Raw genomic sequence first — 72,089 nt, 5'->3', positions numbered from 1 at the left:
CTCTGAATCAGTCACCAATGCAGTATCATCTGCAAACAGCAGTTGCTTCAGATTCCACTCTCCTCCATCAACATTTACCAGACTCAGACCACCTAAAACTCTTGCATTCACCTCCCTTACAGCACCATCCATGTAAATATTAAACAACCAAGGCGACATCACACATCCCTGTCGCAGCCCCACTCTCACGGGAAACCAATCACTCACAGCATTTCCCACTCTTACACACGCTCTACTATTTACATAAAAACTTTTCACCCCTTTTAGTAACCTACCATCAAGTCCATACAATCTTAAAACAGTCCACAAAGCCTCCCTATCAATTCTATCATACGCTTTCTCTAAATCCATAAATGCCCAAAACACATCCTTGCCTTTCGCTAAATACTTTTCACACACTTGTCTCACAGCAAACACCTGATCAACGCATCCCCTCCCTCTCCTAAAGCCACACTGCTCATCACTAATCACTCCCTCTGTACCCTCTCTAACTCTCATAATTAACACTCTACCATACACTTTACCTACAACACTCAACAGACTTATACCCCTAAAGCTAGTACATTCATACTTATCACCCTTGCCTTTATACAACGGGACCACACAAGCACTTGCCCAGTCAATTGGCACCATACCTTTCTCAAAGCACACATTCAATAATCTTACTAACCAGTCAACAATAGTCACTCCACCACCCTTCAGGCATTCCACAGCACACCCATCCATACCTGCAGCTTTCCCTGTTTTCATCTCCTTTACTGCCTTCTCCACTTCCTCCTTCGTGATCAAAGAATCATTCAACTCTCCCAACACATTTATTCCTTGCACCCTTCTATCTGCCACAATCTCAGCCACGTTTTCCTCCTCTACATTTAACAATCTTTCAAAATACTCTGCCCATCTCTTCCTTACTGCATCCATCTCAATTAACATCCCTCCATCCTCTGCTTTTACTCGTTCTTCCTTCCCAGACTCTCCCTTTCGCACCCTTTTCACCTCCTTCCAAAACATTTTCTTATTCTGTTGAAAATTCTCTGTCAGCCGCCTACCCCACCTCTCATCTGCTGCCACTTTAGCATCACGCACAGCCCTTCTCGCTCTATTCCTCTTTTCCTTATACCTTTCATATGACATCTCATCCTTCCTCTGCAGCCACACTTCATATGCACGTCTCTTCTCAGCCACAGCCATACTTACTTCCTCGCACCACCATTCACTTCCTTTTCTTACACCACCACCCACACGTCTCACACCACACACCTCTTCTGCATGCTCCACCACAGCACTCTTAAACAACTGCCATTCCTCCTCCACACTGCCATTTTCCCGATCTTTCACTGCGTTCCACTCATCTTTCAATTTCTCCTGATACTCTATCTTTTTCTCTCTTTTATCCAACTCACTCACTTTCAAAACCTCCCTGCCACACCTAACCCTCCTAGCTCTCACCCATCTCTTACCTACTCTTAACTTTCCCTCCACCAGGTAGTGGTCAGACATACCTCCACCCTCCCCTCTCAGAACTCTCACATCCAACAATCTTCCTATTACATTCCTAGACACAACCACATAGTCCATCAAGGCTCTATCAACAACCCTTCCACCCTCCTGTCTCACCCATGTATACTTATAAATATCTTTCTTCTCAAACAGCGTATTCCCAATCACCATCTCTCGCTCAACACACATCGCTATCATTCGTTCCCCATTTTCATTTCTTCCAGGCACACCATGCATACCAACTACGCCTTCAGCTGCTACATTTCCCACTCTAGCATTCAGATCTCCCATCATTACCACATTCACATTCGCTCCAAAACTCTGCAGACACTCATCAACATCATTCCAGAAAGACTCCCTCTCTTGTTCATCCCTTTCACTACCAGGCCCATATGCACTCACAAACACCCACAACTCACGTTCAAATTTCGCTTTCACCCACATCAGTCTCGATGACACCTCCTTCCATTCAATCACACACTGCTGCACTTCCGGACTCACTAACAAGGCCACACCTTCTCTTGCCCTTCCTCTATCAACACCTGACAATCTTCCATTCACACTTCCAAACATATATTCCCCCTTCCCTTTCATCTTCGTTTCACTCAAAGCTAACACATCCAACTTTCTTCTCACAAACATTCTCCCAATCTCCTCCCTTTTAGCCTCAATCGTACTACATCCACGCACATTCATAGACCCAATCTTCAGGGTACGGGGATAACTCCATCCCCCGTCCCTTTCTCTGGCCTGTCTCTTTTTAGGAACTAAAAAAACAGAGGAGGGGGTCCCTAGTCCCCTCACCCCGCCCCTTTTAGTCGCCTTTTACGACACGCAAGGAATACGGTGGCAGTATTCTTCCTAACACAACCCGGCCGCAGAGTAGTAGCACCACCCCATAGTGCGGCCAGGTTGTGTCCCCCCCGCCACAGGGGGAGATGAAGGCAGGAAGAAAAGCGGAAATGGGAAGAAGGGAGGTATGACGGAAGATGAGGACAGTAAGGAGAGGAAGATGGGAGACAAATGACTGACTCTCTCTCTCTCTCTCTCTCTCTCTCTTTCAGGTTAGAGGAGACTTTAAAAACTGGAAGTGTTAAATATACGTTTAAATATGTTCTTTATTATTATTATTATTATTATTATTATAATTATTATTATTATTATTATTATTCCTTAGCTGTTTAGAATAAAGATGAAAAAATAAAGACAATTGACAACGAGGGATGGAAAAAGAAAGGGATATTTTGTGTGTGTGTGTGTGTGTGTGTGTGTGTGTGTGTGTGTGTGTGTGAGAGAGAGAGAGAGAGAGAGAGAGAGAGATACTAGTTTCCTGTCAGACCAACCAACACAAACACACTGGGAATAAGAAGCACAGAAGAGGAAGGAGGTAATTAAGAGATTCCCTACAAGACGCTTTTCCTGAGTCGAAGAAAATCGCTTGCCGGAAGAAAGAACCAACCCTTTCAAACCAAGAACTTTAGCAGGGGGTTTCTAGTGCTTTGCAGGAGTGGCACTGTCTGCTGGTGTGGGCGTGGGTGTGGCAGTGACGGTGAGAAGTGAGTAAATAATAGGAAGTAGGTAATGAATTCGCTTTTTAACAATAATTCACCTTTCCCCTCCAGCTTCCTCGTCCCCCCTCTTCTTACGCCCACCTGTAGACGTAGATAATGCTGACTGAGCCGTCCCGTGAGTACAACAGGAAATCGCAAAGCAGGGTAGAAAAGGAGTGCCATTCCTGAACCATTCTGTACAATTCAGTTTCGTGCCAATCACTCATTTCTTCAGCAGTTCGCATCAAACTTGGCAGGACTTGTTCCTTGGGTAAATACTCTCAGCCACTTCATTATTATTATTATTATTATTATTATTATTACTAAAACTTGGCAAATTCCTGTGGGAATTTTTCTTGTTTTTGTCAGTACTGTATTCTTATTATTGTTTTCGCTTAAAAAGTAAATGGCCATTACTCGAAGACTGTCTGGCCAAGAGCCTTCATACTTTGTCAGATTAATTGTCAGCTGGCGGCTTTTTGTGGCCAAATATGGTGGCAGTCCATCAACCAGAGCACCGGATGTTATTCAAATTGTTCAAAGAAAAGGAAACGGATTCCGGGACGCTATCTCAAGAACCGCTTAAGCCAGCAGCTGAAATTTGACACCAATATAGCCTTAAGGCGGACGCAGTGCGGAAAGGAGTAGGCTTCCAATCGCTGGATTATTCTCTGAGATCGCCGGGGGTCAAACATTGGCACTTTTCCGGATATTGCGGATGTCAGCTAATTTTCCATGAAGGATTAAAGCTGGAGCCACCAAACTTGGTGGACTGATAGACTGTGATGACCTAAGGTGACATGCACAACATCAGTGACCTTGACCTTAAGATCCTCTATAGCTCGGCTTCTGGTAGGCAATGGCTGTGCCAAGTTTTTATTTACTAAAAAAGTCCCCGGACAATTATGAGGTGTTCGAGTTATTTCTATTATTCTTATCATAATGATGATGATGATGATGATGATGATGATGATGATGATGATCATCATCATCATCATCATCATCATTATTTTGGCCGTTTAAAGTGATTCATAAGGGCAAGTCCAACCATACCATATATAAAATTTTGGATTCTATTTTTCTCATGGCCATTTGAAAAAAAAAAAAATCAGTCCAATGCAGCAGTGAGGAGACCATCTCGCATTCCGATTTTTCATTGATATTTTCTCTTCTTTTTCTCTTTTTTCTTTCTCCTTCAAAAATATTGAAACATGCTTCATTCTCCGCTTCAGAGGTAGGGGTGGCTGGAGAGGGAGCCCGCTTATCCTGAAGGACTGAGGTTCGTATTCTTGTCAGCTGAAGAAGCTCCTTAACCCCTCTTCCTTACCGATTTATTTTTAGATATCTGATGATGCTCCCTAACACCTCTTCCTTAGCGATTTATTTTTGCATATCTCATGATGCTCCCTAACACCTCTTCCTTAGCGATTTATTATTGGATATGGGTGGTTAAATCCTTTTGTACGTTATTTATGCACGGTATGGCGATTATTGGAAGGATTTATGTAACAGCCAAAAGGACAGCATGATGTAATAAAGCAAAATAAATCGCTTAGGAAAACGTGTCAGGGAGCTCCGTTAACCGAGAGAGAGACCAGTCCTACTAATATGACACATTCTTCATTTCCACTATGTCCGTCTCTCACCGGGATCGAACCAGGATCCTGCATACTTCTGGCGCGTTCATCATCATCATCATCATCATCATCATTATCATTTACCTATTTTGCGAAAGTTATAGTATCCTTCCTTCGTTTTTTTTTTTTTTACATATTTATAGTTATTAGTAGGCTACACGTTTGTATTTTATATTATTATTATTATTATTATTATCATTATTATTATTATTACTATTATTATCATTATTATTATTATTATTATTATTATTATCATTATTATTATTATTTTCTGTTGCTAGGAGATATTTTCTTTCTTAATTAGACCATTTTATTATCTCTCCGTAGAAGTTTGCGACTATCATCCACTCACTTGATGTATTTCTGTCTTCTTCTTCCTCCACCTTCATCATTCTTTTTCTGTGTCGGTCCTCCTCCCTTCCTATTTCTCACCATCATCCACTCACTTGTTGTAGTGCTGCCTACTTCTTCCTTCACCTTTATCATTCTTTTTCTGTGTCGGTCCTGCTCTCTTCCTATTTCTCACCATCATCCACTCACTTGATGTGGTGCTGCCTACTTCTTCCTTCACCTGTATCATTCTCCTTCTGTGCCTGCCCTCCTCTCTTTCTATTTCTCACCATCATCCACTCACTTGATGTAGTACTGCCTACTTCTTCCTTCACCTTCATCATTCTCCTTCTGTGTCTGCCCTCCTCTCTTGCTATTTCTCACCATCATCCACTCACTTGATGTAGTGCTGCCTACTTCTTCTTTATCATTATTTTTCTGTGTCTGCCCTCCTCTCTTCCTATTTCTCCCATCTTTCCTGTCACTTCTTATTACTCTTCTTTCCTTTTCAGGTGGCTTTACATTGAGTGACAAGTCTAATGGTTTCCTGTAAGCCAGGAAACCATGTACAACGCTGGGTGGTAACCATATAACCAACCCATACGTGTTGCTTACGTGTTAACAAGTGGGTTGGCGGAGAGTTAGTGCCCCTCCCCGTAACTCAAAGACAAACGGCCACCTCTTACGGGATTATGGCGTTTGACTATAGATAGAAAGATTGATAGATAGACAGATAAAGAGATAGAACTTGACTTAAAATAATCATCTTAAATACTGAGCTATAACAACACATTAACACAAGAACGCAGCGCTAATCACGAAGAAGTACCATAATCACCTTCCTGTTGATCATCCTACTGTTAGTATTAAATCACCAGGATCGCTATACACAAACTCACTAAGGATCAAATTCCTCTGGTATCTCAGGTTCCGAATCGCAGGGGAGACAAGGAGGCTGCCGAATCTACCTCTTCTTAAAACTATCTTAAGTTACAAGACGAAAATTTTAATATATAACTCTTTTCTCTAGGATGATCAGGGAAAGCGGTGCACAAAATCTCCCCCTTTTCATGTCCTTCCTGTCAAATCCTATCTTACGTTACGACAAGGGATCAATCTTAAGTATTTTTGAGAATCCCGGGTCAAATGGGGGCGTAAGATATTTTCCCAAGATCACGAAAGGTCAGAGGAAGACATAAACCCATCCTCTCGTTGTGTGGTTAGGCGAAATGACTCACGGATAGACTAACCTAGATTCTCACCTCTCTCATCCTCCCTGACTCACCATGGCCTGTCCTCTACACGTGACCCTACCTTGCTGATCTACCCTATATAGTATGTCCTCTACCCGTGACCCTACCTTGCTGACTCACCTTAGTCCTCTACCCACGACCCTACCTTGCTGACTCACCCTATATAGTCTGTCCTCTACCCGTGACCCTACCTTGCTGACTCACCTTATTCCTCTACCCATGACCCTGCCTTGGTGACTCACCTTATTCCTCTACCCGTGACCCTACCTTGCTCTCCCGGAGGTCATTGGGCATTGAGTCAGCGTCGCCGGAGGTATGGGAAAGGATATTCAACCAGGCCTGAGGAGATAGTTACTCATCAACGCATTACGACGCTGGTAACAAAGCCATTGCGAGCTTTTAGACTTGGGAACACTCACTAAGATGTCAACCAGCATTTGTTTTTATCATTTTTTAAACAACCTCGTACCTGACAAAGAACCTGTGTATTTTATTCTAGTGGCTACTGGCCGAAAAAGAGAGGATGCTGGATAACGTGTGAAAAAATTGAGGACATAATCACATCTTTAAACCTAAACTGAGAAACTTATCTGCTCTGCGTTTGCTACTGCCCCATCCACCACACTCACACACACTCTCCTTGTCAGTCTCTTATTGTTCGTTCCCAGCACCCCATCCCTCCAACTCATCCTCGGTCTTACCCTCGGCCCCTCCATCTCACTTACATACCCTCTCCAAGTCACACTCTCATTCCCTCCATTTGTACATCTGGCCTCAGCCTAGAATCGCCTGAGGTGATGAAATAGGTTCCACTCAGCCATATCCTTAAGGAGGCTTGGAGTGTCTTTGTGTGCTGTGCTTAGGTTGGTAAAGGGTTATTAATTCACTTATTATTATTATTATTACTCAAGGATTATATATTTTTTCTATTCGTTTCGCAAGTTTTTACCTCCGCCAAGGAGGCTGTGCTTTTGCCGGTGTTTGTCTATTTGTTTGTTTGTCAGTTTGTTTGTCTGTCTGTCTGTTAGCAGGATTACTCAACGAGTTATGAACGGATTTTGATGAAATATTGTGGAATGATGGGCCATGGACCAATAAAGAATTGTTTAAATTTTGGGGATCCAGATCCGGATCCGGATTCTTTGTAATGACAGTGGCATTGGAGGAGGCATGCGCTCCCTGAGTGCTTTCTAGCTTATCTATAAGACAGCGAAGGACGTAACACTGATATAAAAGAAGCCGTGTGTCTGCCTGCCTGTCTGTTTCTCCGCTATACACGGCCACGGTTGCATATAATTATAATGCTGAAATATCCATGGGTATACTGCATATATAACCCATGCAGAGGAAGGCCAGAAATACCATACGGACAGGGCCACCCCACCCCCCGCAGAAAAAAAGTAGTAGTAGTAGTAGTAGTAGCAGATAGTAGTAGTAGTAGTAGTAGTAGTAGTATCGTATCGTTTATAAATGCTCCAATATGCTTGTATGCTTCTACCTTCGTCACCTAATGGCGATCTCTCCGCTCTGCTCGATCTCTGGCAGCCCCCTTATTCAGTCCCTTATTTTTCCTTGTGTATAGGCAGAAGAGGACTGTAGAAATTAAAAGCGAATGTTGCGGAGGGGGCGCAGACCCCATCTTGACCCCCTGAAATATTATTAAAAGCGAATGTTGCGGAGGGGGCGCAGACCCCATCTTGACCCCCTGAAATATACCCATTACTTAGCTAACGTGGTAGGTGGTGGCAAGCATCGTCCACTCATTTGATGTAGTGCCGCCTACGTCTTCCTTCACCTTTATCATTCTTTTTCTGTGTCTGTCCTCCTCTCTTCCTATTTCTCCCATCTTTCCTGTCACTTTTTATTACTCTTCTTTCCTTTTCAGGTGGCTTTACATTGAGTGACAAGCCTAATGGTTTCCTGTATGCCAGGAAACCATTTACAACGCTGGGTGGTAACCATATAACCAACCCATACGTGTTCCCTACGTGTCAACAAGTGGGTTGGTGGAGGGTTAGTGCCCCTCCCCGTAAAACAACTAACTCAAAGACAAACGGCCACCCCTTACGGGATTATGGCGTCTAGCAATAGATAGATAGATAGATAGACAGATGTAGCTTTTATTGACTCTCTTTTAAAGTTGAATAAATTAGTTACAAGAATAAACAAGAGAGAGAGAGAGAGAGAGAGAGAGAGAGAGAGAGAGAGAACAGTTAATATCCTTTTTTTTTTGCTTGTGTGTGTGTGTGTGTGTGTGTGTGTGTGTGTGTGTGTGTGTGTGACCTAAAAATACACACAGGAACGGTATAAGGAAAGCCAGATTAGGAAAAGGAAGGAAAATTAATGAGCAGGACAGGAGGAGGAAAGCTCAACAGGAAAACGTGTATCCTTGTCTTATTGATCTATTTATTTTATTTATTTATTTTTACCATCATCCACTCACTTGATGTAGTGCTGCCTACTTCTTCCTTAGCTTTTATCATTCTTTTTCTGTGCCTGCCCTCCTCTCTTCCTATTTCTCCCATCTTTCCTGTCACTTCTTATTGCTTTTCTTTCCTTTACAGGTGGCTTTACATTGAGTGACAAGCCAAATGGTTTCCTGTAAGCCAAGAAACCATTTACAACGCTGGGTGGTAACCATAGAACCAAACCATACGTGCTCCCTACGTGTCAACAAGTGGGTTGGTGGAGGGTTAGTGCCCCTCCCCGTAAAACAAATAACTCAAAGTCAAATGGCCACCCCTTACGGGATTATGGCGTCTGGCAATAGATAGATAGATAGATATTGCATCCGACTCCCTAATCCAAACACCTCCACATGTCACCACTTCGGCACTAACACCCACCGTCCATACTGAATGCACACCAGGGCTGCCTCATACAGGACTGGTGTAGTGGTATTAGCGGGGGTATTTTTACGTCATACCGGCGGGTCTTCTGGTATATCAATAAAGTCTTAAAATTCAAATCCTTAAACTGCTTTCTGCCGCAGCCGAGAATCGAACCCGGGTCCATTAGGATTGCAGGCCACTTCTCTACCGACTCGACCACCACCTCACTCAAATTGACAATCTAGCCTTCCCTCCTCTACCTCACTCACATACACTCTCCTACTCAGTCTCTCATTCTCGATGTTCTCCACCCCATCCCTCCATGTCATCCTCGGTCTCCCCCTCACCCCCTCCACCACACTCACATACCCTCTCCATGTCAGTCTCTCATTCACCATCTCTTCCTCGCTTTTCTTCTCACTCCTTCCACCACACTCACATACCCTCTCCATGTCAGTCTCTCATTCACCATTTCATCCTCGCTTTTCGTCTCACCCCTTCCATCACACTCACATACCCTCTCCATGTCAGTCTCTCATTCACCATCTCATGCTCTTCTTCTCACCCCTTCCATCACACTCACATACCCTCTCCATGTCAGTCTCTCATTCACCATCTCATCCTCGCTTTTCTTCTCACCCCTTCCATCACACTCAGATACCCTCTCCATGTCAGTCTCTCATTCACCATCTCATCCTCGCTCTTCTTCTCACCCCTTCCATCACACTCACATACCCTCTCCATGTCAGTCTCTCATTCCCTTCATTTGTAAATCTGGCCTCAGCCTAGATTCGCCTGGTGTCGTTAGCAGATGAAGGTGAAGAAAGACGGCTTGGAGTGTCTTTGAGTGCTGTTTATTTGGGCTGGTAAAGTGTTATTAATTCAGTTAGTATTATTATTATTGATCTGTCTGTCTATCTATCTATCTATCTATCTATCACTCTATCTATTTATCTTATCTATCTATAGCCAGACGCCATAATCCCATAAGGGGTGGCCGTTCGTCGTTGAGTTAGTTGTTTTACGGGGAGGGGCACTAACCCTCCGCCAACCCACTTGTTGACACGTAGGCAACAAGTATGGATTGGTTATATGGTTACCACCCAGCGTTATAAATGGTTTCCCGGTACAGGAAACGATTAGGCTTGTCATTCAATGTAAAGCCACCTGAAAAGGAATGAAGAGTAATAAAAAGTGACAGGAAAGATGTGAGAAATAGGAAGAGTTGAGGACAGACACAGAAAAAGAATTATAAAGGTGAAGGAAGAAGTAGGCAGCACTACATCAAGTGAGTGGATGATGGTGAGATATAGGAAGAGGGGAGGGAAGACACGGAAAAGGAATGATAAAGGTGAGGGAAGAAGTAGGCAGCACTACATCAAGTGAGTGGATGACAGTCGCCACCACCTACCACCAAAGAGAAGGTCGTGGCTTATATAACAGGTCATTTCCCTTTACCGTTCTCATCACCAAAACTCCCCAAGGTATTCCAGTTTCTGTGGGAAAGACTCATCTCTCTCACCGTGACGTCATTACCTGCGTGACGTCATTACCTTCAACCCCACCTGTCCTTCAGCGTGACCTGGTTTTGTGGGATGGGATTTTTCTCAGTGGATTGTGCCTTGTTGCTTCTCGACCTTGCTTCCCCCCCCCTCTCCCTTCTCTCTCTCTCTCTCTCTCTCTCTCTCTCTTCTTCCCTCCCTTTTTTCCTCCTCTCCTCCTCCTTTTCCTCCTCCTCCTCCTCTTCCCCCTTCTTCTTTTTAATATTTCTGGCTCATTCCTCTCTTTTTCCCAAACTTTCATTTTTTGTCTACGTACCGGTATCCTCATTCTAAAAATTCTCTCCCTCTCTCTCTCTCATTTACCTCTACCCTCACCTCTCTTCTCTCCCTTTCTCTTTATTTCTCCCTCCTGTACTTCCTCTCCTGTCCCTAACTCCCCTTCTCCCTGTCCTCTCTGCCTTCCTTTCCTTTTCCTCTCCCATCCCTCTCTCTCACCCCCCATCCCTCTCTCTCGCCCCCCATCCCTCTCTCTCACCCCCTATCCCTCCCTTTCCTGCCCTCTCTCTCCCCCTCTCACCCCAACTTCCGTCTGACACACATATATAAGACCACAGCGCCGCACACCCACCGCACAACACACCTCGTCACCCTTCCAGTAGATCCCCTTGAAGTCTCGATTCTTACGCGAACGAGTGAGATTTGGCGGGAATATTCAAACAGCCATTGCGATTTTTATCTTTGGAAAATTGTTGTGTTTTTTTTGGGGGGTATCCGGCCACGCAGCGCCACTCAGCAGTAATTTATGTCTCTAGTTCCATCCAGTAGCACATTCTAGAGCTCCGCAGAACAGCTCAGCATTGGAGTATTGCGTTTTTTGCCTACGTTCTTCAGGGTCAACTCAGCACTCTGGAAAATTCATACCCATCCACCAGGCCAAATTCAGCATCGTCTAGCGTGCCTCAGGATAGCTCAGCACATCCTTATATACTCAACCAGCGCTAGGGAACAAACAGACAACGACCAATCTTGTATCAGCATCGTCTGGCTCTCCTGAAAGACCAACTCAGCAGTCCATCACCCCTTCACCACAACTCAGCACACCTTCCTCAAGTTTCGTTAATTCTCAAATCCCAGCTCCTCTCAGCAGTAAATCAGCAGGGAGGATGTTGCGACTGGATTGGATAGTGTTGGTGGTGGTGCTGACTTTAGCGATAGCGGAGAGAGCCTGTGGACAAATTGCTCTACCTGATATCATAATTGGAGACCCGAATGAGGTAAGTCTCTCTCTCTCTCTCTCTCTCTCTCTCTCTCTCTCATCCTATATCCTGTAACACATCCTCCTTTTATTCATCAGTATTTCTTCTTCCTACTGTACATCCTTCTATTTGTATATAAGGGAGGGTGTGGGGAGAGGGCAGCCTGATCGCGGAGGGCAAGGCGACATGGAGGCGATTTATTTGTAGCCACCCCTTCATGGATTAAGTAGTCTGGTTGTAAATAGAGAGATAGATTGAGATAGATAGACAGATAGACTGATAGACTGATATGCTGATAGATTTCCATTTTTCCTCTCCATTTTTTTCGTGTATGTTATGTTTTTTTCTCACACACACACACACACACACACACACACACACATATCCATTCCCCCCCTGTCTCTCACACTCTCTCTCTCTCTCTCTCTCTCTCAGCTCTTGTCTCTTTCTTTGGCCTTTACAGAACTCTCTCTCTCTCTCTCTCTCTCTCTCTCTCTCTCTCTCTCTCTCTCTCACATCAAGTCTTCCTCCACAGCCGGAAAACGACATCCTGGGACCTCCAATCTCGGCCAAGGAGGTAGAGTTGTCCCTCCGATCACTGGACGAGAACGAGGACGAGCCCAAGGACGACCCTATCACCTCGCCCTCCAACAAATACTTTGAGGGGGACATCGTACTAGCTTCCGAGGATCAGCTCTATCAGTTACTTGAGGTGAGCGAGAAAAATAAATCTCCTTTCTTGCATACGTCCATCATCCAGTCTATCTGTCTCTGTCTGTCTCTCTCTCTCTTTCTGTCTGTCTGTCTCTGTCTGTCTGTCTGTCTGTCTCTCTCTCTCTCTCTCTCTCTTCCATCCATTCATCATCCAGTCTTTCTCTCTCTCTTGTTACTTCCATCCATTCATCATTCAGTTTCTCTCTCTCTCTCTCTCTCTCTCTCTCTCTCTCTCTCTCTCTCTCAGAAGCGTAGGGACCCGGGGCTAGGCTGTGAAGATGCTATACTCCTGTCACTTTAACTTGGCCTACAACTGCTAGCCCTCCCTCTTGAGTGCTCACTTGTAACAATCGATCAACACTAGAATATGATGCTAGTCACGAAGAAGTGCTATGGGAAGGATATAGAGCTGTAGTACTGTTTTATTCTGTCACTGAGCTACGTGAAATAAGCGGCAAAAAACGCGAAAAACTCAGCCAAGTTAAGGTGAAAGGAGTATAGCGTTGATTCAATCCGGTTAACCAAACGAACCCAAAACAAATCAAAAGCAGCTTATTTTAATGTAACATCCTAATTTGCTCTAACCTAATTAAATTTAACTTAAGAATATGAAACTAACACGACTGTAGAGTTGAAAGGAAGGCTAAGACTGCAGGAGTGTATTGGTGTTGTGATGAGGAGGGGTAGACGGAGATGGTTTGGGCATGTGGAGGGGGGCTAGGTTTACGATGGAAGAGTTGTGAGGAAGGATTGGACTGGAGTGTACTGGTGTTGTGGTAAGAATGGGTAGACAGAGATGGTTTGGGCATGTTGATGAAGAGTTGAGAGGAAGGATGGGACTGGAGTGTGTTGGTGTTGTGATGAGGATGGGCAGACTGAGATGGTTTGGGTATGTGGAGAGGCGGCTAGGTTTACAATGGAAGAGTTGAGAGGAAGGATGGGAGTGGAGTGTATTGGTGTTGTGATGAGAAGGGGTAGACTGAGATGGTTTGGGCATGTGAAGGAGGGCTAGGTTTACGATGGAAGAGTTGTGGGGAAGGATGTGACTGGTGTGTGTTGGTGTTGTGATGAGGAGGGGTAGACTGAGATGGTTTGGGCACGTGGAGAGGATGGAGGATGATAGCTGGGTGCAGAATGTGAGAAGTGTGAACGTCGGGGGTAGGGTTGCGAGAGGCAGACCATAAAAGACCTGGGACGAGTTCATAGAGTGTGACCTCAGGGATAAGAGACTGAACAGGGAGGCTGACAGAAATCTAGCAGCATGGAAAGCCGCCATTGCGTGACCAAGGCCGACGCAAGGAAGCATGTTGGAGTCTTTATAAACGAAACGAAACAGCAATCCTAGTCTTACTTTGCCTAATCCAGTGTACCCTAATTTACCCTAATCTCCTCCACTCTCTAATCTAAAAATAACACTAAGAAATCCACACATTGATTTGGCTACGGCTGACGTTTGCAATGGACTGGAAGCTAAGCCAACTGCCCAAACCAGCTAATTACAGTTGCTTGAAGCTGTTGAGAAGAGAAATTCGAGATGTGTAGTAATTTTTATAACAATGTGTGCGTCTACAGCTTGAAAGAACTATCGAGTGACTATACTGTGGCTGAATGTTTGCAGGCTTAACGTGATGACTGTATGGCTGATTAACGAGCTTGTAGACATAGTTCACTGTCCTGGTAGTCTTTGGGCTGATAGTGGCAATCTCTAATCTTAATCAGGTGTAATCTGTCCTAACATCCTCCTCTCCATATGCTACCTAATTACTTATTTGCTCTAAGGTAATTTAAACTCATTTTCTCCACTCTACACACTAATGTAATCTGATCCAACTTAACCTACTTCACTCCTAATGTAATCTGACCTAACCTAACCTACTCCTAATGTAATCTGACCTAACCTAACCTACTCCTAATGTAATCTGACCCAACCTAACCTACTCTACTGCTAATGTAATCTAACCTAATCTAACCTACTCCACTCCTAATGAAATATGGCATAACCTAAGCTACTCCACGCCTAATGTAATCTGACCTAACCTAACCTAACCTACTCCTAATGTAATCTGACCTAACCTAACCTACTCCCCTCCTAATGTAATCTGACCTAACCTAACCTACTCCTAATGTAATCTGACCTAACCTAACCCACTCCACTCCTAATGTAATCTGACCTAACCTAACCTACTCCACTCCTAATGTAATCTGACCTAACCTAACCTACTCAACTCCTAATGTAATCTGACCTAACCTAACCTACTCCACTCATATAATCTGACCCAACCTACTCCACTCCTAATGTAATCTGACCTCACCTGACCTACTCTGACCTAGGGTGACCCGGACGGTCAGCTCAGCGCCATAAGGAATAATCTCATGACCTGGCCACAAGGAACTATCCCCTACGTCATTTCCAACGCCTTTTGTAAGTATCAGCCTTGGGTTCCTTCTTCCTTGCATAAAAAAAAAAAAACTTCTTTGAACCCTGAACATCCCTAAAATAGCTCAGTTGATGGTTAAACATTTCTCTCTCTCTCTCTCTCTGCTGTGCTAGCCTTTTCTCCTGCTCCTATGCACTGTATTAGTATTAAGGCATATTAGTATTAAGGCCGGACCGCCTCTTAGGGACCGTAAGGACTGTGTGGTCTGTGTATCTATGTAACTCTACGTAACTCTTTTTCTTTTAATTGTTCCCTCCAAGAAAAAAAACAAAAACAAGAGAGCCAAATTCATGATCTAATTGGAAGACTGACTCACCTATACCCTGCTCACCGTAACTTGGTGTAAAACTGCCACTTCCACCTAGAGGGAGGGGGAGGCCAAGGATGAGATGGAGGGATGGAGTGGAGAGGTATATGAGAAAGGGGCGTGTGAGCTGGGAGCAGGGCAGTGAAATGGCGGGGGACAAGGCGACATGGAGGCGATTTGTTTGTGGCCACCCCTTACGGGATTAAGGCGTCTGGCAACAGACAGATAGACAGATCTAGAATGCTGAGTTGTAACAATAGATTAGCGCTAGAATATGGTGCTAGTCACGAAGAAGTGCTATGGATTTGGAGAGTCGTATGCATTTTTTCTGCCACTGAGTTATGTGAAATAAGCTGCAAAAGGACGAATATTTGGGCCAAGTTAAAATGAATAATCCATAGTAACCAAGGAGACTCATTCCTAACTCGTAAAATATGTGGCTATGAAGTGATACTGAAGAATGTGATGATAAACCATTTCATCCATAACAACTACTATCACCATCCTCAATCACCATCACCCTCATTTTCCTCACCATCAACTCACCACTCTCTCTCTCTCTCTCTCTCTCTCTTTCCTTTTTCCATTTCCTTACAACTTATACGACTTACTGTCTTGCCTACCACTATAATCCATTTGTTCTAACCTGACAAAGATCCCAAACTCCTTTCAGCTCAGTTAAGGTTGATTTGACTAGTAACCATGGAGATGCATTCCTACCTGACAAGCAAGACTGAATTTCACACCCACAACTTTGCATTCAAAATTTAGGAGAGACAGTTCCTTCACATGAAAAAAAAAAAAAAAAAAAAAAAAAAGCTATATCACCATCTTTTCCATCCCAGACCGCCTTGGAGAGAGCTCCAACATACTTGACCTCTTCCTTACAACTAATCCTTCTGCTTACACTGTTAATCTTTTCTCTCCGTTGAGCTCCTCCGATCACAACCTTATCACCTTAAACTGTCCTATCGCTCCGGTACATCCTGTTAACCCTCCAAAGAAACGTCGTCTGTGGCACTTTGGAGCTGCGGATTGGGAGGCCCTCAGGCAGTACTTCTTTGATTTTCCCTGGAATGATTATTGCGTCCATGGCCGGGAGCTATCTGAGTGTGCCTTACGCATTACGGAGGTTATTTTCTCGGGCATGGAAGCATACATTCCTTTCTCGTATCCTTTGACTAACGCAAGAAAGCCTTGGTTTAATCACGCTTGTTCTAATGCTGTCCGCAACAAGGAGAGGGCCTATAAAAGGTACCGGAGCCAACCCATCCCTGAATCACATAATCTTTACGTTTCTGCCCGGAATCGCGCTAAGTCTGTTCTTCGCTCTGCTAAAAATAATTTCATCCATACTAAATGCTCTCAACTCTCCAACTCGAATTTTTCCCGCTCCCTCTGGCACCTTGCCAAAAACCTTTCTAACAACTTTACCTCATCATCCTTCCCTCCTCATTTCTACTCTGATGGCTCTGTAGCTATTTCTTCTACTGATAAAGCAGATCTCTTCACTCAGACTTTCTCCTCCAATTCCACCTTAGACGATTCCGGTGCTGTTCCTCCATCACTTCCCCCCTCTGACTTCCTCATGGCTAACATTAAAATTTCTTCAGCTGATATATTTTCTGCCATCACTGGCCTCAGTACTAACAAGGCATATGGGCCTGATGGAGTCCCTCCTGTTGTTCTCAGGAACTGTGCTTCTGTGCTTACACCCTGCCTAGGTAAACTCTTTCGCCTTTGTCTATCAACTTGTACCTTTCCTTCTTGCTGGAAGTTTGCTCTCATTCAGCCAGTCCCAAAGAAGGGTGACCATTCCCAACCCTCTAACTATCGCCCAAATGCTTTAACATCCTGTATTTCAAAAGTTGTCGAGTCAATTCTTAATAGAAAAATTTTAAGGCATCTTTCCTATCATAACCTTCTTTCTGATCGTCAGTACGGGTTCCGACAGGGATGCTCCACTGGCGATCTTCCCACCTACACCTACCTTTCAGACTCCTGGTCATCCTCCTTTCGGGACTTTGGCAAAAGCTTTGCCATTGCACTTGACATCTCTAAGGCTTTCGATCGAGTCTGGCATAAATCTTTAATTTCCAAACTGCCCTCTTACGGTTTCTATCCTTCTATCTGTGCCTTCATCTCTAGCTTCCTTTCTGGTCGTTCTATAGCCGCTGTTGTAGACGGCCATCGTTCTTCTCCTAGATCTATCAACAGTGGTGTTCCTCAGGGCTCTGTCCTATCACCAACTCTCTTCCTTTTATTCATCAGTGACCTTCTAAGCTGTACATCTAACCCTATCCACTCATACGTTGATGACTCCACCCTTCACCTTTCCATTCGGTTCCCGCAACGCCCATCTCAGCAGTTACTTCAACAAACAAGGGATGAGGCTATGGCACACCTAATGTTTGACTTGGCTCGTATCTCTGACTGGGGTAAAAATAATCTGGTTGTTTTTAATGCATCTAAGACTCAATTTTTACACCTATCAACCCGACAAAATATTCCACAGGTATATCCACTAATGTTTAATAATATTCAGCTTAATCCTGCATCATCCTTGAACATGCTTGGGGTTTCATTTACTCGGGCCTTATCTTGGAATGATCATATTACATCTCTTGTAAAATCTGCTTCCAAGAGATTAGGTGTGCTAAGCCGCCTCCGTTCCTTCTTTACCCCTGCACAATAATTGTTGACTCTATACGGAGGCTTTATCCACCCCTGTGTGGAGTACAACTCTCATGTGTGAGGAGGCTCCCCACATACAGTTCTTCTCAATAGGGTGGAGTCAAAGGCTTTTCGTCTCATTAACTCTCCTCCTCTTACTGACTCTTCAACCTCTGTCTCTTCGCCGCATTGTTGCATCTTTATCTCTTTTCTATCGCTATTTCAATGGTCACTGCTCCTCTGAACTGTCTGCATGCATTCCCCCACCTCTATGACGGGCGCGTAGCACCCGTCTAGCAGCAAACTCTCATCCCTTTTCTGTCCAACTCTCTACTTCAAGAGTTAACCGTTACTCCCAGTCCTTCATTCATGCAACAGGTCAACTCTGGAACTGTCTCCCTCGGTCTGTATTTCCTACTTCCTATGATCTCCAGTCTTTCAAACGCAGTGTGTCCAGGCATCTCGAAATGATCGGATCTTGAATTTGGCTCTCTCTTGTATTTTGTTTTGCTCTTGGAGGGAACTGTTATTGCGGGCTCATGGCCTGTGGTTCCTTCTTCCTCGCATTAAAAAAAAAAAAAAAAAAAATCACTATCACCACCCTCCTATCACCACTAACCCTCACCCTCTATCACCAGCCAGCACGGAGCGAGGGGTGATAGGACGTGCCATGCAGGAATTTGCCGCCAAGACATGCATTAGATTTGTGCCACGAGCCTCACACAGGGACTACATCCACATCTTGAAGGGGCAAGGGTAAGCTAGAGAGAGAGAGAGAGAGAGAGAGAGAGAGAGAGAGAGAGAGAGAGAGATTGTAATAATAATAACAATAATAATAATAATAATAATAATAATAATAATAATTTTATATCCATTAAAACATGGTTATTCTGTTTACACATTATGCAATAGTACTACATTGTTCATTTACCTGCATATACATCCACACGAGCCTAAATATACCCACAGTATTCTGCACACACATACCGTACATAAATATAAATAGAATATACACATGAACAGTATGCTTTATGAATACATACACACCTATATATACATACCGCGTACACATAAACACAGATATGGTTATTTATTGCCCAGTAGGTGTTCCTTTAGCTTATATCTGAATGACGACAGACGACTTGTCCCTCTGATGGACGGAGTCATAATATTTTGGTATAAAGCGCACCCTCGCTCCTGTGTCAAGTGTTTATATGCAGTTTGAGACGCTTATGAGCTGTTTTCGAGGAGCGAGCCTTGGTGTTCGCCTTAGTCATGGAAACACGATTCATTTACATGTGATCAATGTCTCCTGTGCCAAATTTTAAAGGCAGGGTCAGGCTTTATCGTATGAATGCCCTTGTCTTTCGTCCATCTCTTTATTTGTTCGTTCAGTTCATTTATTTTGGTATGTAGGACGTCGCACTGTGAGGTAGGTGTAAGTTGGCACACGCAGATTTTCATTTTTTCATTATTACCCTTCGGCTCACTTACTAGGTCACCGAGATGGTCTAGGATATATGCTGGGGCTTTATTTGGTATTATTTTACAAGTTACCAATATGCGATTCAGGGATATTTACCATCATAAACGCCTAGTATAATATCTAACACTAAGGTAAGCATTCCGCTGAAGGTTAGGTTAGGTCCTGAAAAATATACTACACAACCTAGGGTGTGTATTGGCAACGTGTATAAATTTACCTTTTATTTTCCACTAAGAGAATCCGCAGTAAATTACATGTCTAGAGGGACTGATTATTTTGAACCCAGCATTTCATATTTGGTCGATGTTAGCGTTTTGTAGGGTTCTGACACTGCATAGCTCACTGAGGTCTGATGGCCTTAGTCCGGACAAGTTAAAGTCGCCTAGTGCTAGTGTTTTGTTCACAGCGAGGTTATCCTTACCTTAATGTTGCACCTGTGACATTTGTTGCCTCTGATTTGATGGTTTCTTCGAGGGCAAAGATCCCTTGTTCCATCAGGAGGCACCTTTCCTCGGGTGGTACGTGTCCTGCAGCGATTGTGGCGTCCGTTTTGGTGAGGATGGTGTTTACCGTGCACTCTAGTTTGGTTATCCGGTCCATCAGCTGTTTGTTAGGGTAGGCCTAGCAAAGCATGGGTCACGATAGTTGGAGATCCTGCAGGTGAGGAAAGTGTTACTCTGGGACCAACGCGCGTAGGCCTACACTTATAGAGTTTGTAGAGCACTAATGTTCAATTTCACGTTTTAGTTACTTAATTCACTTTTTTTCATTTTTTTGTTTCTTGAACATCTGTACTTATTAGGCTGACTTCTTCAGGTGCACGTATAGGGAGCACTGCCAGGGGGTTCACTGAGGGGTTTGCCATCTGCCCGGTCAGCGTGAATGTTCGCCATATCAACAAGCTAGTCTCTGTTCACCCACATATTAGCGATGTCTAATGTTCGGCAGTGTTTTTGTAGCTGTTTTAGTGAAGTTTTCGTTTAGGAAGTCTTTGGTCGGTTGGTAAAAGCTAGGTTTAAACTTTTAGTTATTTAGTTATAAACGGAATCACACCACAATGTTCTTGGAGAATTTTGGAATAATAGCAGAGCAGTACACACAACGTCCTACTCGCTAGCGTCCTACTCGCTTTTGAATTTGGAGGGAGAGAGAGAGAGAGAGAGAGAGAGAGAGAGACAGAGACAGAGAGGCAACAGGATGGTTTAGAAAGTTTCTTAACGTTTAAATATTGGCAGATGAAATAGATATTATATTATAGTGCACAATGAGTTGACTTACCATTATAAAAACTTCCAAAGGTCTAAGGGTAGATGATGATGCTGAATGATTTCCAGTACCCAATAAAGCATTAATCATACCTTTCTACCACATGTGAATTTGTGCCCAGGTGTTCCAGTGCAGTGGGACGCAATGGAGGTGTACAGGTGGTGTCCCTCGGCAATGGGTGCGTGGTGTTCGGTGTGGTGGTACACGAGCTGATGCACGCTGCTGGATTCTGGCACGAACAGTCACGATCAGACCGAGACTCTTACGTTACCATCAATTGGGGCAACATCCTCCCAGGACTTGCATATAACTTTGAAAAGGTATGTTGTAGACTGGAATGAAGTGGTTTAAGGGGAGATGACTCAGTATAAATGGACAGCTTGAAATTGCTTTGTTGTCAGAATTGCTTTGCTGTCAGAATTATATAGGACAGCTGAGAGACTGAATGGAAGTGAATCAGGTTGCTTTCTCCTGTTCTAGGGTTCTACTCCATTAGAACGTGTAACAGTGAACATGTATATACAGTATACTGTATATACTGTAACGTGAAAAATGCTGCAACCATTAACTATGCTGGATGATGACATTACAAACAACATACGGACTTCTGATCTAGTACAGCACTCCAAATAAATAGATCTTATAGGACTAATAGACATTTTACCCATCCAAACCCGTTCCACACGCCATCTACACCCATTCCACCTCCCTAACACACACCCCGCTCTTCACCTCTCACAGAACTCCCTCTTCGTTTTCGTTTTTAAAGGCTCCAACATGCTTGCATGTGTCGGCCTTGGTCACCTAATGGCGGCTCTCCATGCTGCACGATCCATTGCAGCCTCCCTGTTCAGTCCCTTAACCCTAAGGTCACACTTAATGACCTCGTCCCATGTCTTTCTCGGTCTACCCCTCATAACCCCACCCCCAATATTAACACTTCTCACCTTCCTCACCCAACTATCATCCCCCATCCTCTCCACATGTCCAAACCACCTCAATCTACCTCTCCTCATCACAACACCAATACACTCTAGTCCCATCCTACCTCTCAACTCTTCCATTGTAAACCCAGCCCCTCCAGGCCTTGGACGCAGGGACGCACTGCACATCCACCTAATCATTGTCATTTCTGTACGTCTGAGCCGGCGAATGTCTTCCTCCTTCACTGCCATACAGCATTACACTCCTAACACACGCTGCATACAAAGACCCCTTAGCACGTAGGGAGAGCCCCCTCAATGTCAGGAGAGGCAAGAGCTCCCTGAACTTCTTCCAACCACTTCTCACCCTAGCCACAGAGCTAGCTCCAGCCCCACCTCCAGCACACAACATGTCTCCTAAATAACAAAACTCTTCCAAACACTCAAGAGATTCACCAGCAAGTTCAATTCTTTCACGTCTGACGATCTCCACCTGCTCACCCCGGCACGCCGTACACATAAAATCAGCATTATCTCGCATTCTACCTCTGATACCACTACATCTCTTATGCACCCATTTATCACACACACCGCACAAGATGGAATTACTTCCCACGCCCTTGTGGCAAACTGCACATGGCCACTCTCCCTCGTCTTTGACAGTACCGCCACCAACCCTAGATATCATCACTTTTGTTTTATCTGCATTTACCCTTAAACCCTTTTGCCCCATACCATCTCTCCACTTCCTAAACCTTTCCTCCGCCTCCCTTTCATTTTCTGCAATCAACACCAAATCATCAGCATACAACAACTCCCACGGGAGTCCGTTTCTAAAGTCACGTGAAAGGGCTTCAAGTACCATGATAAACAACATGGGACTCAAGACTGACCCCTGATGCACACCAACATTCACGGAAAACTCATCACTCAAATCTCCATTCACTCTCACCTGGGTGTGAGCACCCACATACATGGCCATAACCACCCTAACCAGCCACTCCTCCAAGCCAAGCTTTCTCATTGCCCACTTCACCACCTCTCTAGGGACTCTGTCAAAGGCCTTTTCCAAATCAACAAAAACAAAATAAAGATCCCTTCTCCTACCAATATATTTTTCCTGAAGCTGTCGAACAATGAATATGGCATCAGTGGTCCCCCTACCTGGCATAAACCCAAACTGCATCTCATCAATATTCACTCTTTCTCTAATCATACCTTCTAAAACTCTCTCCATTACCTTCATTATCTGATCTAAAAGCTTTATACCTCTATAATTCCCTCTTTCCAGGGCATCACCCTTCCCTTTATACACATTTACAATTACACTCTTCAGCCAATCATCTGGGACAACACACTCATAAATAATCCTATTTATCAGGTCAGTGACTAAACTCACCCCTATATCGCCTGAGGCCTTCAACATTTCGGCAGTCAACCCAGACACACCTGCTGCCTTCCCCACCCTCATCCTGCCTATTGCCTCACTCACAGTAGCAGTATCAATCAAAGGCCAAGGGCCAGACACACCCATTCCACCTCCCTAACACACACCCCGCTCTTCACCTCTCACAGAACTCCCTCTCCCATATCACAGAAATCCACCAGCGTCACCACAGACTTGGGCCTACCTTATGACTACAACTCCATCATGCACTACGGTCCCTACGCCTTTACCCGCACATATGGCGTCCCTACCATCACCCCTAAGCGCTCCGGAGTTACCATTGGCCAGAGGAAGGAACTGTCCCAGGTTAGTGTGACAAGGGAAGAAATACATGCAATTAAAAAAGCATAATATGGGAAGGGTCTGATGTTCTAAATGATCACTATAGCTTGTAATATCCCAGGAAGGACTGATAATACTTGCCACACACTGTTCATTTTAACGAGGCACAAAATTGTCGTCTTTATCTTGAATGTTGGGCTGTAACAAAAGAATAACACTAGAATGTGGTACTAATCGTGAAGTGCTGGGAAGGGATGGAAAGTCATGGTATTGTATTGACACTGAGCTATGTGAAACACGTTGAAAAAGGACGAAAATTTGAGTAAAGTAACAGGTAATGAACTATAGGAAATATAATAACTAAACAGTGTACCTTTATGGAGCAGAATCATAGGACATTTTACAACAGATATTTTTTATACTGTTAGATTATTTCAAACTGAAGCATCAGTACTGTACTTTTTTGAGTGTACCTGTACTGTGACTACCATGTTTGCCTGTTAATCTGTGGTGTGGTAAGTGAAGTTATGAAATCCAACCACATTGTGTTCAGTCATAACAGCATATATGCATAACCCATATCCTACTGCCACACACACACCGCAACTCAGCCAGGAGACAGGGCGTGTGTGCTGGGCATTCCCCAGGCCCTGTCTTCCCCCTTACCTTTACTCAAGACAACCACCAGCAACCGGGCTACAGCAAGGCCCGGTCTCCTCGAATTGAGGAGAGAATCATCAACAACAACAACCTACTGCCAGTGATATAAACAGCCTCTGACACACACATATACAAAGCCAATACAACACATCCTCTCTAACATGCACTGCTCTCCTTACAGACACCCCTTCCTGATTCGTGTACACCAACATAAGGAAGTTAATTTTAACTATCATTATCCCTCCTAGGAGACAGCCTGGTCCTAAAGTAGGCCTTTCTCCATGTTTGGTTAAGTATGAATAAAGAAATCATACCAGTCATGAGAACCGTGCATGTGAAAGCTGACGTGTTGTGCTATATTTTGTATGTCAAACTATGTGATCAGTATGAACTGAAATGGTGCCAACATTTGCTAGAATATAAATGCCAGCAATCAAATGTCTGCCACTGCTTGGGTTTCTAACACAAGATACAAGGCACATCAAGATCATGAGCCAGGATGACTCCTTTTTTGCACAGCTCATTTCTTACTTATTTCTTCTTACAATTCTCTTGTTTTTTATATTACACACTGTATCTGTTTTAGACTTGATGATGATGATGATGATGATGATGGTCATGTACTAATTTCTACATCTATCTCTAACAAAACACCTCACATTTTACCAAGTCATCTCACCAAACATGCAAACATCACCTCTCCAGCACACTTCTTACACACTGCATCTTTTACACACCAAACCTCACCTCACACTACCCTCTTCATCATAACAGCTAGACAACAAGTTCCTCAAAGCCTCACCTCACCCTGTTCATCTCACCACAACAGCTGGACATCAAGGGCCTCAACCTCCTGTACCGGTGTTCTGGTGTAGGACCCACACCCAAGCCTACACCCCCACCCAGGCCTGGCCGCACCTGCTCTGATGACCACGTGTACTGTCCCTCATGGGCGCGTGCTGGCCACTGCACCTCCAACAAGCCATACATGAGCATCTACTGCAAAAAGTCCTGCCACCTTTGTAGTAATGGTAAGTGCATGAAAAAGCATTTTTTCATGCATATGATGCTGGAAAAAGGCTTGATAGCTTGAGGCCCAGCACCTTCATATGTCACCACCTTGGTACAATACCCACTATCTATGCTAAATACATGCCAGGGCTCTCTCATTCAGTCCCTTATTTCTGAGGTCACACTGAATGACCATGTCCCAAGTCTTTCTCAGTCTGCCTCTTGTACCTCCACCTTCAAATATTCACACCTCTCACCCTACGCACCCTGTTGTCATTCTCATGCACTTGGGTGGTTTTTGAGTATTCATGTGCCCTGCCATAGGTAATTTCCATCTGTCTATCTTTACTCAGAGTGCCAAGACCTGGTGACGTACTGTGCCTCTTGGGCGGAGCGGGGAGAGTGCCAGAGGAACAGGAACTATATGTCCAAGAGGTGTTCACGGGCATGTGGATTCTGCAGTGAGTATACCAAATACTTTTGTAGGAGTGTATGTATGGCCAATAAATTTAGCATATTTGCCATTACATTTGTTGTACTCTAAAATGAATGCTTATTCTCTAAATGCTGTGGTAGTTCAATGGCAGAGCTCCAAGATAAACTTGTATGTTAAAACAATATGGTTTGAATCTAGGAGGTGGCCTAGAAGTTTTCAAAAATATACAGTAAATTGCATCCTAGTGTTTTAATGATTTTAACTAAGGTAATCCAGCCTGCACCCTCAAAAATAAACAAAATAAAGAAAAGTAATACCTGCTGTCCCCTCTTCCCCCTCTAACCTCTATTCTTCTCTCCCCAGAACCTGACACCTGCCAGGACCAAAATGAGCACTGTGAGGACTGGGCACGGAAGGGAGAATGTAAGGAAAACCCAGGCTATATGAATGTCCAGTGTGCTAAGTCCTGTCGAACCTGCTAAATCCATCCCCTTCACTCATACACGCACGCACGCACACAACCACCATCAAGCACTGCAATAATGTAGTATCTTGCAAAGTCCAATGAGTTTCTTTGGAGTACTGCAATGTTGTTATACTGTATTGTGCATCAACAGTATTTTCCAAGACCATCAAGGAATACAAAGCTCTTACTGGGATACTAAGTTGTGTATAAGAAGGCTCTGTAATATCACCAAATACTTCACAGTTACATCACAAAGAAACAACTATCTTCCCAATTCCGTCTGAAGAAACTTTACAACTGGTGAAATATAGAGAAAACTCTATCACTATCAGTGCATGTTTCTGATAGTTTAATTTTTCTCTTATATATTCATCAGATATTGGGAAGATCCTTGTGTCTCTGTACATAACATCCCTTAATACCAATCCACTGCATTTCACTCATACAAGTACTTTCCACTGTTGTTTATCTCTATTGTTAAATGCTTCTCATTGGGAGAGATGTTGGTTAAGTGGTTGGGTAAGTAGTCTGCTGTCTATAAGGATGCGAGTTCAATCCCTGGCTGGCACAGGGAACAACCTCAAGAGTTCAGTTTTGTTAAATGAGCCTAATCCTCCACATGGCCCACAGCATACCACCTCTGCTAATACCATCACACCAGTCCTGAATAAGATAGCCCAGGCATGTATTCAGCGTGGTCAGTGGGTATCAGCAGTAATGTGGAGACATATATTGTTGTGTGGCAGGTAGGAAAGATGGCTAGTTCTCAGGGAATGGACTGTCATGTTTAGGTCCAAATATGAACACATTTAAAAAATCTAAAAAAAAGCATTGCACTATATTAGTACTGTACAGGTATATAAGTTATTGTATTGACTATGTTATTAACATTGTCATTATATATTACTTCCATTACTGTTATGAACCAAGTTATTTAATAGCTACAAAACACCAAGAAATGTATATTTGCAACCACAAGGTTGTGCACTAAGCTAATAAACCGTTCATCGTACTGTATCATATAATTTATAAAAAACAACATGCTTGCATGCATCAACCTTGGTCACCTAATGGCAGCTCTCCACACTGCTTAATCTCTGGCAGCCTCCCTATCAAGTCCCTCATCCCTGAGGTCACACTCTATGACCTCATCCCAGATCTATTTCAGTCTCTCAAAACCCTACCACCAACGTTCACACTTCTCACTTTTCCACACCCAAATGTCATCCTCCATCCTCTCCACATGCTCAAACCATCTCAATCTACAGTACCTCTCCTCAATACACTCCAATCCCATCCTTCCTCTTCACTCTTCCATTGTAAACCTAGCCTCCCCAGGCCTCACATTCAAGACCTATGAATATCCTCTTCCTGTTCTGCACGGTGCTCATTACCATACGGCATTACACTCCTAACACATGCCACCTACAAAGATACTTTAGCATGGAGGGAGAGCCCTCTCAATGTCTAAAAAGGTAACAACTTCCTGAACCTCCTACAAACCCCTTACCCTATCCACAGAGCTCCAGCCCCACTGCCCATCTATCCATCAGATTTCACTGAAATGCTATAAAAACTTTTTAAGATACCATGTCTAAAAACAACAGACACTAGTGAATATGTAACCTCCAACAAAGTAAACAATCTCCCCAAAATACAGTAAATAGATGCATGAATCAGTTTACTGGGCACTGCCAATAGATACTCCTGCATCTGCTGGCTTTCTTTTTTATATCGGGAGAAACTAGGACATTTTTTTCATTCATTCATTCATTGCCAGATGCCATGTATCCCAAACAGGGTGGTCAAGGGCTTAGAGTTAATTGTTTTACAGGGAGGGGCACTAATCCTCCACCAACCCCACTTGAAACTAGGACATGATAATGACAATATGATACTGATGACTATGATAATGATGCTGTTATTTTTACCATCCCCCTATACACAAGGATATGGGGTTAGAATGACGGAGCTGAAATTAGTGTAGAAGAATAAAAAGACTTGGCACAATCATGAGTAAGGTTTATACAACATATTAATACACAAGACATATGGCATATATAAATTCTATAACTTGTCTAAATATTTAAAAATCTGAAGGAGAGAAACTTTTAAGGTTACAATACACTTAGTTAATAATGCTCTTTACAGCTGATTAATGTGGCTTGAGAATGAATACAAGTCACTTTAATACCATACTGTCTTCTCTAATAAACTTTTTTTTTTACCTTCTGGCACTTTATTCAGCTTGGGGAAGACTGGTAGTAAAGAGGTAAATAAAGACATATCAAACCTCTCAATGTCACAAGCTGAATGAAGTTAAGTCCTTAATCAGGTTAACGAAGACTGGTAGTAATGGAATGATAAAGACATACTAACTTCTCAACATCACCCACAGGCAGAATAAAGTGTCCTTAATCAGACTAACAAAAGAAGATCACTGTTAGACTGTGATATTAATGTAACCACTGATCTATGTTACCACTGATTTACACTGCCACTAACAGAGCTGTGAGCATCATCCTGTTTCTCTCCTGATAATTGATAGAAGCTGTAGATAGTATAACTCCAATAGGCTTAAGAATAAAGCATCATTTCTAAGCCAGCTGCCCTGAAATATTAAAAGAACAACCTTGCAAAATAACCAATGACTCCCATGTTATCCAATATGGTTTAGTGTTGTCATAAATTACAGTGGGGATCAACAGTGGTCTGGTGGGTACTGCCCAAGACCTTATAGTATTCATATGTTCACAGAAAAGACAAATTATAATAATGATGACGATGATGATAATGATGATAATAATAATAATAATAATAATACTGTAATAATAATAATAATAATAATAATAATAATAATACAGTAATAATAATAATAATAATAATAATAATAAAAATAACTAATAAAAGTGGTAATAAAATCAGTTCCTATGTAGAAGGACTGAGAAGTTATGGCTGCTTTTCATAATATACACGTACCTCTGGGATGACTGAAATTAAGTAGGGTGATATATAAATAGATAAAAACTATAAAATATATAGAGGAAGAACATTAAACTTGCAAGTAACTGCTATATAAAAGAAAATAATCTACTTTTCCACTAATTACAGTACTACAATACTGAAATAACAGAAATTCAGTGGAACCTTCTTAATCGTGGATTCATAATAAGCGGCAATATCATGCAACAGTCTGCAACATTAGTAAATCGTGGAAATTAAGTGAAATTTGCAGATGCAGCCTCAAAAGTGACACTTTTCCAATGCGTGTAATACGCACCACCATTACCACAAGTTCACGTATCTAGCCAGCCAATCGTAGTCGAGCATGGCAATTACTAATTATATTTAAGCACAGCACTTACTATATGCCACTTCCTTCCCACACCCTGCATAAGGCGGCAGTACACTCGCCTTGTGCTGAGAGGCAGTAGTCTGCCTCAAGCCTTGGAACTCCCCCCCCTTCCTCTGTCCATTCAAGCAATGTTGTCAGTAACAGTCAAGTAAGAATCTTACAATGTTGTTCATTCCCATTAAATATGCTTTACTAATTTTTTTTCCTGGTTGTTAGTGTTTGTCGGTGACCAGTTTGATACAGGTCTGGGGGTAAGAGGGGCAACGTTTCCAAGATGACAGACCCATAAGTAATTTTCCCCATACACTGGTATTAGATATTTTCTAAACTGGGGTGTGTGCTCAGTACCATAATGCTGCAATTTAGGAGATTCCACTGTAAAAGAAATAAGAGAAACAGAAGAAACAAGAGGGACACACAGTGGAGAACATCTCTCTGACATGGGCAACATAATTTCCAAACCAGTTTTCATACTGGGTTAGGGTTTCTCATCACTGATTAGGGTTTCACAAAAAATGTTTTCTGGATCCAGAATATGTATTACGATCCAGATCAGTCCCAAAAGTTAATCGATTGTTCACTGGGACATGGGCTATCTACCCAGACAAACAAATAAACAGGGGTGAAAAAATATTCTTTTTGTCAGGGAGGATGAGAGAAACAGGAGAAATGAGAGAGAAAAATTGGTTGTACGTCATTTCTCAGTGAAACGAGGATAAAGGATGTATAACATTTCTACATAATTATTAATCATATGTAATAAACAATACATTGAGACATAAATAATAAGAAGCTGCCTTTAAGTAGCAGAGACACAAGGAACACTTCACACTACACTGAGCCATATATATATAACAATTTTGTGGGTAAAATATTATAGAGTGTTAAGAGAATAATGCATGATAAACACGAATATACTGCAGACTGTTGTTTTACTCCCCCTCAAAAATGAGAGAGAGAGAGAGAGAGAGAGAGAGAGAGAAACTGGAATGATACTGGCTTTCAAATTTATGCATTAAATAAATACTATACCACATTTGAGACATTAAAATTACTTTAAAAAAAACATCCAAACTGACCTCTTGCAAAGAACCTGGTTCACTGTAAGAAATAATTAAGGAATAATGAGCAGTGATGGAGGGAAGGAGTGGAGAGGTATATGGGAAAGAGGGGTGTGAGCTGGGTGGAGGGCGGCGAAATGCTGGGGGACAGGGCGACATGGAGGTGATTTGTTTGCGGCCACCCCTTACGGGATTAAGGCGCTTGGCAACAAACAGAGAGATAGATAAATACATAAACAGGAATTATGTACATTTATAAAACCCACTTCCCAATATCTGCAGATTTGAAAAATCTTGTATGCAGCTGTAGAATAAAATACAATAAAATAATCATCAGAAAATTATATTCTAATTAATTATCAAACTCAGTAAATAAACGAGAAAAGAAATCAAAGGGTAAAAATTTAACGTGAATACATACAGCACCAGTAAAGACCAGAAGTTTAAATGACACCGAATATATATCCTTTCAAAATGTAGCACTGTTGTATTCTGATCCTGCTGATGTACCGGTAGATGTTGAGAAATTGAAATGGCCATCTAATTACTAAACCATCTAAGACGCCATTAACTAGCAATAAATTAGGGATCCGATTCGAAATTACTTTTGTCTTTTTTTGGAATGCTTGAACTTGTAACAACACCAGTATTTATAGAACTTTCAATCATTCCATAACATCGGATGGTACATGTCAACTGCACTTTGATAATTTAGGTGACAGTGAAAAAATACTTACCTTTGCAAACTAATTTTTTCATGATGGATTAACTTTGTAAAGAAAAGTAAATAAATGAAAATCTACCACTCATGAACAATCATCTTGACTTAGGCTGCTGTAAAAAGTTTGCATTTTCTGACACCTAAATGTAATATCTGAAAACACAAACTTCTAGAAATAAAGGAGTTTGCTGGAAATACAACTCTGAGACCTTGTTATGTTATCCACAGAATCACAACACTTGTACTCAAATCATTTATGATCTTATTCACTGTTTAACATATGGAAAATTATTACTACTGTACTGATTAATGAGGTTTGTGTATTTGGATATTATTATTATTAATGACTCCAAGCAAGCAACATCAGGTTTGAAACTCAACTGTTTTTTGTAATTATTCAGACAAGGGGTCAGGATGATGATTAGAAATCAAAGCAGAGTACTTAAAAACTATCAACTTAAATAAAAACCAGTCAATTCAGAAAAAAAAAAAAAAAAAAAAAGTGTCTAAGGCAACTGCACAAGATGTTTTTCTAGTAAAATTTACATTTTTTTTTTTCCCCCTAAAGCTGTGAGGTAACTCACAGCTTTAGGGAAAAAAAAAAAAAAGGTTTTGGCTCCAATGCTGTTGTTGTTGTTGCTTGACCCCAATCTGTCTGGCTGGGCAGATCCATCAACCACAGGTAAGCAGCACCTGTTTCTATGGAGCCATCCTACATGTACAGAAATGAACATACACTGTGCAGGGACCTGGTGCTCCTTAAGGTAGACAGCACCTTACCAAGGTCAGGTTAGGGTCCCTTTTAAGGTGAGGTGCAGGGAAATACCAAGGAGGCCTAGCTCCTGGGTGAATGCCACAGCTGTTCCAGTCAGGTTGCACAGTGCCCCCACATGCAGGCTCCTCGTCAGTGTCTGCTCCACTGATAAAACACTTAAGTACTGTTGATTAACATATTCTCCAGATGCACATAATGGCAAGTTATTAATGCATAAATGAGACAAACTAACTTACTTGATAATATTTGAGGAGAGTGAACAGTTATTTTTTCACAACAAAGCGCACAAGACAAATATATAAGACACTGAAAAAGATGAAACTTTTCTTTTAAGTAATTGATTCACAGTGACAATGGGGCAAAATGGATGGGAGGAAAACACAGGAAAAGAGCGTAAACTTCCCAAGGCGGGAAAACTCAATTATTTTATTCCAGGTAGGTCTTGATGATTTTATTCATCTGAAAGAGTCACAGGTGCCTGAAAGTGTTGAGACTGGTACCAATAACCCTCAAGAGGCTGGAAAAAAAATCTAGTACTCTCTTCTAGCTAATCTCAAGTGATCTGCTGAGTAAGCAATACCATAAGAGTCATAAGAGTCTGCGAATGCTAAGGTTCTTACACTCTAGTTCTTTTCTGTATTTCCCTCCATCCATTTTATTTAACACTCGATATTCAGGAAATGGTAGACGCTGATTAACCCACAGAGCTTGGTGACGTCTCATTCCATTTTATCCTTTCCATCTCCTAACATTTCATTCAGCTTGACTTTCACACCCTTTCAGTACAACAGACCTTTCTTAAATTGAATAAAGCTGTCTGGTAGCAGGAAGAATAAACTAAAATGAACATCAACTAGATTCATGTGGTAAATACAGCACATTCAAACTGTTTATATCCAAGAATTACACATGGGAAGTAATGTTAAACTGATCTTTGGTGTAGCTGGGAGGCGTAGGGTGGGGAAAGCCTTGGGGACTCAGGAAGCTGCTTAGTTCCACTGCCCACTACTGCCACCTAGAAGAAAGGCAACATATGAGTTACTGTTATTGGACACATTTTTGCTTCTCACATAGTCCAGGAGCTTCATGGAAAAGCTAGTGGGCAAGGAAAGAAACTGGTTATATGCAAGTCCTCAATGCTGGAGAAGTATGCTTTCATTTTTTTTTTTTTTTTTAATGCAAAGGAGGAGGAACCAAATGCCTCAAACCCACAAGATCGCTCCCTCCAAGAAAAAAACAAAAACAAGATAACAGGGAGCCAAATTCAAGACCTCTCTTATACAAATGCCTCTCCATTCCCTCTCTGTTCCCTAAATGGAGGACGGTGGATGGCTGGAGAGGGGCAATATCAGCCTGCAGTCCACTGGGTTCAAATTCAGATGAGTTTGGGGAAAGAGCAGCAACAACAACAACAAAAACAACACCATCAACAACAACAACAATAAGTCCTTGCTTTATTCTGCCTTTTTTTTTTTTTTTCTGTTAATACCAAGAGTAAATTACAATAAATTTTCTGATCATATTTCCACTGCTACCAATAAGGCTGATATGGTGATTTCCCCCAATATCCAGTCCTGGCTGTATGGAGAGGAGAGAGAGAGAGAGAGAGAGAGAGAGAGAGAGTCACATCATAAAAAAACATCCCTGACAAAAGATTTACTGTACACATATTATATGATATTAACTTTTGGCTTTTTAAATGAAAACAAAAAAGCTAATACCTTTTTTTTTTTTTTTTTTTTTTTTTTTTTTTTTGAGGATCTGGGGCAACTAGAACATGAAATTATATGGATAAAACAAATGTGGATAAAATAAAGATGTAACTAAACGCAAAGAGTTAAAAAACAAATGCAATCTGTGTTAAATGAACGGGCAGAATACAGGGGTTCTGCTTGTCGCATAATAAGCACCATCATCATCATCAGTATTGCAGTACTATTATTATTATTATTATTATTATTATTATTACCGTCATGCAGCACAATGAATAATAAACAATTAACTATGTTCCATCAATTAGATTATGAAAACAGTACTCATGCAAAAAGCAAAACACAAAGTACAAATGCTGGAAAAAAAAAAAAAAAAAAAAAGCATAGCATTTAAAGCACTGCACAACAGTCGTAATTTCTAATGTGGGTAATAATCATCATCATCATCCTGACCTCCTTTCCCACCCTAGGGCAGGGTGAGGAGTAGCAGCATCCAGACAGCCAAAGTTTGCTCAATTCAATAGGCCACACTTCCATTCACTCATCATTCAAGCCCACAGAATCCTGGCTCCATCTGACAGGCCAAAAGGTTTCACCCTGTCTGTAGCTTCACATATACCTATCCAACAGAGTCAATCTGAACACTGTCACCTTAAAAAAGGGTGACAAATCCCTGGTCATGTGGTTCTCCGCAGAAAATTCATCCAGCTAGCTCAATCTTTTGTCAGTCCCTTAGCCTCACCAACTTCCATACCTCTCTTCATCACACACTCATCCACCACATCTCTCCAACTTCTTCTTGGCCTATCTCGCCTCCTCCCTCCTTCAAATTCGCTCAGATATACCTTTTTACCACTCTACTGTCATCCATTCTCTCCACATGACCATACCACCTCAGTTCACTCTCTTCGATTCTGGTGTCCACAGACTTCCTCACTCCTCATTTTTCACAAATCGTATCCTATCCACTCTCTGTACTCCACATACATTCCTCAACAGTCCCATCTCCACTGCTCTTACTCCTGACTTTTCATTTTCATGCAACACCAAAGACTCAAACCAGTATGTTAAAGTTGGCACTAACACTCCTTCATGTAATCCTCGTGCAGCTGCAACACTCAAGACTCTGTTTCTCATCAAGGCCTTCATAGCACTAGCTCCTTTCCTTCCCTGTGTCACTCTACTTTTCACTTTTTTTGCACATTTTCCTCACTCTTCTATCACTGTACCCAGGTACTTGAACTCTTTCACCAATTCCAGTCTCTCTCCATTCACTGTAACATCACACTGGGAGTCATCTCTCTCAATGACCATCACTTTACTCTTTTCTACATTTACTTTCAAGGCACGACGTTCCCAGACATCAGCAAAACTCTGCACTAGTCTACCAAGTTCTTGTCCGATATTTGCAAGTAGCACTGCATCATCAGCATACAACAAATTTGAGATATTCCATCCATCACCATTCATTACTAATGCCATCCCTCTCTCCAATACTTGTGTTTTTACTTGTCTCATCACCCCATCCATACATATATTGAAAAACCATGGAGACATCACACAACCTTGCCGCATGCCCACAGCGATCGTGAACCATTCACTTAGGTGCCCATTAACCCTTACACATGCCTCACTATCATCATAAAAACTCTTGACGGCACCTAGCAGCTTACCATCTACACCGTACATGTGCAAAATCATCCACAATCCTTCTCTATCTACTTTGTCATATGCTTTTTCCAGATCCATAAATGCCATAAACACCTCATAGTCCATCTCACAAGCCTTTTCCACACATCCTATGCCACTCCTAAAGCCACCTTGTTCATCACTCACTAGACCTTCTGATATCTCTCCTACTTTCTCTACAATAAATCTTCCACATACTCAATGTAGTGCTGCTCTTGGGTGTCTGCCCTTTCCTCTCTTCCATCCTTCTTTCCTTCCATCCTCTTCTGTCTTTCCTTTATTCTTTCCTTGTCCTTCTGCCTACGGGTGACTTTACACTCCCTCTTCTGACTTTCTCTCCTTCATTCATTCCTTTTCCTTCTGCCTGTGGGTGACTCTACATTGAGTGACAAGCTAAATGGTTTCCTGTACACCAGGAAACCATTTACTATGCTGGGTGGTAACCATATAACCAAATTTTGGGACCTGGTGGTTTAGTAGGTAATTATTGCACTCCAGTCAGTTTGAGCCAGTGAAGGTTTATATCCAAGGGATGGTTGGGGTTGATTGCTTATGTCATGCCACTCAGGGATGAGTGAGGCTGGTCACTCTCATCTTAAATGCCAGGACCAACTTGCCTAGAACTGGGTTCCTATGCTCCTCATGGGAGAACGTAGGATTGGATGATGGATGGATGGATGGATGGATACCTTCCCTACCACACTCAATAGACTTAGGCTATGATAATTCTTGCACTCACTTTGCTCACCTTTACTTTTGTATAGGGGTACAATAACAGCTTTTTTCCACTCTGCTGGTACAGTTTCACTCATCCATGCCTTCTTACATATCTACAACAAGCAATTCATTCCACTCTCTCCACTACATTTAAGTATCTCTGGATACACCTCATCAAGCCCAGCTGCTTTCCCATGTGGGTAATGAACTGGAAAATATATCCACTACAACAAACTCACAAATTAAATCTGTTTTGGAAATAAAACCACTGAAACACACTGCAATAACTGAAAGGTTTTGAAAAATACCAGTGAAGAAATGGATAACCTGAAAGAAAAAAATGAAGTTACAAAGACATTGTACAAAAGCACTCGTAGGTAAAAATCTACTGATTTGTCATTATCTTAGTGATTTAAACAGGAATTCTACTTAAACACAGCCAACTCCAAATCTACAGTGCAGAACACAAATATTGTTATTGTGGTTAATTAAAGCTGTTGCATCATACAGTACTATATTATGGAGTAATTATGCGGATATATGGAAATATTTTTTTGTTGTGATGATACAAAAGTCTTGGCTGGACATGGGCCATCTTCAAGTAATAACTGAAATGGATCCAAGTCAGGCTAAAACTAGCTGTTGTTGCCTAAACCATGGTCTGTCTGTCTGAGTGGCCCACTGACAACAGGTAAGCAATTGCTAAGTGAACTGCACACAATGAACAGGGATTTGGTGCCCCCTTGTGGATGACAGTGCCTTACCAGGGTTCCTTCCACAGTACGGTGCAGGGAAATTTAGAAAGGTTTGGCTCCCAGGCGGATGCCACAATTGCTCCACCCAGGGTGTACAGTACCACCATATTGTGCAAAACATGTTAGTTGCCACAGAAAATGGGTTGGGGTAAAGGTTGACAGTGCTGTGTAAAACATGCCTGGGTAACTGAAGGGTGTTCAAAAGGAGCTACTGTACCTAATACCTGGACTTCATAATACTGTACTATACAACCCTGATAACCTTTTCCATCTGATAATGTACATTTCTATTCCTGGTATCTCCTGACTAATGCGTATATCTTAAGACAGACTATTCACCTGAAGGGATTCCATTTAACTTCCATTAACCTCTACGGTGGATTAAATAATCTGGCAGTAACAAGAATAAACTATTAAATAAGCCATCATATTCTGGGGGCTAATTGTCTTGCGTACTGTACAAAACTTTCTCTGTATCACTGGCAATGCTCTACTAGTGGCCATCAAGGTGGTGGTTAGGTAAGATTTGCCCACTGTAACTGGCAAATTCATGTGTAAAGCAGGGAGGGTTTAGTCAGTATTACAATCATCCACCCTTTATCATTCTTTACTTCTCATATCACTTTTTCAAGCTTTATAATGTCTGCTTTGTCACTGTTGCATCATTATAACAAGTACTGGTGATCAGGAAAGGTGTGTGGCATAAAGGACTGGTGGGTCTCAGGAAAGGACTGCCAGGTTTGGGTCTCAAGAAAAAAACTGTCAGGTCTATGTCCAAAAATCAGACACAAAAAAATACCTGTACTTTCATTCCCACACCAGCAAGCACACAAGCTCCTGCCTGGTGAGAGTCAGGAAAGTTGCTATGAATCACCAAATAAAGCAACAGCGTACCAGTGCTTCTATGCTATACAAGAATGAGTGTTTGGCTGCACAAAATACAGACCATCCTTGTACAGATACAGCATGACAGTGCTTCTACGTTATACAACAAGGAGTGCTAGGAACAGAAAAACCATACCCACATTTAGAAAACTCGTAAATCGGAGATAAAACAACGATAATTTTTTTTTTCCAGATGTGGGAATAATTCATCTGAACAATTCACGGCACTGTGATAGCAAGACACAATGGTCCATGTTTTCATCAGCTTAGGCAGTTTTATGGCACCACTTCTTGCCAATCCATTTCTACATATTGTACATTAATAATTTCTTGTATGTTACTTATGCTATCTTGGCAAAAAGGAGATATAAAAAGCATAAACGAGTGCAGTGAGATCTAGTACTCAAAATAAACTGCTCAACAAATGGTACTAATACTCTTTACCTTCTTCTGGCCTAGATTTCTGTCTTTTGCTGAAAAATTCTGTGGCTAAAAAAAAACAATGTACTGTAACTGCTCTATATCCTTTACAGAGAACTTCTTTGTAATTAGGTACCTCCATATTCCAGTGTTAATTTAATGTTACAGTTCTGAATTCAAGATGGAGAGATGGTAATTTAAGGAGGGATGGTAATTTTAAGGCCACAGCTTTTAATTCAAGATGGAGTGCTGGTAATTTAAGGCCAAGATACCACATATGCCTTGACTGCTGATGAGAATAAGGTCCAATGAGTGCTTAGCTACATGTACAACTGTCAGCTCTCAACCTGTCCAGCTGTAATTCCCGTGACCCATCTCAGGTGAGGAGTAACTGGGGTCGTCATCAGCACTACGGGTCTACTGTAACTGTGAGGGCGGCCTACGTGACGTGCGTTGCTTGTCGAATCGCATCTCCATCTCCTCCAGTACCCGAGGCGTGTACCGCACCACCAGCTTCACTGACCCGCTGGCAGCCTTCAGCAGTTCTACAGCACGTTCGTGATTCTCTCCCTCCACGCTCTGTAACACATCAAAAAGGAGGTTACGATGGTAAGTATCTAATGGCCAATCCTTTGTTTACTAGCTTCACTGACCCGCTGGCAGCCTTCAGCAGTTCTACAGCACGTTCATGATTCTCTCTCTCCACGCTCTGTGACACATCAAAAAGGAGGTTACGATGGTAAGTATCTAACGGCCAATCCTTTGTTTACTAGCTTCACTGACCCGCTGGCAGCCTTCAGCAGTTCTACAGCACGTTCATGATTCTCTCCCTCCATGCTCTGTAACACATCAAAAAGGAGGTTACGACGGTAAGTATCTAATGGCCAATCCTTTGTCTTCCTTTTGGGTTTATCCTCTAGTCTTAAACGTCTGAATTAGTTAGTCAACCCCAGGGTACCTATGGTCCTGATGGTGAACTACAAGGCTGGATGATGGATGGAACTGAACTGTACCTCATACGGTACTTGCATTCCCTCACACCAAATCCATGAACCGTCCTTCCAGAAATGTCATTAGGGATGAAAAATAGATGAGCTGTCACTCAAACCAAATAATTTTCACTAAAAATATGGTTCTTCACCTCACTCAAATTCAGTAGCAAATCCCAACACAGTCTGGTCAAGTCTCCATGCCTAATAGATGGGGGTGAGGGTACAAATTCTATCAATCCATCATCCAATCCTATGTTGTCCCATTAGGGGCGTAGGAGCCCGGGGCTAGGCAAACTGGTCCTGACATTTAAAATGAGAGTTAGCATGTATAAAAATCAATAAATATATAAATAATATATAAATAAATGTATAAATAAATACTTTGAGTTCACAAATCATGTCAAAACTTTCCATGTATGTAGAAGAGGCCAAGACGATTTAATTCCAGCTGATTCAAACCGAGTTAATCCAACTGAATGAATGAATATGGAGTTAGATTCTACAATCATTGTGAGGTACTTTGCGAGCAGTGTTGAATCCCACATTCAAACCATCAGGGCAGATGATTTAACCTCATATCATTTTACCTATAAACAATCATATTCCCACTAAACTGAGCTTCTGGATATATATAATAAACAATGACATAAACCAGTTACAGTATCATTACAGATTGTTTGGTTGGAAGGGAAACCACAACTGTTACTGTCACCATAGATACAAGTGTTCGTAAATGTACTTCAAGAAACATTGCCAGGCTTAGAGTATCACCAATTTTTCCAGGACATTATTATTACAGTAAACAGTAAATCTGAACATACTCGAGTCAACCTAAACATTATCACAGCTTGGCTAAAGAAGGAAAAAATAAACATTATACTGAATGCCTATTGCAATACAAAGGAATCGAGAACTACCAGCATCTCTGAAATGCCATAAAACGATGTCAAAAGTATGTTCTGGATAAAGACAGATAAGTTATATGCATCTGGTCAGGCCAACTGTACTGCTCAATGTTTCAAAAAGTTATTATTACCTAGGTGATCCACTCACTTGATGTAGTGCTGCCTACTTCTTCCTTAGCCTTTATCATTCTTTTTCTGTGCCTGCCCTCCTCTCTTCCTATTTCTCCCATCTTTCCTGTCACTTCTTATTGCTTTTCTTTCCTTTACAGGTGGCTTTACATTGAGTGACAAGCCAAATGGTTTCCTGTAAGCCAAGAAACCATTTACAACGCTGGGTGGTAACCATAGAACCAAACCATACGTGCTCCCTACGTGTGAACAAGTGGGTTGGTGGAGGGTTAGTGCCTCTCCCCTTAAACAAATAACTCAAAGTCAAATGGCCACCCCTTAAGGGATTATGGTGTCTGGCAATAGATAGATAGATAGATAGATAGATCAATGGTTTCAGTGCATGCTGTTATTGCTCCTGTTTTTTGTGTGGCAAGTATTTCTGAATGTACTGTACAGTGCATTTCATATACTGTACCAAGTTCATTCTTTGTTTAAATAGAAATAACAGGCATGCACAATAACAGGAAGTTGCTGATTGTTTCTGAACAAACATCACCATCATCATGACCTTTTTTCCGACCTAAGTTTGGACTGATGTGGGGTCCAGAAAACACAGGAAGATAAAGCATGAAATACGGAGATCATAACAATGACACATCCCATTATTATGAGTCATCATTTCCATGCCTTTCAAACCCCTGGAATCCCAGAACTACCTCATAAGCCTAACTGCCTTAGTCTTGCCTAATAAAAGTGCTGTCTAATTTTTATCTCACATTCCCTAACATTAAATTCACCAAGACCCATGAAACCTGAATCTTATTAATCTTGTACAAACCACCCAACCGACAGAGAGGAGCCGGTTACCCTTTTAAGTTGTGCGTGTCTATCAGCCAAACTCCTAGTTATGATAGATGATGGAAAGTATTTCGGTGAGTTCAGTTCCTGTCTTCAATTTCACCTAATCTGCCAACCACTTTCCTCAACTGGCAAATATCCCTATGATGAGAAAGGCTTGGCTATGTTACTCTTTGATAGGAAACATCAGGAAGCAAAGTGACAGATGTTCCCTAATTGTGAAGTTGTACTGGAACAAAGGGTGATCTTTTGTTGTCCCCGACTGTGAACAAAATCTATATCCAAACTTCCCACACATGGTACTAACCACCCCATTGACTGAGAGAAGTTGGTCGCCCCTCTTCAGTCCTCCATGCCTGTCAGCCACACCACCAGGAATGATGCGCGAGATGTATATGGGTGAGTTCTGCTCCCTCCCACCCATCACGTTGAAGCCCAGCCCCTCATCTGTCTTGGGAAGCTCCACCACTCTAGGGTGTGCATGGCCCTCACTGGCGGCAAAGGCTGCTACTGTTGCCTGGAATAGAGTACAAAACAGTGATCATCACGATGATCATAGCACATTTCTCAACTAGAAAATGGTGTGAAGCAGGTTGTGTATACAAGAGGAAGAAAGTACAAAACCTGAAAAACAATCAAAACATCACCAAGATCACCTATATCATTCTGAATCTTTTCCACTTAAGGATAGGGTGAGAAATTATCCAGAAACAAGGAAGAGTATGTACATGAATAACTACCAACATCATGCCCAGTGAAATGGGTCACACAAGTGTTTACTTGTACATCATCAGAAATTTTTAAATAAAAAGACCAGGTATCACAAAATCAAACAAACCAGGTATCATAAAATCTAAAATCAAGTTGAGTGAAATCTACCGTAGATTAGTAAGAACACTAGTATTCTGGGAATATTAAAGTCACAACAACCACTGTTGTACACTCACAGTTTGCACAGCCTTTGAAAACTTAATCAGTCTTTGGAAAGTGACACTAGACACTGATAAAAATAAAAAAATAAAAATCTTGAGCATGCCAGTCTGCCCATACTAAGCAGTTCTTATTCAAAGGAGTGACTAGATAACAATATTAAGACAGAGACAGCAAAGGAGGAAAAAGTTACCCCATCCAATAAACTCTCCACCCAAGGAACTGGCCAGAAAAAGGAAGAAAGAACACCGCAGAGTATAGAAAAACTGGCATGGAGATTTACAGGAAAGGCCAAAAAGCAAAAACATAGTCAATTGTGCTGGAAGCTGAAAAGAAAAGGAAATTATTGTACTGTACATGAATTCTGTCTTGATGTACAAATGAGTGGGACAAGTTTTTCACCCAATCCATCCCAGTCATATGCCTATCTAGCTGACTCTTCAAACTACCAAACTCCTGTGCCATTAGCTAACACTGCCAGGCAAACTGCATCACACATTTGCTTATCTATTTCTAATCACGTTCATTTCCATCCTGCTTCTGAAACTGATGCAAGCCTATTCTACTTGGGTAAACTTTGATGGTATACAACAAGTGGCTGATGATTACTATATATACTATTTTCACACTAACCTGGCCTAAAATTGCCATCTCTCCCTCTTCAATGCTGAGTTGTAATAACTCATTCACATTAGGGTATGACTCGTATTAGTTAAGAAGTACTATTGAAAAGGTGCAGAGCCATAGCAGCTACTGTCTTTTTCAGCCAATGACCTATGTGAAATAACCTACAAAAAGGCAAAAATCTGGGCCAAGCTAAAAAAAAAAAAAAAAAAAAAAAAAAAAAACAATTCCTGTGGAGAATCATAAATTCTGGATACCCATAAAACCTAAGTACCTATTTTACAATTAAACAAACATTATCATATTCGCACTTCAATACGTTTTCAAGAACTACTTCAGTCCAGAGGCACCATTTTTAAATCACTCCTACTGCTATCAGACAAATATAAGTTTCAGTAGATCCCAAGAATAAAATAAATGTAATCATCGATGTAATCATTGTGACGGGGTAATAATCACTGTGAAGGGGTAGCAGACGTAATAATAATGAAAGGGTAATAGACGTAATCATTGCAAAGGAGTACTGTAATAGACTTAATAATTATGAAGGGGTAATAAACAATCACTGTGAAGGGGTAATATAAAGACTTACCACTATTGCTGCAAACATTATAAGCGACATCGTACTGTACTGAACTTGTCATCAGAAAGTGACACAAAATACATAACATGGCATAAAAAAAAAAAAAAATTGAATATGTCAGTTGGTCTACCTTGAACTAGTCATCAGAAAGAGACACTAGATATTTTTTTTTTCAGTACAGTAGCTACCTTTGCTGTGGCTGAGGCTCGGATTTCTGGAGAGCCCGATATGTCCACTGTCTCATACACATGCTCGTACACCTCCCGAACGGCCGTCAGGAACTCCGACTGAAGGACTCGCTGGAGAGCCGCTAACTTGGCTGATGGTATTTCCCCAGCTGGAAATATAAGCTGAACAGAATCTATTTATGATGATTATTTTTGGAAATGATTTTAAGGGTACTGGAATGCAATTTATATGATGGTATTTCCCAGTTAGAGAGAGAGAGAGAGAGAGAGAGAGAGAGAGAGAGAGAGAGAGAGAGAGACTCAAAGAATCAGTGTTTATTATTATTGGCTAAAAAAAAGAATAACTTCAATTATAACTGCATTGTGTGAGACTAGGGTATGATGTTACTTTACCTAGAACAAAAATCTGAATTGAACATTGCATTTATGATTACGTAAAAAAATAATAATAATTAAAAAATAAAAAATAAAACTAAAATGGAATACACTACTCATAACTACACTCTTTTCACATTAGCCTGGCCCATATATTAGTTCTTTTGAAGCTTGTTTCACACAAACCAATGACAGAAAAAGCTAGTACTGTACTACAGCCCTACATCCTTTACTGAGCACTTTTTCATGACTAGCAACATAATCTGGTGTTAATCCACTCTTCCAACTTAGCAATCAAGATGGAGAGATGGCAGTCTAGGCTAAGTTAAAGTAAACTGGATAAACCAGTAATGCTAGTATGGAATAGGAAGCATTAGGAGAAATACATTGAGGTGGTTTGGCCATGTGGAGTGTATGGAGAGTGAGAGACTAACAAGGACAGTGCATGTGAGTGAGGTGGAGGGGGAGGCTGAGGATGAGATGGAGGGATGGCATGGAGAGGTATATGAGAGGGGGGGGGGTGAGCTGGGGGCAAGGCAGTGAAGTGGCACTGGACAGGGTGATGTGGAGGCAATGTGTTTGTGGCCACCCATTACAGGAATGAAGAGTCTGGCAACAGATAGACAGACAGATAGATAGAAGAAATACAAATTTAACTGGTTCAATAAAACAGAAATAATCTACGTGACTCCATAACCAGCATACGTATACTCACTTTTCTGAAGCTTGTCGAGCAGTTCAACAGCTCTTTTGACATCTGTAAGGAATAAGGACATTAATGCTGTCATGTGGAGAGAATGGAGAATGAAAGCCTGACTAAGAGGGTGTATGTAGGTGAGGTGGAGGGAGGGAGAGGGAAGGGTAGACCGAGGATGAGGTGGAGGGATGGAGTTGAGAGGTATATGAGGGAGGGGGGGGGTGAGTTGGGGGGAGGGTAGTCAAATGGTGGGTGACAGAGTGACTTGGAGGCGTTTTGTCTGCGGCCACCGTTTGCGGGATTAGGGCGTTGGGCTATAGATAGATAGATAGATGTATGAAGGTACAGTAAAAACTCACAAATTTGAAAAGCTAGGGTTAAAAGGCTTTATGGGAAATTAAATATATTGGAAACCGAAATCACAGTGAAAATTATGAGTGGAGCATGTGAAAAAATGCCTACAGTATCATAAATAGAAAACGCAAAAAAAGTACCGATACCTTGTATTGCTAATGTATCATCTACAGTACTGCCATGCCTGTTCACAAATAAACTTAAATTGCATGACATTTTTGGGGGGAAAGTGGAGGCTTTTGTGAACTGGATATTTGGAACTGGGAGGATATATATATATATATATATATTTTTTTTTTTTTTTTTTTTACTGTAAACTTGTATTGTGGCAACTGGCACTCACATACCTGACATGGATGAGCAGTTATACCATATATACATGTTCAAGCTATATTTAATGTCATTGAGGCTACGTAATCTGTAAGGCCTATGAACACCAACTTCTGTCACTGGATAAATTAACTGCCCACACCCGCTTTTCAACACACAGGCACAGCATAGGTGTGGGACTCGACTCAGTTAACAAGTCAAACAATTAACCCACTTACCGGTAAAGAGCATGGGGTTTATAAGAATATGGCTTGAATTTATGCATGCTGTTTTACCTTTGCATATCGGTAACCTATAAAAGTCTACCCAGTTAACAAGTAAAACATTAACACACTTAGGCTACCAGTAAAGAACGGGTTTATAAGAAAATGGCTTGAACTTATGCATGTGTTGTTCTAGTTTTGCATTTCTGTAATTTTTAAAACTGATCTCTATGACCTTTAAGCTATAATTTACTGATTAACAAGTACAATTAAACTTACATGCATGAGGACTCTCCTAGATGTTCACCAGATTAATAAGCAATCCTGTCCAATAGGAAATAGGAAATACTTCAAAGCTTTCCCCATATTTCAGTCATGTTCTGAGGATAACATCTTGCCACAGCTCAAAATGCAAAACGAGAAGGTCAGTCTTACACATACAGCGAACAGAGTATAGCTTACCACAGACTAAATTGGATGATATTTAACCTAACCTAACCCACAGGGACAGTATGGTTCCGAATAAGTGCCCAATTGTCAATAAAACATAAAAAATAATGGAAAAAGGTCTGCGCAAGTGAACATCGCCCTGGATCAATGGATGCTTAGTCGGTCTGCTTTCTGCCAATATATATTCCTGGAACAAACATTTATCAACATCCCTCCGTTCTATAATCCCCATTTCTAAAGTAAAGTTGTGCAAAATCTGTAAATTTGAGCATACAAACGACCCAAATAGAGTATATAACCGACTGTCATATATTTGGAATTTCTGACACCAATAGCCATAAATAAGTTTGCTATCTACCTGCAGATACTAATAATTGATAGCTAACTAAGGAAAACTCACTTAGAAAGGCCTACTGTCACAAACGAACCGGAATATAATGTATACTTTACCTTGACGGAGAGTAAGAGGTTCTGCCACGGACGCCATCTTTGTTATTGTGGGGGATGCTGCGAAGGCTAATCATAACTATCGTATTTTATAATTTCTTTATGTAGTAGATTATCAGAAAGAAGAAAGAAAGAGCAATTTTTCTTCTACTAAGCAAAACTACGCCAAAAGCAATAAATAATCCTGGTAAAAGGAATAAACGAATTTTAAACTGGTTACAAATAGTTGTCCCACAGACAAGATCATAAACGTCATCCCTGTGGAGAATGGGAGGAGGAATTTGTATTCTGTACTCACGGTCCTCTTAAAGAGAGGTGAGTTAATCGACCGTGGTCCACAAGTTGGATCCTTTCTTGACAGTTTCTATTTTTTTCTTGTCAATTCCTTTTTTTTTTTTTTTCTTGTTCCCTCGTGTGCAGCCTCGAGAAAGTTCGCCTTGACATGCTGCCATAGGGTCAAATATCCTAATGTCGAAGACTGATTGATATATTTACTGTTGTAAAGGTATGCAGAGTACAATCACGTTCATGAGTCCCGATACACATGTAGAAAGCCTTCTGCCCACATATCCAGAAACCTCGAACTTCAGCATCATTGATGTGTCTAAGGATGTTGTCTGATCCTTTGATGTGTCTGCCGTTCTGTGGGTGAAGTTCTTGCCGGCTGGAGGAGAGCTGGTTCTTTGGTGACATCAAGGCTCATTTCCTGTAGGATTTTCGCAGTGAGGTCGCGTACTTCATGATGTCGAATGCACACATAGCCTCCCTTCTTGCAAACCATTGCATGGTTTGTATCAAAGTACGGTACCACAGCCACACTGTTGAGGTAGGTTTTCTACTGGCAACCCGTATCTCAAGACTGTCATTTTTGTGTGCTGAAGTGGAAGCCTTTTGCCTAGAGAGGCGAGGTTGTCAGCCAGTTTGATGCCCCAACCTCTTGTGCCATTTCAACTCTTCTGCACTGGTCTGGTTTAAGATGTTCGGTTATATATGTGCTGCACTGGTCCTTTTGTTTTGCTGCTTGTTCTTTGCTTATCTGTCTTGATGTCATTCTGACGTTGTTGGTCAGTTTCGTCGCAACCTGGGGTCACATGGTGCCCTAGGATCTTTGCTATCTGGCATATGGATTTCATGCACTCACTCACTCAGCCTGGACACAAATCTTCTGTAACAAGGATTCGGTGAGCCTGAGTAAATTTCTGTGTTGGTAGCCCGGCACGGCTGCTGGATTTATAATGCCAAGGCCTCCCATCCTGGGTGGTAGTGCTAGATGGTCCCTCTCTTCTGGTGTGGGGATGTGGCCATTGGTCAGCGATGGGAGGGATGATTCCTCGATAGCATCCTCCAGTGGTTGTAGCAGCAACTCTATGTCTGGGATGGTTCGCATCACGAAGGTCCGCTTGTGCTTTATACCTTATGTAAATGCGCTGTATGCTGCATGGGGTTCTGTTTTTGCGTGGCTGGATAATACGCGTACATTAATTTCTTCTACCCATGTCTTTACCTTATGACTCACATACTGGGCTTTGAGTTCCCTAGTTCCAGTCACTGCACCTAGATGCCTCTGACCTTTACTACTACTACCACTGCTTTTGCTGATGCTGCTACCACCACCACCACTACTATTACTACTACTACAACTGCTGCTGCTGCTACTACTACTACTACTACTGTTCATCTTCTGCTACTACTACTGCCGTACTACTGTTCATCTGCTACTACTACTACTACTACTACTGCTGCTGCTGCTATAAATACTGCTGCTACTACTACAATTACTACTGTTCTTCCTCAGCTTCTAATACTACTACTACTACTACTACTACTACTACGTTCAGGTGACTTTACATTGAGTGACAAGACAAATGCGTATGAAATCCAGAAATTTTACTCTGTTGTGTTTAAATCATATAAATAACAGTTAGATGGCCGGTGGTTGAGTGGGTTACGGTGCTCCAGTTGGATGTCACCAGCAGGGGGTTTAAATTTAAGGAATGGTTGGGATTTACTGCTCACATAATGCCACTCAGGTATGGGTGACTGGTTATTCTTACCTTGAATGTCTAAATCCCTATGTTTCTAATGGAACTTTGACCTTGCATCAGATTCAGATGGAAAAAGGATACTAGATGATGATTAAAAGTGTGGCAGCATCAAGAATAAACTTATCTGTGTATCTATCTGTAGCCAGAAGTCTTATTTCCGTGAGGGGTGGCTACAAACAAATCTCATCCATGTCGCCCTGCCCTCCACCATTTCGTTGTCTTCCCCTCACCTCACACCCCCCCTCTCTCATATACCTCTTCACTTCATCCCTTCATCTCATCTTCGGTCTCCCCTCCCACCTCACTCACACACACTCTCCTCGTTAGTCTTTCGCCCTCCATCCTCTCCACATGACCAGATCACCTCAATGTATTTCTCCTAATGCGTCGGGGCAGGGTGGCTCAGTGGTAGAGCGTCGGACTCGGGACTGGGGATCGTGAGTTCGAGCCACGCTCGGTAGCTGCCATGCCGGGAGGGGTAGCGCCCTCCTGTCACCTAGCAGGGCTATATGATCTAATAAGGTCTAGCTTTGGGAAACATTTCCTTTTTTTTTTTTTTTCTAACATTTTCTGTCACATCCACATCCACACCACAACGCTCCGTCACTTCCTCATTTGTCAGTCTGTCTCTCCATGTAACTCCACATGCTTCTCTCAACTCATTTCCTCAGCTCTCATTCATAACTTATGTCCTTCCAACAAGGTCCAGGTTTTACTTCTATACGTTAGAACTGGCATCACAACACTATCATGCAGCGACTTTTATACTCACACAGTAACTCAGTAACTCACAGTCAGTGTCCCGGAAAAGACGCCTGTGCATCCAGCTTCGGTTTCCCTGCTGGACTCTTGGTAGCGGTGACGGTCGAGATAATTTTATTTGTATTTTAGTCTTATACTTAAATAGAAGGTCTTGATTTTTCCAAGTTTTATCTAAATTAATCTCAAATTGAAATACTGACTTTGAATCAGTGAGACAGTGGGGTAAGTATTCCAGTTATTTATTACTGTGTTACAGAATGATTCTTCCGCATTTCTAGTCTTGATCTTTTTTTATATATTTTCTTTTGATGACCTCTTTGAAAGCAGTGATAAGGAACAGGGAAGTGAACATGGAAGTAAAAAAGTCACATGACAGTATTGTCATGTATGGAAGTGAAGCTTGGACGTTGTTGGAGGGACAGAAGTCAAAAGTGAGAGCAGTGTAAAAGAGCTATTTGAGAGGAGCATGTGGAGTCACATGGAGAGACAGACTGACAAATAAGGAAGTGAAGGAGCGTTGTGGTGTGGATGTGGACGTGATAGAAAGCATTAAGAGAAACACATTGAGGTGGTTTGGCCATGTGGAGGGGATGGAGAGCGAGGGACTAACGAGGAGAGTTATGCGAGTGAGGTGAAGGGAGGGAGAGGGAGGGGGAAGCCGAAGATGAGATTGAGGGATGGGGTGGAGAGGTATATGAAAGAGAGGGGTATGAGCTGGGAGCAAGGCAGTGAAGTGGCATTGGACAGGGCGACATGGAGACAGTTTGTTTGTGGCTATCCCTTACGAAATTGAGGCTTCTGGCAATAGATAGATAGACAACCCGCTTGTTTTTTGGTCCTCCTTCAAAATAAATATCATCACGCACTTCTTGGTCATACACTCCACAGGGAATTTTAAAGGTTTCAGTCCTTTCACCTCTCGCCCTTCAGTATGCCAGCATTGGTATACTCAGCCTTCACAACCTTTCCTCATATCACAGGTCCTTCAGTGCCGGTACCAGCTTACTAGCTCTCCTCTGTATTTTCAACAGCCTCAGTATCCTTAGCTAAATATGGGCACTTCACCTGATTGGCATATTAGGCCTATAAATGTGGTCTAACTAATCATCATCATCCGGACCTCCTTTCCCACCCTAGGGCAGGGTGAGTAACAGCATTGTCCAGACAGCCCAAATCTGCCCAATACAATAGGCTACGCTTCCATTCACTCATTATTCAAGCCCCCGGAATCTGGATCAATCTGATACGCCAAAAACATTCACCACGTTCTGTAGCTTCACAGAAACGTATCCGATAGAGTCAATCTTGACGCTGTCACGTTAAAAAGGCGTGCCAAATCCCTGATCATGCGCTTCTCCTCACAACATTCATCCAGCCAGCTCGATCTCTTGTCAGTACCCTAGCCTCACCGACTTGCAAGCCTCGCTTCCTCACACACTCATCAACCATATCTCTCCACCTTCTCCTTGGCCTACCTCGCCTCCTCCCTCCTTCAGATTCTCTCGGATATACCTTTTTCACCACTCCGTTGTTATCCATTCTCTCCACATGACCATACCATCTCAGTACATTCCCTTCGATTCTGGTATCCACATCTTTCACGAATCACATTATTTCGTATCCTATCCACTCTCTGTACTCCACATACATTCCTCAACAGTCCCATCTCCACTGCTCTCATTCTTGACTTTTCATTTTCATGCCACACCAAAGTCTCACATCTATATATTAAAGCTGGCACTAACACTTCTTCATGTATGCTTCGTGCAGCTGCAACACTTAAACCTCTGTTTCTTATCAAGGCCTTCATTGTACCAGCTACTTTTCTTCCTTGTGTCACTCTACTTCCCACTTCTTTTGCACATTTTCCTCTCTTTTCTATCATTGTACCCAGGTATTTGAACTCTCTCACCAATTCCAGTCTCCATTCACTGTAACATCGCACTGGGAGTCACCTTCTCCCTCAATAATCATCACTTTACCCTTCTCTACATTTACTCTCAAGGCACGACGCTCACAGACATCAGCAAAACTGCACTAGCCTAGCAAGTTGTTGTCCGGTATTTGCAAGTGGTACTGCATCATCAGCGTACAACAAATTTGAGATACTCCATCCATCACCATTCATTACCAACGCCATTCCCCTCTCCATTACTCGTGTTTTTACTTCTCTCATCACCCCATCCATATATATATTGAACAACCATGGGGACATCACACAACCTTGTCGCACGCCCGCACCGATCATGCCCAGTAACCCTTACACATGCTTCACTACCATCATAAAAACTCTTGACGGCACCTAGCAGCTTACCATCTACACCATACTTGCGCAAAACCTTTCACAATCCTCCTCAGTCTCCTTTGTCCTATGTTTTTTTTTTATTTTTCCAGATCCGTGAATGCCATAAACATCTTATAGTCCCTCTCACAAGCCTTTTCTGCTATCTGTCTCCCTGCAGATGTATGATCCACACATCCTCTGCTACTCCTAAAGCCACCCTGCTCATCACTCACTAGGACTTCTGATATCTCTCTTACTTTCTCAATAATAATTTTTCCATATACCTTCCCTATCACACTCAATAAACTTATGCCACGATAATTCTTGCACTTACTTTTCTCACCTTTATTTTTGTACAGGGGTACAATCACAGCCTTTTTCCACTTTGCTGGCACAGTTTCGCTCATCCATGCCATATCTCCAACAAGCACTTCATTCCATTCTCTCCACTACACTTAAACATCTCTGTATACACCTCGTCAACCCCAGCTGCTGTCCCATTTTTCAGCCGCTTCACAGCACTCTTCACTGTCCTGTGCTAGCGTCATGTTTCCTGGCACAGCGTTCCTTCTTTGTGCACCCCCAAAACCAGTCATGTTTACAGTGGATCTGCTCTCTCTCTTCCCATTCATCAGGCTTTCAAAGTATTCTTTCCATCTGGTCCTTACTTCATCCTCATGGGTTAATAATCTACCATCTACATCCCTTACATCATCACATTTCTTTCTGCTTTCACTTCTACATTTCCGCACCTCTTTCCAGAATAACTTCCTATTTTCAGAGTAGTTTGCATTCATTTTTCTTCCTAGATCATCATTTACCTCCTTCTTTTTCCTCTTCACTAGTCCCTTTACGTGCTTCATGCTTTCAATATATTCAGTTCTTATTTCAACTGAACCCCTGCCTTGTAACCACTTTAGCTACTTCTTCCTCCTTTCCTCCACCGGTCTCTTAACCTCTTCATCCCACCATGCCGTACCCATCGTCTCTGTTGTTACTCTTGACATACTAACTTCGTCCATAGATACAAAAGTTCTTATGAGCCTAACTAACTTATTAGATTTATTCACATTTTCTGCAAGATGGTGTTAAAAAGCCCATAATCAATCATAACCCCAGTGTCCTTATCAAAATTTACTTTTTCCAATTTTTTCTATTCGCCATTCCATTTCTAATATGGTTACATTTGGGGGCTGAAGCAAGAATAACCAATTTTCTGACCACCTCTTCATAGCATTTATATCCTCTTGAAGTTTGACACCATCATCCATCCATCCATTGCCAGACGCCATGTATCCCAAACGGGGTGGCCAAGGGCTTAGAGTTAATTGTTTTACAAGGAGGGGCACTAATCCTCCACCAACCCCACTTGACACGTAGGGATGCGAACAGCATCTGGTGTTCCCAGGCGGTCACCCATCCAAGTACTAACCAGACCCAACGTTGCTTAACTTCGCTGATCGGACGGGAAGCGGTGTACTCAACGTGGTATGGCCGTTGGCTGGTGTTTAATTTGTCTATAACTTAGTATCATCTCCGTATAAATATATCACACTTCTGGCAAATCATTTATTCATATTTTAAATAAAAGTGGCCCCAGCACTGACTGTTGAGGACGCCGACCTCTGACCATTCGTGTTTGCTAGTAACTTTTATACCGTCCAGATATCTTTCACCTATATCACAGCTTTGTATTTTTTTCCAACAGTCCTCTATGCAGTACGGTACTTTATTTGTTAAAACCTATATTAGTGTACACAGTATGTAACCAGAGGACAACCCCCTGAGAGAGAGAGAGAGAGTTCAGGAGGGAAGAGATTGCGTAAGAGAAAAAGAGAAGAGAGCTAAATTCGAGAGAGGAAACGAAAAAAAATTATTATTAGGAAAAAAATAATCTATCCCATATATATATATATATGAAAAATAAACACTTTTGCTTATTGTACTAGAAAGTACAGTCGGATGCAAAAGTTTCGTTCCTTTATATCGGTGCCACCAGGTGAAGGCGTTCCTCAAGCACCAAGTCAGCTGGTATACTTCTTTGACAAGCCCTAAAGCTGCCATCTCTCCATTTTGAATTCGAAATTTTTATTAACATTACAATATGAAGCCAGTATCAACAAACTGCAGTGGGTAGGATTTAAAGTAAAAAAAATCCCCCCCCTCTCTCTCTCTCTCTCTCTCTCTGCCACGTACAGTACTTACGTGAAATAAGCTGCCCAAGGACGAAAATCTGAGCCAAGTTAAGTAAAAAGAGTACAGCAACAAGTATAAAACTGCATATACGGTATTCGATAGGATGCATTAAAACAAAAACAATATTGTAAGCAATCTATAGTGGTAGGTGGAGGCGCTCACCATCCACCCACTTGATGGAGTGCTGCTCTCAGGTGTCTGCTCTTTCCTCTCCTCCATCCTGCTTTCCTTCCATCCTCTTCTGTCTTTCTTTCCTTCATTCTTTCCTCTTCCTTCTGCCTGTGGGTGACTACACTGAGTGACAAGTCAAATGATTTCCTGTACACCAGGAAACCATTTACTACGCTGGGTGGTAACCATATAACCATTAACCAAATTATGGCACCTGGTGGTTTAATTGTTAATTACGGCGCTTCAATCGGATTGAGCCGATGAAGGTTTATGTCCAAGGGATGGTTGGAGTTTATTGCTCACGTAATGCCACTCAGGGATGAGTGAGGCTGGTCACTCTCATCTTACATGTCGGGACCAACTGCCTAGCCCCGGGTTCCTACGCTCCTCATGGGGCAACGTAGGATTGGATGATGGATGGATGGATGTAAGCAATCTATTTATAACAAATTCTTATTTTGCATTATCACATCTGTACTGTAGGCCTATAATTCTGTAGCATATAACCAATCGGCCTATTTTTTCATGTCCATACAAATAGTTTACTCACTTTTACCTGGAGATTTTCATCCTATGGCAGATAATCTTCCATTGCTGAGTCAGAACAAGACAATACTATGGTGCATCCATTCCATAGCATTTCTTTGTGACTAGCATCTTTTTGGTGTTCACGTGAGCTGCTCAGTATTCAAGCTGGAGATGGCAACACCTCCTGAAGGTGAATGGTTTGCAATAGTAATGTTATGCTGGTGTTTTTAAGGCGACTTCTCCTCCTAAAAACACTAGCGACTGAAGCGGGGTCCTCTTTCCGGACCAGAAGTAAAGCACCAACAAAGGAACAGGACATAAAAACCAGGCAGTACACCTTAACACATCTATTGCCTTAATTCTAACCGTTACAATACAACACAGAGTGATATTTGAGATTCAGAGGACAGAGACACAGAGTTAACCTTCTGCACCACAAGATACAGTCACACTTAGTACACAATACAATGCACATACAGGGATGTCTTGAATTATATATGTTATTGTCCATATGTCACTTTTAGGCAGGATATACACTGAACTGATCACAAAGGGGATAAACAAGTTTGGAAGTCCTCAGGGGAAATACTACTATAAATAAGACAGGGTGCGGATCGCGACACTTGACACAGTCACTTAGTCGCGGCGACACTAACACAATCAATCAATCAATCAATCATTTCCTGTGGCACGCTCGGGGATGCATAGGGCCTCGATGAACTCACACCACCACATCCTATCTTGTGCTAACTCCTCAAGATCTCCCCAACACTCATCTCCAGCTTCCCGTCTCATTGTCCTCACCCACGTCTCTTTTGGCCTTCCTCTACCTCTCCTACCAAGTGCCACCCACCCTGGTGTACCTCGTACTATTCCCTGTCTCCTATACACATGTCCTAGCCACTTCCATCGTGAGAACCTAACATATTCATCGACCGGCTGCACTCCCGTTATTTCTCTAATTCTACTATTTGGTATCCTTTTCCACCACTTAACTCCTAATATTCTTCTAAGTGCTTTTTTTTCAAACACCAAGAATTTATTTTCCATAGTCACTGTGCTGTACCAAGACTCGTGTCCATAAATTAAGATACTCCTAACCATTACCTTATAAAGTTTGATTTTTGTATGCACAGAAAAATTGTTATTATTCCAAATATTTTTAAGCATTCCCATTGCCTGATTAGCCTTCTTTAACCTTTCCTCGAATTCAAAGTTCAAAGAACCATCCTTGGCTAAATAAGTACCTAAATATTTAAACCTATCAACTTGCTTTACAACCATACCTCCAATTACACATTCCTGCGCATTTTCCATATTCATATTGATTATTTCAGTTTTTCCACAATTAATAACCAAACCCACCTTGCGACCTTCACTCACCAAACAGTCCAACACTCTCTGCATCTCTTCTGGCCCATCACAAATCAAAACTATATCATCTGCATAATCTAAATCCAAAAGTTTCCTGTTCTCTCCCCAAAGTATACCTGCACCGGTTTCTGTTCCAACGCGTTTCATAATGTAATCAATGACCAATATAAATAGTAAAGGCGATAGAACACCACCTTGAATTACTCCGGACTTGACTTCAAACGAATCACTCAGACAACCATCAACCATCACTTTACAAAATGTGTCCTCATGCATGTTCATAATGACCCTCACAAACTCCTCTGGTATTCCATAATGTCTCATGATCTTCCCCATAGTCTCTCTCGAAACACTATCAAAAGCCTTTTCAAAATCAACAAAACAAAGACTTAACGGTACTCTCATTTCATTAACTTGCTGCATCAAATGCCTAACTATAAAGATCTGATCATTGCAACCACGTCCCTTTCTAAAACCAGCCTGTTCATCCCTCAGAATACCCTCAACCACCGGCTCCAACCTATTTAACAACACTCTACTGAAAACTTTCAAAGCTATCGGTGACAAAGAGATTCCCCTCCAATTACCACATTCACTCAGGTCTCCCTTCTTCGGAACTTTAACAATTACTGTACACCATTCTTCCAAACTGATGGTAGTAACCCCGTCACCCATATCTTATTGAATTGCTTGGTCAAGATCATTATTAATCTATCCCCCTCCACTTTAAACATTTCCGGAAATAAACCATCCTCCCCTGGTGCCTTATTATTCTTTAACTGTTTTACTGCTTTCTCCACTTCTGCAAGCCTCAACTCTCCTGTTTCTATATTTAAATCTTCCTGAGCAGACGGTATATCCTCTTCTGGTGGTATTGGTCTATTAAGAACTGTCTCAAAATGATTTTTCCATCTATTTTTAATATCTCCATCTTTGGTCAATAAATTTCCTTCCCTGTCTCTAACTAGTATTTCCTTGCGTTTACCTGCATTACCACTCAGTTCTCTAATCGATTCATATGCTATTCTTTGACTCTGTCCATCATTTTTGTTTATTAAGATTTCAGTCTCTGCAACCTTTTCATCCACACATCTTCTTTTATCTCTCCTAGCTAACCTTCTTACTTCTGAATTCAAACTCCAGTACGCAGCTCTTGCTAATTCAATCTCTCGTTCATCAACGCATTGCATCTCACTCCTCAATTTAGCCTCACCTCTCTTTTTTATCATATCCCACGTTTCCTCTGATATCCATTTCTTTCTCCTGAATCTATGTCTCCTTCCAATCGTACATTCAGCACATTCAGCAGTCTCATGCAAAACTTTGTTCACATCCTCCCACATCTCATCTACACTTCTCTCCCCCTCTTCCAACGTTTCCAACACCAAAAACCTATTTCTGCATTCTAATCTGAATTCCTCCTTTTCTTCTCCTTCCCTTCTAAGCTTAACAACATCGTATCTACCAACACCAGATTTTTCCTTCTTCTGATTTTTAAGTTTAAACCTTATTTTTGCAATGCTGAGTTGATGGTCACTACCAATATCCGCTCCCCGTTTAACATGAACATCTAGCAGAGAACTTCTATGCCTCCTACTGATAGCGATGTGATCAATCTGATTTTTATATTTTCCACACGGCGACACCCAAGTTGTCTTGTGTATATTGCAATGCTGAAAGAGTGTGCCCCCGATGACTAAGTCATTTGCTAGACAGAAGCTTCCAAACCTCACTCCGTTTTCACTCATCCTACTACCAACTCCCATCTTACCCATACATGCCTCAAATCTCTCATTTGAACAGCCCATTACTGCATTAAAGTCTCCAACGCAGATCAAAACATCATGTCTAGGTACCCTTCCTACTCCTTCTTGCAACTTTTCATAAAATGTGTCTTTCCTTTCATCGAGTGCATCATTAGTAGGTGCATAACACACAAACAGACTGATGTTGCCATGATTTGATTTAAACCGTGCGTATAACAATCGCTCATCTATAGGATCCCACTCACATAAAACCTTATTTGCCTTACAATCCAGCAACAATCCTACTCCCTGATAATGCATTCCATCCTGTCGGCCAGACAAAAAAAAAGTAAAGTACAAGTAAAGAAATACAGAGAGAGTAATGGGGAAAAAAAATGTTAAGATATGTGACAGATGAAAAAAGTATGAAAAAGTTGTGACAAAAGGAGGGTGAAAGAAAATATGAGTGAGGTAAGGAGGGAGTGACAGAGGGAGAGAGAGACGAAGGATAGGAACGAGAGTTGGAGGAAGGTAGGGACTGAGCAGATAGCTATAAAGAAAGGGGAAGGAGGGAAAAGGAAACTGGGGATGAGACAAAGGATCCAGAGAGAGAGAGAGAGAAGGGGGGGGTGGCAGTACACAGACAGGCACAGACAGATAGGTCGACAAATATTCAGAAAGTGTGTGTGTGTGTGTGTGTGTGTGTGTGTGTGTGTGTGTGTGTGTGTGTGTGCTTCCGTCCCTGTGTCACTCCTATAACATTGTTCCATTTTTTCACCTGCGTGTTTTCTTCCTCTCTGCTTCAGTTTCTTCTCTCACTCACTTTTTCTTATCAGTATTTCTCCTGATTGTTCTTACCATTCCAAGTCTCTCTCTCTCTCTCTCTCTCTCTCGCAGTATTCTCTTCTTTCCCTCCTCTCCTTCTCACTCTTCTTTCCACCTCTCTTTCCCTTCCACATCTTACATCATTTTACTCTCTCTCTCTCTCTCTCTCTCTCTCTCTCTCTCTCTGAATAAAGAGATTGTTCTCATAGTCTATATCTCCTTAATACGTGCAAGATCTGCTCCACATGTGGACCTGACTCAACAAGGACGTTGTTAACACTACAGAAGGGAAGTTTAAGGGATTCATCGGCAGGATCTTACACTATAATAAATGTGAATTGGATATGCATTCCCAGGCAAACAAGAAGTATCTCCATGGTATGGCCTGTATAGTCATTAAGATCCTAACTTTTCCTTGTAACTCCTCTCTCTCTCTCTCTATCTGTGTGTGTGTGTGTGTGTGTGTGTGTGTGTGTGTGTGTGTGTGTGTAAAAGAGGTGTCTACTGCCGCAACATTAATTTAATCACAGCAGATTTATTCTCCTCTCTCTCTCTCTTTCTGTGTGTGTGTGTGTGTGTGTGTGTGTGTGTGTGTGTGTGTGTAAAAGAGGTGTCTACTGCCGCAACATTAATTTAATCACAGCAGATTTATTCTCCTCTCTCTCTCTCTCTCTCTCTCTCTCTTTCTGTGTGTGTGTGTGTGTGTGTGTGTGTGTGTAAAAGAGGTGTCTACTACCGCAACATTTAATCACAGCAGATTTCTCTCTCTCTCTCTCTCTCTCTCTCTCTCTCTCTCTCGTGTGTGTGTGTGTGTGTGTGTGTGTGTGTGTGTGTGTGTAAAAGAGGTGTCTACTGCCGCAGCATTTAATCACAGCAGATTTATTCTCTCTCTCTCTCTCTCTCTCTCTCTCTCTCTCTCAGTGCAGCAAACCTCTCCCTAACTTGGTTTATGATATATACTGTACTATTCCTTTATTAGTTGTTCTGACTACACGTAATTAGAGAGGTGCTTGAAGTACTGACACCCCTAGCTGGCTGTGAGCGAGAGTATGGAGGGTACCGGGTGGGGTTATGGGGTCGGAGAGACAATTGGGGGGGTTGGGTGAGAGTGTGGGACAATGAGGAAGGGAGGAGGAGGGGATAGCTCTCCATCGAGCAGTGTTACAAACACGGAAAAGGAAACGAACTTATTCCGACGTCTGTACATGTAAACAAACACTGACGCTAAGCTCAGAACGTTTAGGTTCTACACTATCGGCAACTTGGCAAGTGATAATCACCTCAGCCGCCGCTGCTCGGCTCACTGAGTCACTTGCCGCAAGGCCCGCAACCAGTGCGTGACTGACTGAGAAGGTGGAGGGATGTGCCGGACGATAAATAGTGATAGTTAAAGATAGTTACACACCTCTGGATAGTCGTGATCTTTAACCCTGCATAGTCACGTGATTTAGAGCCTGATCAGTACCATCCACGGATTATTTTTCATGTTTTGGGAGACTTTTGTGTGTGTGTAATTCACCGGGTCGGTCAGGATCACTTGATGGTCGTGATCGTCAGCTTTTTACCCTCCCGGAAGGGAGCTGAGAGCTCATATAGTCCGATCTAAGGGCAAGGCTGTGACCTTCACACACGCACACACCCGTCCCCTTGCTCAAGGGGGACAGTAACCACCCAGTTCGTCAGTGAAACTTTTCGCAACCTGAGCGAGGCGCGAACTCCCGTCCACCAGTTGGCAAGCGAGAACGTTACCACTGCACCAGCGAGCGGTGTGTGTGTGTGTCCGACTCTGGGCTAAGGCTTCGTGGCCTGTATCTCGGGGGCAATAGCCTGTCCCAAGGCCCAGTAGTCCTCCTACACCTCCACATGTCACCACTTCGGCGCTAACACCCACTGTCCATATTGAATACATACTAGGGCTGTCTCATACAGGACTGGTGTATTGGTATTAGCGGGGGTATTTTTTACGACATGTCGGCGGGTCATCTGGTAGATCAGGAAAGTCTGCTTTTTATGAAATTCAAATCCTTAAACTGTTCCCTGCCCCAGCCGGGATTCAAACCTGGATCCATTAGGACTCCAGGCCGCCTCTCTACCGATTCAGCCACCTCGAGAGGTGTACCAAGTTGTAATATCTAATAAACATCTGTACTGACGGATATTACTATAAGAAAAAAAAATATGGACATAGTATCGCCATAAGGGATAATATTCGGCCTATATTTGAAGACAAAGATTCGAGTTCCGGCTGGAGTAGGGAACAATTTAAGGATTGGAATGTCATAAAAAACACTTTTCTGAACTACCAGAAGACCCGCCGCCATGTTAAAATACTCCCGCTCATACCAGTATACCAGTCCTGTATGAGACAGTCCTAGCATGTATTCAATATGGACGGTGGGTGTTAGCGCCGAAGTGGTGACATGTGGTGTGTAGGACTACTGGGCCTTGGGATAAGTCCTGAAGCCTTACCCCAGAGTCGAACACACACACACACACACACACACACACAATAAAATTCGGTTTCGTCCAAAGTTACCACAATTTTTCGATCATTTCACATAACTTACAAACCATTTTTGACAAAATTTATACCGAAAATTTTAAGTTTGATTCACGTAACTTACTGTAATACAAATATACTACGTCTGTTTAATTAAACCTTACTGACTTATGCCTCCTCTGATTTAACACATACTGAGGGACTTAAGCCTGTTTTTATGTCAGCCCAAGCCCGTACCTAGAAACTCTGGCTGCGTTTTGAGCTAACCCAAACAAGAAGGAAACGCACCTCAACGCAAACCAAATAAGCAGAGTTCTTGACCTAACCCACGCAAGAAGCACGCGGAACTCAACGCAGAACAAGTAACTGAAGCGGGAACCAAATGCAATTCATCGCAAAACAAGTAATACAAGCAGAAACCAGTCCTAAACCAATATCAACAAAGTGCTGTTTCCTTTCGACGCCGTCCATGCAAAATCTCAAAGAACAGTTAAAAAAAAATAAAAATGGGTTGCATCTGTCACCAGCCTCAAAGCCTCGACCACATATCCCGGGGGCGAAGATGGTTTATATTTTTGGTGGGGATGGTGGAGACAATGCTCTGGTCTGGCACAATTTTCGGCTGGGCGTCCTTAGTCCACGTTATGAAAATCCAGGGGGTGTATTCGGACCTCTGCATCCAGGATCTTAACGAAAACAATGCCACGGGGGTCAACGCTACCGGGAACACCTTGATTCAGGCTGAAGGAAATGATGTGAGTGTTATTTGATTTTCCATGCTACTGGAGGGTTTGGTGGGCGGGGGAGAGTCTGTTTTGCTATCCTTGTCTTATTTTAAAGTTCAGTCACGCTCGTACAGGACTGGCCTACTGTTGTTGTCCTCTCTGTTTATATTTTTACCTCCTCCTTTCTTATCAGCATTTTGTAAATTTCGTTTCATTCCTTTATTTCTTCACCATTTCCTTTCAAAATTGGCACAGTTGTTCCTTGGCTAAATACTTCGAGACACTCTTTTCTTTTTCTTTATTTTTTAGAGGGTTTTATGGGGTAAAAATCGAATGACATAGACAGGATTGTTGGGACTGCACATTTTTGTACGTTCACTAATCATCATGGAAATATTACCTCTCCGCTCGCTTACCACCCGCGTTGTGAAGCAAGTAGAGTGGTAATGATTTCAGTTGTGAGGTTGGCTGGCTGGTTTTGAGTGTGTTTTACATCCTGAAATTGCGTCAGAATGGAGGTGCAAAATTATGTGCTGAAGAAAAACTTTCTGGCTATGCAGGCGGTGAAATCCCATCGGGAGATCGCTTCTAGTTAACTACTTGCTTATTAAGCACAATCTGAAATACTTTACCAACAGAAGACGTGATAGGTATTGGTCTGTAATCAGAGGGGTCAGAGGAACTTCCTTTCTTCGGAATTGGGTGGATATTGGCTTCTTTCCATGAATTAGGGGATAAAGAAGTACGTATGCGTAGTCTGAATAATTTAGCAAGAACAGAGGCAAGTTCTGGGGAACACTTTTTCAAATCAATTGGCGGGATTCCATCTGGGCCTGGAGCTTTGTTGGTAGGTAAATTGTCTAGAATGGATTTTACGTATCTTGTCTGTATTTTACGTGGAACAGTTTCGGGAGAGGCAAGTTCTAGTACTGGGACGTTCTGGCTGACTTCCTATAACGTAGAATTTCTGGCAAATGTACTGGCAAAGTGATTCGCTTTACCGCACGGGTCATTTGTTATGTTACCGTCGGAAGATTTCAGTGGGGGAATCGGTGATGTCTTCTTAAAGTTATTACTGAAAGAGTTGAGAGTTGACCAGAATATTGTATTGTCATTAGGACTCTTTAGTAGTTTGGATGCTTGGTTGTGGAGAAAGTTTGATTTAACGAGATATATTACTGCATTTGCATGCTTTCTAGCAATTTTATATTGGTTGAGTGATTCAGATGTTTTTTATTTGAAGTGTTATATGCTGATGACTTTTGGGCCGTTGCTCTGGCACAATTGCCATCAAACTATTTTGGGGAGTCCAGTCTTTAGTGGACTATTGACTTGGTATGAACAATTCCATACTAGCTAGTATTAAGTCATTAATTTGGGACTGGGTAGAACTGACATCACTAGAGAAGAAAGACTGCCATGAAGTGTCAGCAAGATAATTTCTGAATCCATCCCAGTTTGCCCTATCAAAGTGCCATAGGGTCACCGTGACAGGTTCAGAACGGGGAGGTTTGGAGGAGCCGACTAATGAGGGTTTGATGAGATTGTGGTCAGAGGATCCAAGTGGTGACAGTGCTTCTATCCTGTATTGATCTAGATTATTTGTCAGGAATATATGCGAGAGATGGGCATTATGGTCAGGATTATGTGGTATTCTGGTTGGTTGCATTATCAACTGCGTGAGATTAAACTATTCTGCAAACAACTCGCACTCTAGACCAGCGTCATCAGTCCTGGCAGAGTGCAATAACCATTCAACATTATGTATGTTAAAATCACCCAAAATGGTAATTTCGGTGCTAAGGGCAAGGTTAAGGTTACTCAACTGTGTGGATATGGAGTCAAATACACTGGGTTCCGAAGAAGCATTAGGGGAACGATAGACTACACAGATATATTTGGTAATATTTAGATAATTTAATTTATTCAGTGAATAATCAAAATAAGATGAAGTGAAATTTAAAACCGTGTCAACTGCAAATTCAGATTTGATATAACAACAGGTGTCATCCATGTTACGTAAGTTTGTGAGGAGATGGTAACCAGGAAAACCAAATAATGATAATTTCAGTAGAGCGAGAGATTTGGGGTTCTGTGAGGAACAGGGCCAGAGGGGATACTGACTGAAGAAAAAGTGAACTGAATTTGAATTGGTGCTAAAACCACGGATATTGGTGAAGTATTGGGCCGAACCTATCCATCTGTTTATCTATTGATCTATCTACTTAATATCCATGTCTATCTGTCCATATACTTAGGCTGCTTCTCCCAAAGAAAGGGAGGTAGCCGAGACAGGACGACACACTCTCAGTTTTCTACACACACACACACACACACACACACATTCATTCGCATCTTAGCCCCATATCGCAGCAACGTTAATGCCCAAACACACAAAAAAAGACAAAACTGACACAAGCGAAAACTAAAGCCAAAAAATTCCAATTAAATCGCTATGGAAAGGTGTTAGGACATCTGTTGCACTGAGAATAGGGGTGTAAACTTTTTAGCTACCTCGTATCCAGCAAGAATGACAGTAGATGAGAGAGAGAGAGAGAGAGAGAGAGAGAGAGAGAGAGAGAGAGAGAGAGAGAGAGAAGTTAGGGGATGCAGGTGTTATTTACAGGATGTACACTAGTGATAAGAGGAGAACTTTCTGAGATCTAGAGCAGTCCATCTAGCCGATGTAACCAAATGTACACCCGAAAGCACTAATCTCTTCCCCCCTGTTAGCCGGAGTCGCGGCCAGTGAGCGACCAGGCGATCGAACACCCCACATCCACCACCCCTACCCCAACCCCAAAGCGTTGTTGGATATATGTGGGACGGCCAGAGCTGGTGATGTTACAATGTGTCATGACTGTTTTTATATACAATCAGAACCAGTGTAGGTAAGTATATAAAGGCAATTAATGTGTAATACTATGCTGGTATCCACAACATACGAGAAAGGCACGAAAATGAAAGAAGACATACGACGTATTATGTGTTATTGACCCCCTTCCAAACCTAAACTGCCGCCACATCAGCCAGCTACTGAGCCGCCCACAGTCCCTAGAGCTTACCCCCAAAAGAAGCGTTCAAACCCGAGGGAACAAGGAAACCTCATCACCATTAACCCCTGGGAATTCACGGCTTGCAGCCGCACCTGCCCTCTACACGACATTAGGGAACAGCTCAAAGCTAGCAGGCGCAGAGGTTTTCCACAAGGGCGCAAGAAAGAATCCTCCTTAGACGACGATGCCCAGGAAGATGACACACCAACGCACACCCTCTCGGGAACAGACGACGACGACCAAGAGGACACCACTCCACAGCAAATGGATTTTTAGGCCCGCCCCCGCACCTCCCCACGGTGGCGGGGGCCAACTCACACAACTACAGACCCCCTGTTTACGACAAAATCTGGCTAAACGGGGTCAAGGCACGTTTACTAGTGGATACAGGAGCAGCCAGATCGTGCCTCTACTCCCATTTCTACTCCCGCCACATGGGTGCATTCGGCCCCCTCTTCCCCACCTCAGCCAACCTTGTCGACGCAGGGGACGGCCCCCTGCCTATCCGTGGGGAAACTCGGGCCCTCCAAACCCACACCCATCAGCAAATATCCACTAGCCACCCATTTATCATATTCGACTCAACATGCAGTCAATACGATGGATATTTAGGGCTGGACCTCCTACAGAAATTACATGCCACCATTGACTGCCACCAACGCCGCCTCCACTTCCATCCAGCCCACCACAACCAACCAGCAGTGAGGACTAAGGAAGAAAGAAAAACAAAACAACAACGAAGGCTCGCCAAAAACTCACACCCCCACACACTACCATCAGACACTCACCTGTCCCATACCACAGACACACCCACACCCTACCCAGCCCCTCACACCACTAGACTCCCATCCCCACCACCAACCACTCATCATCTACATCCCTCCCCATCTTTTCCAGCCACTGTCGCCTCCTCTATCACCATTCCACCACATCATGAAGCTTGGGTAAAACTTAACAAACCTTCCCATACCTCCGTCCTCTTCTCACCATCCATCCCCACCGGACCACTCTCCTCCTGTCTAGTAAGCCCTACCTTCCTTCCCCCACATGCCCAAGAAATCCGTGTCGCCAACCTCGCTACCACACCACTAACCTTACCAAGAGGACTCATCATCGGCGACACTGAAGAAGCTGAACCACGCCAAACACCGCCCCCAGACCCGCCCACCCTACCCACCCTACCATCACACCTATCCCCAGCCCAAACCAACAGCCTCCGACAACTCCTCCTGGATTTCCAAGATTTATTCTCCTCAGGCCCGACCGACCTTGGCCATACCACCTATCTCAGCCATGAGATACACACAACAGGACCTCCAATTCGCCAACCATCATGACGGAAAAATCCTAAGCAACGAGAGGAAGAAGACCGGCAGGTCCAGGACATGCTAGATGCCGGTGTGATCTCCAACTCTACTAGCCCATGGTCCTCTCCGGTGGTACTCATTAGAAAAAAGGACGGGACAATGCACTTTTGCGTTGATTACCGCCGAGTAAATGATGTCACAGTCAAAGACGCCACTCCCCTGCCACGTATCGACGACTCCCTAGATTCCTTACATGGCTCAACATGGTTCTCCACCTTGGATCTACAGTCGGGGTACTGGCAAGTCCCTGTGCATCCCGACGACAAACACAAAACCGCCTTCTCCACATCCAACGGCAAACATTACGAGTTCAGTGTCCTCCCTTTCGGACTCTGCAACGCTCCTGCCACATTCTCCCGTTTAATGGAGTCAGTCCTTAGCGGTCTAACCTGGGAGACTTGCTTAGCATATCTCGACGACGTCATTGTTTTCAGTCGTACATGGGCCAACCACCTTCACTGCCTCAAGCAAGTGTTCCACCGCATACGCCAAGCAGGACTTAAACTGAAACCTACGAAATGTGTGTTAGCAGGGAGATCAGTTTCCTTCTTAGGGCATCTAATTAATGCAGAGGGCATCTCACCAGACCCAGAGAAACTTCGAGCCATCGCAGACATCCCACTCCCCCGCGACGTGCACGAAGTCAGAGCATTTCTGGGGTTGACATCATATTACAGGCGATTCGTCAAAGGATTCGCTGACATCGCAAAACCCCTCCACGAACTAACAAAAAAGGGCGAACCCTTCCTATGGATGGACACAAGACAAACAGCCTTCACCACCCTCAAAGCAAAACTAACCACCTCGCCAGTAGTCGCGTTCCCAGACTACAATCTTCCCTTCCACCTCTACACCGATGTGTCCCTCATCGCCATAGGAGCTGTCCTTGCCCAGGTACAAAATGGCAAGGAACACATCATCGCCTGTGCCAGTCGCACCCTTAACACGGCAGAGCGGAACTACGCGGCCACAAAACGTGAGTGCCTAGGGATCATCTGGTCCCTCGAGTACTTCAAATCCTATATCTCGGGCACCCACGTAGTAGTCATCACCGATCATCAATCCTTACAATGGCTATGACAATCTAATACAAATAACGCCCAACTAATACGCTGGCGGGAAACCCTCGAAGAATACGACTTCGAAATTGCATACCGTCCAGGCAAGCTGCACACCAACGCTGATGCCCTATCCCGCCTCCCAATCAACACCGTCAAAGAAGAACCCGACCTGGTTAAAATGTGGTTTGACAAACAACGCCCCACTTGGATTCCACAGACCACATTTAACAAACTCCACCCGCATGGTGAACATCTTTTTGACCCAAACGGACACATTGTCCTCAGCCCAGCCACGGCCCACGACACCATGCTCCACCTCCATGCCCACAACGGCATCCACCTAGGAACTAAAAAGCTACTGCAAATATTCAACGATATGTACTGGACTCCCAACCCATCTACCATCGCAAAGAAGATCATACAATCATGCCGAGCATGCGCACTTGGCAAAGATATCACCCAAACACCAGGCCCTACAGGAAAAGTCACAGCACAAAAACCGTGGCAACTTCTCTCCCTAGACGTTGTCGGCCCCCTCACACCAAAGTCCGGCTATAAGTACATAATTACCTTCGTGGATGTGTACTCTAAATTCATCATCGCCTGCCCAGCCAAGGACCACACAGCACCGTCAATCGCCGACGCCCTCACCCGACATGTTTTCCCTTATTTCGGGATTCCCCAGGCCATCCATTCGGACAATGCCCCTGAATTTACGGGGAAAATATGGGAAGAACTGGCCAACATCTTTGGATACAGCATCTCCCACTCATCTCCCTACTGGCCCTAAGGCAACAGCGTATGCGAAAGAAGTCACCGCTCCCTGATGAACCAAGTCCGCACGCGCATTACGCAAACAGGAAATGAAGACTGGCCTGCACACGTTAAGATCGTGCAATGGGGGTTAAACACGTGCCCAAGGGAAGATGGAATAACCCCGCATGAGAGAGTGTTCGGGGAACCACCCCTACTCCTACCCCTCCGCCACCACCTACAACCGCCCACTCCACCCTCCAGCACCGACCCTCTCCACCACCTCAAACGCCGCCTCCACCACCTACACTCAAAGCAGGACCTAGCACCTGACACAACCCACTCCAACCCATACATACCTGGCCAATCTGTCGTGGTTGCAAATCTCCCTACCCCACCTAAGACCGCCCCCCGATTCAATGGACCTTACAAAATCTTGTGGGTGCCTAATGCTTATCAAGTCATCGTGGATGAACAAGGGCAACACCGCACATACAGAAACCGCCACGTGCATCCCTTCAACCCACCCGACACCGCCCACCCCCGCACTAAGCCTACCTCCACCCAGGCCCGCACACCTGGCCGCCCTAACCTTCCTCAACTTCACCCCCCAAACTCCTACTACTGCTCCTTCTCCCCCCCTCCTCACACTCTCCGCCTACCAGCTCTCCACCAAGCACACCATCACCGCAACCACCTCCCACCACCCCTACTTCGCAACCAGACACTCCCCCACTAAACACCCATCCACCCACCACCCCCCAATCCACCCCACCCAGGCCAACCTCGCCACCACAACCGCCCACCTCCCCCGAGAATCACCCCAACCCCACACCCACCACCGACCTCCCACATGACCACTCCCATTATACACGTCACACCGCACCACCACCCATCCACCCACCTCACCACCGTACACCCTCACCGCCTCCACGCAATCAACCAGCCTCACCACCCACACCCACCATAACCACGACCACCACCAGATCGGGACGACTCTCACGCCCACCCACGAGATACACCCCGACACCCCCACCCAACACCCACTTATCCCAGAATCCACCATCACCACCCTCCCCCAATACCTCCCCCATAACCCTACCCCTCCACCAAGCACGTTGGAACTTTCCTAACTCCCAATTCCCCAAAGTACAATGCTCCTCCCACCACATTAGCCCAAATAAAAGCACCAACCTCCCATCACTCTCCAGCATTCAAATCTCATCTCCCCACCAGGCACCATTCCCCGAGATGAAGATAACCAGGGTCCGATGGCAACCTCACAACCACCCACCAACCAGAATCAGAGGCACCCACCACCTGCTACGCCTCCTACGCCGGACCAGCCAGCCGTCCTCCCTCCACTTCACGCTCTGCCCCCACCAGGAGCCCAACCAATTCACCACACACTGGGTCAACTTCACCCAACACCTGACCCCAGCCTACCAGACAGCCACCTCCACTACCTACCACCTCCAGTCACGGGGCCGTGACTTCAACAACGCGGAGGGTGGTAAAATGCCCGCCGAGACCGCCACAGGACCTCCCACCTCACCACCCCCCACACCACTGCCACCCCACCACCACCCCAGGAGGACACACAGGTGAGGCTAGTGACCTCGGGCAAGAGGGTCATCGGGACATCCCGGCCCTGAGCCCCTATTCCTCGCAAGTGCCCCAACCCCAGGCGTTCAGAAAACCTGAACTACTGTGCGGGCGGGGTAGTGACCGTCAGACCAGGGGTGGGACTGAAAAGAGGTCAGTCCCAAGTAACACCGTCTTGACGGTCTTGCTACACCCTCTAGGGCAGGAAGAGGCCCAAGGGCAGGAAGAGGCCCAAGGCTACGGCCTTAAGAGAGAAATAGACACAGGCTACGGCCTGACAAAGTGTGTAAAGGGGAAGGTGACCCCAGGCTCCGGCCTTAACACGCTGAGGAGAGAGAGTTGCCTGTGTGCATCCCTCTCCAGTTGTACTTTGGCTACGGCCAGAATACGGTCCAAGGTAGAGAGACCCTGCTACCGTACGTGTAGCGCTACCCAATTACGGAAGCGGCGACTCGGGGCCGGCCTCTCGCTGGAGCAGACGGGTGATCCCGTTTCTCCGTTAGTCGATTCCCGTACGGGCAGACACTCAGTTACGACTGGGGCACGTACCAGGGTGGAGAATTCCCTGACGGTAGGATCTGTCCGTATTGGAGAGAGTGCGGCCCTCGTGCCCCTCACTCCGGCTTGTTCCCTACTGCGGGAGGAACACCACGCTGACGGCAGCTTGCCTCGGCGAAAGGGCGACCCCGATCACCCTACTGGTGTCCCTCGCACGCCGGACAAGTTCACGGCACCAGCCAAAGTCCATACTAGGGGAAGTGGAGCCCCACCTCAGCCCAAGGAACACACTCAGGGAACCACGAAGAGCGTGAGTCTCCCTCAAGCCTCTTTCCCTCCGGGGAGCCCTTCGTCGCCATCCAGGCTTCTTGGCCAAGCGGAGGCGTTAGAGTGGTGGCAAGGCCCGATTGCGGAGTTACCGCCCACACCCGGACGCTCCTTAGCACTGTTGGAGAACTACAGGAGTCGCTGCCGCAGCCCAGCCCTGACAGCGCCTCTCCCCCTGAGCACCTGCAGACTCCGGACGCCCAGGCCTCGCACCACGGTCCCCGACGACGGCGACCTAGGCTCTCTCACCCCCTGGCAGAAGAAGAAGCAGGCCCGAATCCTCCGCCTGTTCGGTCCTAGTCCCGAGGGCCCCCGATCAGGTCGAGGCCCCCAGACTACGAGGCCTCCCTGCACCCCACCAGCGCGGCCCTAGGAAGGAGCCGCCCCTCAGGTCGAGACCCTAAACAAGGGAGCCTCCCTGACAGTAAGTACTAGTGACCCAACTACCCAAGAAACACGGGTAGAACAGTGATAGTGACAGTGACCCCTAATACAGTGACAGTGATCCAATGCACAGCGGCAGTGACAAATAAAAGTTATGTTAAACAGTGATATCGGAGTAAGTCGTGCTTGAACATTAAACAGTTCAGCTCCCCCTCTCAGAAAGGAAGCGGGGAGTTTTCTGTGGAGTCGAAGGTAGGTGTGTGAGTGAGCCGAAAAGCTAGTGAGGTGCTCCCCTACGACTAGGTGACGGTGTCGGATGTCGCCACACGCACCCTACCTTTATTATAGTATCATATCCCTCACAGACTCCCGATCACAGTGAAAATAAGTGAAACTCCCCCGTTTATTATTATCCACCAGTGACACGACAAATGTTCTCGATTGACCATCGCAGTGAAGTGATATCTCTCCTCAATAACAGTAACCCATATCCCTGACTGCCCTGTGCCCTGTGCAAAAGTAGATTGGATCCAATTATAAGTGTATTATTGTATCTCTGTGTTATTGTGTACCAAATATTGTGTATGTAGCACTGTAAGGGATAGAATTTAAGCAATAGATGTGATTCGGTGTACTGTCTCTTTTTATGCCCTGTTCCTTTGTTAGTGCATTACATCCGGTCTAGCCAAAGGACCCCGTCCCAGTGCTCGTGTTTTTACGACGAGAAGTCGCCTTAAAAACACAGCATTACAAAAATAATCTGTAAAGTATTAATCATATTGTATTATCACACGCTTCTGCATTATCACCAACAAATATAAAACATACAATACTCCGGTATACCTGCCAACCATTTCATCCTGTTGTAAGATGTTACATGACATACACACTGCAAGTTGGACCTTGTGTTACAATGACATACGGTTGTTTATCGTTAACACAGGTTGTGTGGCTTTGGACATCCATTAATCCATATGAGCGTGGTAATTTAAGCCTTACATTATAAACTCGTAAGGATTATGTTCCTGTCATTATTGGATGAACGAAACGAATCAGGGATCGGCTCTGACGAACCACGAACTCTGCTTTAACACAACAGTGACACAATGTCGTTATGTATACGATTGACACACATTCAGTCATATACATAATGACACTGTGTCACTATTGTGACAAGTGGTCGGAATATTTTCGTTAAAACAGAGTTCGTGGTTCGTCAGAGCCGATCCCTGATACTTTTCGTTCATCCAATAATGATAGGAACATAATCCTTACGAGTTTAAAATATAAGGCTTAAATTACCACGCTCATATGGATTATTGGATGTTAAAAGCCACACAACCTGTGTTAACGATAAACAACCGTATGTCATTGTAACTCAAGGTCCAACTTGCAGTGTGTATGTCATGTAACATCCTACAGCAGGATGAAATGGTTGGCAGGTATACCGGAGTATTGTATGTTTTTTATTTGTTGGTGATAATGCAGAAGCGTGTGATAATACAATATGATTAATACTTTACAGATTATTTTATCATTATCTTTATGTTGGTTAACAATGGGTGGGGGTGGGGGATGACAGGGTATGAGTGGCGTTTGGTGGAGACAGCAAATCAGAGAGAAGGGTGATGGAGGTGGTAGTGAGAATGTATAAGAAACGACATCACATCTTTCATCAGATGCTATACTATATTTATCTGTAGTTACATTTTAATATAGTATGTAAGTATATAGTCAATAACACATAATACGTCGTATGTCTTCTTTCATTTTCGTGC

General features: G+C 43.2%; 2 protein-coding genes and 1 non-coding gene across 3 annotated transcripts; 1 reads left to right on the top strand and 2 right to left on the bottom strand.

Annotated features, from left to right (window-relative positions):
- The first annotated feature begins 11,766 nt into the window (after positions 1-11,766).
- LOC145417121 (zinc metalloproteinase nas-4-like) lies at positions 11,767-25,984 on the top strand. Its single transcript, XM_080285903.1, has 9 exons — positions 11,767-11,877; positions 12,395-12,571; positions 14,905-14,995; positions 18,630-18,747; positions 20,865-21,063; positions 23,264-23,419; positions 24,885-25,086; positions 25,420-25,527; positions 25,866-25,984. The coding sequence occupies exons 1-9, from the start codon at positions 11,767-11,769 to the stop codon at positions 25,982-25,984; spliced, it is 1,281 nt and encodes a 426-aa protein (XP_080142029.1).
- A 6,679-nt stretch (positions 25,985-32,663) lies between these two features.
- Positions 32,664-46,145, bottom strand: veli (L27 and PDZ_signaling domain-containing protein veli). Its single transcript, XM_080285974.1, has 6 exons — positions 46,109-46,145; positions 44,340-44,381; positions 43,250-43,398; positions 41,232-41,441; positions 38,502-38,637; positions 32,664-32,895 (listed from the first exon to the last, which is right to left on the bottom strand). Exons 1-6 carry the CDS (start codon positions 46,143-46,145, stop codon positions 32,870-32,872), a joined length of 600 nt encoding a protein of 199 aa, XP_080142100.1. The 3' UTR covers positions 32,664-32,869.
- A 6,434-nt stretch (positions 46,146-52,579) lies between these two features.
- LOC145417232 (5S ribosomal RNA) lies at positions 52,580-52,698 on the bottom strand. Its single transcript, XR_013900448.1, has one exon. It is a non-coding gene; the product is annotated as a 5S ribosomal RNA (ribosomal RNA).
- Positions 52,699-72,089: the final 19,391 nt, after the last annotated feature.

This window comes from Coenobita brevimanus, chromosome 109 (genome assembly GCF_032717465.1).
Source record: "Coenobita brevimanus isolate Jiangsu-jjx chromosome 109, ASM3271746v2, whole genome shotgun sequence".
NCBI classification, from domain to species: domain Eukaryota; kingdom Metazoa; phylum Arthropoda; class Malacostraca; order Decapoda; family Coenobitidae; genus Coenobita; species Coenobita brevimanus.
This window is presented reverse-complemented; position numbering and strand designations above follow the sequence as displayed.

Excerpts from the sequence above, each read along its gene's own strand:
- LOC145417121 (XM_080285903.1), top strand. The coding sequence starts at position 11,767 with ATGTTGCGACTGGATTGGATAGTGTTGGTGGTGGTGCTGACTTTAGCG. Across the intron at positions 12,572-14,904 it reads AGCTCTATCAGTTACTTGAG|GGTGACCCGGACGGTCAGCT; the intron begins GTGAGCGAGAAA and ends ACTCTGACCTAG. Across the intron at positions 14,996-18,629 it reads CGTCATTTCCAACGCCTTTT|CCAGCACGGAGCGAGGGGTG; the intron begins GTAAGTATCAGC and ends CTCTATCACCAG.
- veli (XM_080285974.1), bottom strand. The coding sequence starts at position 46,145 with ATGGCGTCCGTGGCAGAACCTCTTACTCTCCGTCAAG. Across the intron at positions 44,382-46,108 it reads ACCTCTTACTCTCCGTCAAG|ATGTCAAAAGAGCTGTTGAA; the intron begins GTAAAGTATACA and ends TATTCCTTACAG. Across the intron at positions 43,399-44,339 it reads GCTCGACAAGCTTCAGAAAA|CTGGGGAAATACCATCAGCC; the intron begins GTGAGTATACGT and ends TTATATTTCCAG.